The sequence below is a fragment of the Nicotiana sylvestris genome, chromosome 11 (assembly GCF_000393655.2).
Source record: "Nicotiana sylvestris chromosome 11, ASM39365v2, whole genome shotgun sequence".
NCBI lineage: Eukaryota > Viridiplantae > Streptophyta > Magnoliopsida > Solanales > Solanaceae > Nicotiana > Nicotiana sylvestris.
This window is the reverse complement of record NC_091067.1, coordinates 146,787,472-146,859,560: the sequence shown is the minus strand read 5'-3', so window position 1 is coordinate 146,859,560 and position 72,089 is coordinate 146,787,472. Positions and strand designations below refer to the sequence as shown.

At 38.4% G+C, this 72,089-nt stretch overlaps 4 protein-coding genes across 4 annotated transcripts; 2 read left to right on the top strand and 2 right to left on the bottom strand.

Moving 5' to 3' along the window:
* Positions 1 to 9,173: 9,173 nt before the first annotated feature.
* Positions 9,174 to 11,463, top strand: LOC138881807 (uncharacterized). Its single transcript, XM_070162084.1, has 4 exons — positions 9,174 to 9,603; positions 9,723 to 9,955; positions 10,504 to 10,605; positions 11,293 to 11,463. The coding sequence occupies exons 1-4, from the start codon at positions 9,174 to 9,176 to the stop codon at positions 11,461 to 11,463; spliced, it is 936 nt and encodes a 311-aa protein (XP_070018185.1).
* A 1,965-nt stretch (positions 11,464 to 13,428) lies between these two features.
* Positions 13,429 to 13,788, top strand: LOC138881806 (secreted RxLR effector protein 161-like). The gene has a single exon (XM_070162083.1). It carries the CDS (start codon positions 13,429 to 13,431, stop codon positions 13,786 to 13,788), a length of 360 nt encoding a protein of 119 aa, XP_070018184.1.
* A 12,745-nt stretch (positions 13,789 to 26,533) lies between these two features.
* On the bottom strand, positions 26,534 to 31,368 carry LOC104239915 (ras-related protein RABE1a). The gene is made up of 9 exons (XM_009794656.2): positions 31,075 to 31,368; positions 30,829 to 30,949; positions 28,717 to 28,789; positions 28,493 to 28,593; positions 28,007 to 28,072; positions 27,630 to 27,727; positions 27,375 to 27,437; positions 27,208 to 27,300; positions 26,534 to 26,930 (listed from the first exon to the last, which is right to left on the bottom strand). Exons 2-9 carry the CDS (start codon positions 30,899 to 30,901, stop codon positions 26,847 to 26,849), a joined length of 651 nt encoding a protein of 216 aa, XP_009792958.1. The 5' UTR covers positions 30,902 to 30,949; positions 31,075 to 31,368; the 3' UTR covers positions 26,534 to 26,846.
* A 2,292-nt stretch (positions 31,369 to 33,660) lies between these two features.
* Positions 33,661 to 34,095, bottom strand: LOC138881805 (uncharacterized). The gene has a single exon (XM_070162082.1). It carries the CDS (start codon positions 34,093 to 34,095, stop codon positions 33,661 to 33,663), a length of 435 nt encoding a protein of 144 aa, XP_070018183.1.
* Positions 34,096 to 72,089: the final 37,994 nt, after the last annotated feature.

Below are 72,089 nucleotides of genomic sequence, written 5' to 3'. Positions count from 1 at the left end.
CCCTGCTCTCCAGGCGGGCTCCTGACTTCAACTTGAAATGTATTCTCTGCTCTCCAGGTGGGCTCCTGACTTTAACACAGATAAAACAAAGAAAATTTTCTGCCCGAGTTTGAGTATATGGGCCCACGTGTAAAACGAACCACATTGTCGAACATCAATAAAAATTTTGAAAATCAAACCTTGAATTGTACTCCCTTGTTCTCCAGGCGGGCTCTTGACTGCTAAGCTTGAAAGTATTCCCTTCTTTCCAGGCGGGCTCCTGACTTCAACTTGAAATGCATTCCCTGCTTTCCAGGCGGGCTTCTAACATCAAAATAGACAAAACACAGAATTTGAAAGCTAAAACCTAAATTGTGCTCCCTTGTTCTCCAGACGGGCTCCTGACTGCTGAACTTGAAAGTATTCCCTGCTCTCCAGGCGGGCTTCTGACTTCAACATTGAAATATATTCCCTGCTCTCCAGGCGGTCTCCTGACTTCAAAATAGACAAAACAATAAAAAGTTTTCTGCCCCAGTTTGGTGGCTGGGCACAGATGTGAGTGTAAAACTAAATCATATTACCAAGTATTACTAAGAATTGAAAGCTAGATCCCATTATTCAGGAGGTCCAGATAACTTTTAACTAAACGACAATTTTTAAAATCTAAGTTATGTCTTCTATAGGTGTGATTTCTTTTAAATCTTGTTATCTAAGAAGGTCTTAAACTACTCCCCATTATCCAGGAGGGTCCTGAAAATCAAAAGTCAAGTTTTATCTTAAGAGTGACAACTTTTATGGCTGAATTATAATACCCTACATCAAACTTTACGCTAAATGTTGCTATCTAATCGAAATTTTAAAGCTAAGTCCCATTATCCAAGAGGGTCCTGAAAACTCCTAATTGAATCCTATCTTGAACATGCAAACTTTTAAGCCAACTTATATTCCTTTGGGATGAATTTATGCTAGATTATGCTATTTCTGAACATTTAAACTATGTCCCATTTTCCAGGAGGGTCCTGAAAGTTTACGGTCAAACCTGTCTGGTGCTTGCTTTTCCTTGCGGAGGGTTTCTCCGAAACAAACGAAGTTTTCTGCCCCTATTTCAATCAAAGAAAAATATTGTCAGTTTAAAATGTGGTGGTTGGTTTGTGGCCTTGACTTTGAGGGCGATTGCTCCTTCACTTCCCATGATAACCGATTTCCACTCGAGGACCTTTCTTGCTTTTGGACTAACTATTTTCTCTGTCATCCTTATCACATAAAATACCTTTTCATCGTTCAGACCCAATTCCCTTTTTCTGTTGCATTGCTCATGAACTGACATTTACCAACCTTTGTATTTCACAGAAAATACCTTTGATCCGTCCATCTAACACCCTCCATCTGTTGCATCATGCTCTTGTGTTGACATGAATTCCAAAGCACGTTAATTGCCATCCACTTAGTGCGCATGATGTTCCTTCCTGACTTAAATCACTGGCCTTGGCCTTGAAGTCTATTGTTCCCTTACTTGTCACGATAACTTTAATTTTGGCTTGGAATACCTTGCTTGTTACTGGTTAAACACTTTCTTTGTTGATCTCATCATAGAGAATACCTTTGACCCGTTCACCCAACATCCTCTATCTGTTGCACTGTTCACGAATTGAAATATACCAAACCTTTGTATTTCTGATGGACCCCAAAGCATGTTGATTGTTACCAACTCAGTGTGTTTGTTGTTCTTTCCTAACTTATGACAGTGATGTACTGATCAGATCCCGTTTTGTGCCATTGGAAAACTGGTGACAAATTTTGAAGTCATTTTTCACTTATTTTGACCAAACCGACTCAGGAAGAAGAAGTAAGCATGACAAAAGGAACAGAGTAAAGGACAAAGGAAAGAGATGATTCATAACAAGAAAACTACAAAGTAAAAACCTATCAGATGTGGATACCAACTCTAATGACCATGACATGCACATGTTTATTAAGTGGCGTAATCTGTCAAACAAGTCTGATGTTCAACTCTTGTTATACCCCTGAACCATGAAACTGGAATTCAATGCTCCGATTATCCAATCTGATTCACAATCCTTATTCGACTTGTAGTGCCCAAAGGGTTTTCACCATCAAGCCTCTCTCATTCTGTTCTTTCTCTGAACTTACCATCGCCTTACAGTGCCCGCGAGGGTTTTTCACCAATAAGACTCTCTCATTTTTGGATTTCTCTCAGCTCTCGTCGCCCTACAGTGCCCGTGAGGGTTTTCACCAATAAGACTCTCTCATTTTTATTATTTTTCTGCTTGGGCCAGAGTATTGCTCCTGATATGAATTACCTCTTCTTGCTTGACTTGTCCTCTCTCATAGACTAATCGGAAGGTCTTTCTTTGGACCGTAACATGGGCTTTTAGATATGGTTAAAAAGAAAGGATGTCAAAGGCTCAAAAACAATTCACAGGGGTTCAAAATTACAACTTTCGGAATCAGATTTCTTATAACAACCACAACTTCTGCCCTAGTTTCTTGCTTGGGGACTTTTGGATTTTTATTTTGATGAGACCGAACCATGAGGCTACCTACGTATCCTTAAATGGAATCAGGTCGAACGTAGTTCATGTCATAGAAATTACTTTGTTGTTGTGTTTTTTCTTCTCTTTTTTTTCTCTTTTTCTTTTTATTATTTTTCTTCTTCTTTTCTCTTTTCTTCTTTTTTTCTCTTTTTTTCTTTTCTTTTCTTTCTCTTTTTCTTTCTTTCTTTCTTATCTTTCACGCTTGTGTTTCTAATATTCGCTACTGATTCCGAAAGAGGGGTATGAAAAAAAAAATAAGGCTCAAAAGGGGTGACAAGGGATAAAGTGTTTAGATAGCAAAACAAAATGTCTTCGTCCTTCCAATCTTCAAAACATGTCAGGTACAAACAACACAATTAAAAAAACCAAGGAAAACATTCGTAACATATTTTGATTGCTCCAGACTTGATGACCGTATCCACACATTTGCCTTCTACATCTGTTATATACAAAGCACCATTGGAAAACACTCTCACTCTCATTACCACAAACGACCCCTACAAATTTGGGGCAAACTTGCTTTTATCTTCAAATTGATGCGGTAGGATGCATTTCAATAGGGGTTCTTTATGTTCTATCTGCCCCAGTTTCACACAATTCGGGCTTGAAGTGATCTCAAAATGCCTTTACTTATTTCCCTCAAATGTCCCTACATCTTCAACATTGTTTCATTGCTTCGTGATTAAACTGACTTTTAAAACCAGGCTGAGAATTACGCGTGCATGTCACGTCACTAGAGTCAATAGGAAAAGAACTATAAAATGAAAAGAGAGCTAAACGAAAATGACTAGAAGTCACGGAAAACAGAAAATGGCATTAGACAGATGGTGAAAGGGTTTAGACAATGACACATACAAACTAAACTGGGTTTCAAACCTAGAACAAACTTAGACAACACTAAACGGGCTATTATGACTAAACAAACTAAGCAAACTAAAAAGATAGAAGGGTTTGAGTCATAAGACAGTATCTGGATTACAACCCTGAAATAACCCGGACAACAGAAAGGACAACAAAATAAACTACCAAAACTCCTCCCTGGCTAACCAAGACAGAAGCGTCTTTCCAATTGCCAAGCTCGGCATCTTAACCACTAAATTCTGCATCAACATTACTAGGACCTTCACAAACTTCCATCACATTGTTCTTAACAAATTGCTTTTGGGTTCCCTTTGCTGGCTCGTTCTTAAGATCAACCTCTGATAGCACTGAAAACTTCACAGCGCGTGGACCTTCGAGGATCTCAAAAGAATTTCCATATTCCTCTTCAAAACAAATCATACTCACCATATGCGTATCATTACGAATAGGCGATGGACTTTGGCTAGTGTTTGCTGCATCTGGATTTTGCACGACAATGTCACCTGCATCAATAAGTTTCTGAATTGCTTTCTTCAGATTCTAACACTTCTCTATGTCATGCCCCGGGTCATCTGATCAATATGCGCACCTTTGAGAAAAATCAAACTTCTTTGACAGAGGGTTTGGCATTTTTATATGAATCGGCTTTAACATGTCCAATTGCTTCAACGTTTTGAACAAACTAGCATATGACACTCCCAATAGGGTGAAAGCCTTTTCTTTTTTCAGCAACCTCTCATTCTTAAATACTTGATTGGGCCGGAAACTTGATCCAGGGGGTTTTTGATAGGCTCGTGGGAGTGGATAGGCATTTTGTGGAGCTGGGTACTGAGAGAGTGATGTAAGATTTTGGGAGTTCTGTGGAGAGAAGTGGCATTGGGGAGAATCATCTGGTGCATCAGGATATCCATGGGGACGATGTCGAGGCTGGAAGTGTTGATCGGGAAAGCCCATCGGATCATCTTTCCCCAAAAGAGTCGCCAGAGCTGTCACACCTCCTTTTTACTACACCCTCGTAAAGGGTATAAAGGAGTTTTTCCAATTAAGGGACAATCGAAACGGGATTTATTATAAAGATTCAGAGTCGCCACTTTGGAGATTTTTGGTGTCCCAAGTCACCGGTTACATCCCGAATTGAGAAAAATATGACTCTGTTTAACAGTCCGCAAACCAGAAATCCGAGTAAGAAATTTTGTTAACCCAGGAGAAGGTATTAGGCATTCCCAGGTTCTGTGGTTCTAGCACGGTCGCTCAACTGTTATATTTAGCTAAATTATTTGATGTTAAACAATTATGAACCTATGTGCAAATTTTAACTTTTAACAGCTTTTATTCATTTTTAAGGAAGATTTAACGTCGTCTAAAACATGCCTTTGGATCACGCCACATGAAATGCACCCGCTATCCGCGACATATTTTTATTCAACATTATTAAGAAATTGAATTCGGTCACATGAAATACGCACCCGAATTTAGGAAAGTAATTTTATTAAAACAATGCGCCTACAGCAACTATGCATTTTTAGCTTTGCGAGAGCCATGGAAATTTGTTATGTGGCGCACCTCGAGTTCTAAGTATTTTGAGGAAAAATAATTAAACGAGGGGCAAACATTTGAGATTTTATTGGTCTTGGAACGCCTAGAATCCTATTTTAAAGGGAAATTCAGACTAAATTTCGAAGGGGCCACAAACTATTCGTATAATCTAACGTGGCTCCCCTTCAATCTAGTTAAGGGGGCTTAATTAATTAACACTAAATGTAGTTAAAGGTTCCATTTAAACGAACTAAGAAGATTTATGTGAGGGAAAATTAATTCGTTGCATAAAGGGTTTGGGCCAACCCGACAGGGTTGGTGTCCCAAACGAAAGAAAAGGCCCGACGCTAATTCAAAGCAACTTTCCGAACTGGGCCTCAAGGTAAGCCCAAATTTGGAGCCATGCAGCTGTTGAGTCAAGGCCCAACATCGAGTCCCTACAACGTCAGCCAAGAACAGGATTAGTACCTATACAAGCAAGCTTGGGAATCATTTTTAACTCATCATTAATCAGTTAGATAACACCCATTAATGATTTTATCATGGAAGCACTCGTGAGTTCCAATTCTGATTACTAACAATAGGCGGTGGAATTTAACAATTTAAACCTCATAACAACATAGTTAATCATATTATTCATGCACAGGGGCAACCATATCTACTGATTTTGGTCATTCAACCATATAATTAAACGAGTTGCTGCTCAAAGTTATATGAAGAACTTCATCACTGACTCAACTAAACGAATATAATGTTTAAGCTTTCAGGCAGATTCAAAACATAAATATCAGGACAAAGTCTATTTATACATCACTGGTTTTCAGGTTACAGCACATTCGACCAAATTGAACCTCATGTCTATTTCAAATCAGACTCAACCCCCAAAGAGCAGTGTCACTGATCAACATACAAACATGAATATATTCAAACTAAAGTCTCAAAACAAAGACAAATTAACTCCTACAATGAGAACAAATGGCCAACATGCTTCAAGTCTTTAAGATTTCCATATCACAAGGTTTTTACATTGAGAAGAGTTAAATAGGTACCTGAGAGCACAAGTAAGAAAGGGTAAGAAGATCAGCAACGCAGTAACAAGAGTAAGGGTCAGCAGCAAAGCAAATCAACAGAACTAGTCATCAGCTCCAAAAATCAAATTTCAAACCCAGAAATTGAAATAAACAACCAGAAACCAATTCGATCCAACCAATAGACCAGGAAAACTTCAAACCAGGCTGATTTTAATTCATTTCTAAGGTCATCTAATCAGGGCTTGTTGTATTATCATGAAAACTTCAGAAGTTAGCAATAGAACTCAATAGAACAGTACCTTTTTTTTGAAAATTTTTTTTGTCTAGAATTTTCAGAGATTCTTTAGCTCTTAAAAATCTGAATTGAGCTGCAAGTAACTAAGACTTTATAAACAAGTCACTAGGGCAGCTTTGGGGTTTAGTTTATTTCATTTTAGTCCTTTTCAGTTTTTCTTTTTGCTTAAAGGGCCCCCGAATTACTGACTTGTGGATCAAGTTAGCACATTCTGCAGCTTCTAGGCAACTTCTTAGCAATTAACTCAGAGATTCCCTATGTCTTTTACCCAAACTAACCCTTAATTGCCCTATTTTTACCTTGAACTCAAATGAGTTGGGGTCAATCTGACCCAAGGTTCCAATTCAAAACTGGGCCAATCCCTTCCCCTTGGACCATATTCTAATTCAAAAGCCCCAACACAAGAACTACAGGTAGAACTAATGAGCAGAATAAAATATGCAAGCTCAAACAAATCGTAGGCCCAAGGAACATTTTCACAATTAACCAGTTAACTAAATGTCTTGCTAAACAGACACTAACCAAAATGACTAAAACAATTTCCAAAACTAAACATGCACGACTGAATGGAAACAAGAAATAAAAAAAATAAAATAAATAAGAATCCTGGAGAAAAGAAGAAACAGAGAAACGGGTAGAGGGAAAAACAGAAAGAAAACTAATTTAAACAAAGAAAACAGAACGAGATTACCTACTAGGACTCGAGCGATTTGAGGAATGGGATTTGAACCTTCAAACTCTTCGGATTTTCTGGCCTGCTACGATGCTAATCGTGTGTTCTTAATAAGAACACACGAATAACCTCGAAACGAACCCAAATCTTCAAGCAGAAACGAACAGGGGACCTCTTGGGAATCAGGGGTTTATTTGGATTTAAGATTCGAACAGTTCCTGGGTGATTTGAAGGACACAGAGTGAGGATTTGGAATGAGGGAGGGAAGACGGTCCTAGGGTGTCAATTTGGGGTTGAACAGAGGCGGCGGCGCCACCGGAGAAACTGTGGCGGCGCTAGGGTTTCGACCTATAAACTGAGATTCGAGAGGTTCTGGGTATATTTGAAGGAAACTGAACGGAGATCTGGGATGGGGTGGTGGAGGGGAACATTTGGTGTAAATTTGGGGTCGATCAGAGCACCGCCGCCGGCGGTTCCGGCGGGAATCATGAGAGTCTGGTGAAAGAGATGAGAGGGGGTAGGGGGCACGTTTGGACACTTAAATATCAAGTGATCCAAGCTTCGGGACCGTGCAATCAACAAACCTCGACGGTCCTGATCTATCGTCAACGAAACGGGGTCGTTTTGATAAAGGGGGGCGGACCAGGTTGGACCCGGGTTTTGGGACGGGTTTGGGCCAATTTTAACGGGTAATGGGTGTTTAACACTTGGGCCTGGGGAAAATCAATTGTAACGGCCTAAATTTGGATTTTCTTTTATTTCTTTCTTTTTCTTTTTCAATTTCAAAATTCTTTTCTTTTTCAAAATTAAAATAAAACCTAAATAAATTAATAATTTTTTTAAAACTAAATTAACCTACCCAATTAGATTAATCACTCATCATGATATTTACAATAATTAATTAAATCCTAAATTTAAAGAAAACTATACAATTCAAAATTAAAAAGTTAAAATGCAAAATGAACTATTTTTGTGATTTTCATTTTTTTATAAAATAAACTAATTTACTAATTAATCTAAAAAATATAAAATTAAATCTTTAATGCAGTGCATGATATTTTTGTATTTTCATGAATTAAATAAAATAAACGTGCACAGACAAATGCAAATAATTAACAAAAATGCCACAAAATCCAACAAAGTTGTAAACACTGAAAGAAATTATTTTGTTTTGAATTTGTTGGAATAATTCATATAGGACAAAAATTACGTGCTTACAATATCACAAATAAATTATTAAATCAAGGAGGGTAAAATAAATCACTTGAATACTTAAAGAATTTACTCAAGCACTCTCACGGTGATTGACCATCCAGAAAATGATTCTCAAATGCATCAAGAACAAAGAACAACACTGCTATGGACCAGTTCCCCATATCAAGTTATTATATGTCCTTAGTTGAGTTGTAACTTTGTAAAAGCTCTTACTTGTAATTCCTACTTAGCTTACTTAAAAGCATTGTGTAGGAAATCCTTTATAAATCATAAACCCTTGTGTTTGTGTCTTGGCTAGAGTTAGTCGAGTTGTAAAGTCTTAGTAATAAAGTCATTACAAAGTGACTTGTAATAGAGTGTTACAAGTTAGTGAGAAATTAAGAGGTTAATTCCTAGGTTACATAGGTTGTAATCTAAAGTTGCTCGGTAGTGAAGTTGAAATCCTACAAGGGTAGGGCATGGTTTTTAATCCCGTTGAGCTGAGAATTTTCCACGTAAAACTCTTATGCGTCATTTACTTACAGCAGTGTGCGTGCGTTCTGTGGAAACTAATAGAGAACCTAGTTATATAGTTTGGTGGACCCTTAAATTCTATCAATTGGTATCATAGCGGGTTCTTTCTATCAGGCTAACACCTCATGGCTGCTCCGCCAAACTTCGAAGAAGGCTAGTCTACTTACAGACCACCAAGGTTCAACAGCCAATATTATGGATGGTGGAAGACTAGGATGCATGACTTTATAATGGCTGAAGGCTCCGAGCTTTGGGATGTTATTTGTGATAGACCCTTTGTTACTACAAAGATTGTTGGCGATCCAGCTGTAACCATTCCCAAAACGAGGAAGGAATTCAATAACGTTGATCAAAAGTCCATAGAAAAGAATTTTCGTGCAAAGAAAATTCTTGTTTGTGGCATTGGTCCTGATGAATATAATAGGATATCGGCATGCCAATCAGTAAAAGAAATCTAGGAAGCTCTTCAGACAGCTCATGAAGGAACAACACAGGTCAAGCAATCAAATATTGACATGCTTACAACTGAATACGAGCTCTTCAGGATGAAGGACGATGAATCTATTCAAGATATGCATACTTGCTTCACCTATATCATCAATGAGCTCCACTCTCTTAGGGAAATCATTCCAAGAAACAAGTTTGTCAGAAAAATTCTCAGTGTCCTACCCAGGTCCTGCAAAAGTAAGGTGAACGCTATCACAGAGGCAAAGAACTTGCAGGCGCTGACCATAAATGAACTTGTTGGAAATTTGAAAACATATGAAATGAAAAAGAAGAAGAAGAAGAAGAAGAAGGACAATGAAAGAAGAGAGCCCAAAAAGGAGAAGAACCTGGTCCTCAAGACAGATAACAATGATTCAAGTGGTGAGGATGGTGATATGGCTTATTTGACAAAAAGATTCCAGAAAATGGTTCGCAGGAATGGAGGCATTCCAAAAAGGGGTAGTTCTAGCAAGCCAAAAAATTATGACCTCTGCCATAAATGTGGCAAGCCAGGACACTTCATCAAGGATTGCCCTCTCGTAAAGCAAGATCAATAAAAAATAACTTTGACAAAATAGCCAAGAGGAACCTAGTTCCTAATAAATGCTTGAAGAGGAAAAATGTCGCTGACAATGTTGTGAAGCAAGCTCTTGCTGCATGGGGAGACTCCTCCAGCGAATCTGAAGAAGAAAATGATCATGATGATAGTTCAATGATGGCAGTAGAAAGTGAAGCAACTGAGTATGACTCAATCTTTGCCTTGATGGCTCAGTCTGATGATGATGAAGATGAAGATAAAGACGATGATGAGGTAAATTTTCTGGATGTTTAGAGAAATCTAAAATCTTACTCTCCTAAAAAACCCATGTCTTTGACAAATGTGTTAATTGATGATTATCATAGTCTTATAAATGATAAAGATGTTTTAACTGTGGAATTAGGAGAAGCAGACCAGTCTAGAGATGACCTAGTAATCGTTGTGGTTGATTTAAAGGAAACAATTAAGAACCTGGAAAAAGAAAAGGAAGCCTTAGATGAAAAAATTGCAAATATAGAACATTAGAGGGATGATCTAATAGTTATTATGGTAGATCTAAAAGAGACCATTGAGTGTGTCAGAAAGGAAAAATAAGTCTTAATTGAGAGAGTTGCTAACATTGAGCATGAGACAGATGACCTATTAGTGGTGGTAGTGGACCTAAAGGAAACAATTGAGGAACTTAAAATGGATAATAGGCCTGGGAACAGTCAAAAGGGAAAGGAGTTTACAAGTGAGGCACATCTTAAGCTTGAAAATGAGTTGGAATCAGTGAAATCTAGTCTGTGTGTTAATCTTGAGAAAAAATAAAAAAACTTCAGGAAGAACTAGGAAGAGTTAAGAGTGATCTTGAAATATCACTCAAGTGGACCTGGTCCTCTGATGCTATCACTGCCATGTACACAAACAATGGGGGGAAACAGGTAGGGAATTGGGTTTCAAAGGAAGAAGACTCCCTACAACCCTCATAGCAAGTATGTCATTGTACCTGACAATTGGCTATGCACTCATTGTAGTAACACCGACAATTTAAGGAAACGTGTAAGGACAGATTCCAATATCAATAGAAAAATAGCGTCTTTGCTGAAAAAATAACTACTGCTAAGGAACTTGGTCCTTCACATAAAAACTGTAATATGCTTGCTTGGACCAAAAGAGCCCTAATTCACCCTTTTCCTCATTACAAGGGACCCAAACTCATTTGGGTTCCTAAGTCTAACTCCTGATTTTCTTGTGCAAGGAATAGTGAAAGGGAGCAGCCTACAATATAACATGGATAGCAGTTGCTCAAAGCATATGACTGGAAGTACAAATGATTTCCTTTCACTTAAGGCCCTGCAATGAGGGAGTGTATCCTTTGGAAATGGTAAGAAAGGATACATTCTGGGAGTTGGAAGGATTGGGAAGTCTCTCTCTCACTCAATCAAAAATGTGTACTACGTGAACGGATTGAACTACAGCTTGCTAAGTGTTTCCCAGATCTGTGACAAGGGAAACAAGGTGGATTTTTTGTTAAAAATATGTGCAATCACAAACCTCGTGACTGGTGAGGGGTGTTAGTGGCAAAACGATACAAAAATATCTATGTTGTTGATTTTGAGTATCTGTAGAATGATGATCTCAACTGTCTATGTGTTTTTGATGATGATGCTGAATTATGGCACATGAGGATGGGTCATGCAAGCTTTACGTTGTTGAACAAATTGGTCAGGAAGGACTTGGTTCGTGGTCTGCGCAAGTCAAGCTTCAAGGATCACAAAGTGTGTAAGATGCATGTATAAAAGAGAAGCAAGTCAGATCCTCATTCAAGCCCAAAAAGGAAGTAAGTACCTAAAGGCCACTTGATCTTCTTCACACGGATCTATGTGGGCCTATGAGAGTGACAAGCAGAGGATAGTTGATGACTACTCCAGATTCACCTGGACTTTGTTTCTTAGAACCAAGGATGAAACTTTTGAAGTTTTTGTTGCCTTCATCAAAAAGATTCAAGTGAAGATGGGAAATAATGTAGCTTGCATCAGGTTTGATCATGGGACAGAGTTTGACAGTGCCAAATTTGATGAGTTCTATACTGAAAATGGTATCACTCACAATTTTTCAGAACACCTCAACAAAATGGTGTTGTGGAGAGGAAGAATAGAACTCTTGAAGATATGGCAAGTACAATATTGATTGACAGTGGGATTGCAAAGAATTTATGGGTAGAAGCTGTCAATACTGCTTGCTACTTGGTGAACATGTGCATGATCAGGTCCTTTCTGAACAAAACTCCATATGAACTATTGAATGGAAGAAAGCCCAAGTTGACTCATCTAAGGACTTTCGGTTGCAAATGCTTCGTCCTCATAATGGCAAGGAAGCTCTTGGAAAATTTGATGCCAAAAGTGATGAAGGAATATTTCTGGGATACTCATATCAAAGCAAAGCTTACAAAGTATACAACAAAAGGACTCAATATGTTGAGGAGAGTGTACATGTGATCTTTGATGAATCTCACCTCTCCTGTGAGAAGGACAGACGTGTTGATCAAGATAGAGAACCTTTATTTGTTCTAGGTGAAGTTATTGACATGGCAAATGGAAAGGCAGAGATAATGAGTCACGTCAAGCAATCTAGTGAAGATGATGAAACTATATCTCCATCCATTGGAGAGGAACCTGGTCCCATGATCACAACAACTGAAGCTGAAAACAGAGTTATTGATGCAGTCCACGGTACTCTACTTGCTAAAACAAGAAGCGGCCAAGAACCTCAGTCAGGCATACCTGGGTCTTCTACCAATGAGATTCAGGTACCAAATTAGAAGCACAAAAGTTCACACCCCCTTGACAACATAATCACTCATCTCGACTCAGGAATTTAAACCAGGTCAAAATCTAGAAACTCACTTGCCTTCTCAGCCTTCCTTTCTCAAATAAAGCCCAAAAATATCAAAAAAGCATTAAAAGATGCAGATTGGGTCAATGCCATGTAAGAGGAGCTGAATCATATTGAAATGAACAAACTATGGCACGTGGTTCCTCGACCTGCAGATCGAACTGTTATAGGAACCAGGTGGGTATTCAGGAACAAACTTGATGAGTTTGGAAGTACAACAAGAAATAAGGCAAGGGTGGTAGTTCAAGGCTATAATTAGGAAGAAGGGATTGACTATGATGAAACATTTTGTCCAGTTGCTCGAATGAAAGCTATCAGAATCCTTATTGCCTTTGCATCACATGTGGAGTTCACATTGTTCAAATGGGTGTCAAAAGTGCATTTCTGAATGGCTTCCTAAAAGAAGAAGTTTATATCAAGCAACCACCTGGATTTGAGAATGACAAGCAACCTGAGCATGTGTTCAAACTGGACAAGGCGATGTATGGGCTAAAGCAGGCTCCTCAGACTTAGTATAAAAGGTTGTCAAAATTCCTTCTAGAAAATGGCTTTACAAGAGGGAAAATTGATAACACTCTCTTCCTGAAGAAACGAAGGAGGAACCCGCTCATTGTTCAAGTATATGTCGATGATATCATTTTGGAGCCACATTTGACTCTCTTTGTGAAGAGTTTGCAAAACTCATGGGGAGTGAGTCGAGATGAGTATGATGGGAGAATTAAATTTCTTCCTGGGACTTCAAGTGAAGCAATCTCAAAAGGGAACATTGATAAGTCAGCAGAAGTACATCAAGGAGCTGCTGAAAAGGTTTGACATAGAAGCATCAAAAAGTTATTGACACTCCTATTGTTATAACTACTCGTCTAGACATGGATGAACCTGGTTTCCCTATAAATCATACCATGTATAGAGGGATCATATGGTCACTCTTGTATCTCACTACAAGTAGACCAGACATTGTGTTCAGTGTGGATCTCTGTGTAAGGTTTCAATATAATTCAAAGGAATCTCATCTGAAGGCTGCCAAGAGAATATTGAGATATCTCAAAGGAACGCAGGACTTGGTTCTCTACTATCCCTCAGGAGACAACTTTGATCTTGTTGGGTATGCTGAAGCTCATTACGTAGGATATCTGGTGGACAGGAAAAAAACGTATGGAATGGCACATTTCCTGGGTTCTTGTCTAATCTCATGGGGTACAAGGAAGCAAAACTCGGTGGCACTCTAAACTGCAAAAGAGGAATATGTAGCAGTTACTTCATGTTGTGCTCAATTGCTGTGGATCAAGAAATAGTTGGAAGACTTTGGAGTGTTCTATGACTGTGTTCCCCTCATGTGCGACAATACAAGTGCACTCAATATGGCCAAAAATCCAGTCCAACATAAGAGAACCAAGCACATTGATGTGCATCATCACTTCCTCAAAGAATGTTGAAAAGGGGCTCATCTGCAGGAAATTTTGCAGCACAGAAGATCAGATTGTTGATATATTCACCAAGGCCTTAAGCAGAGAACATTTTGAAAGAAATCGCCTGGCACTGGATTGATAAAACCCAACTGAGAACCTGGTCCCTCGATGATTGGATATAAAAGAAATGTCCAGGTAAAATTAGCTAAAAAGTGTTTTCTAGAAAATTCTAACTCATCTCTATACCATTACAAGTAGACATGCATGATGATTATAGAGCAAATAAGCAGTTAATGCAGTGCACGCTGGTAAAAAGGGCAAAGCTTACAAGTGCAAGATCCATAAAGGAACCTAGTACTCCTGACACAGGTTAGTAGTTTCTCTATTCTCTCATGCACAATTTTGGGTGGTTAAAACATGTTCCACGTCATCAGTGTGTCAGTTTCTTTTCTATGCGTCTTTTGAACCCAAACGTCTCACCCATTACCCGACTCCAAAAACTGCCACCCTTTCTTAACCGGTCTCTTATCCATCTTAAATATATACATTACTGTCACAACTCCTCACATCAAATTTCAAAACCTTCCTTCTTCTTTCTCTCTTAAAACTACCAATCCCTCCTCTTCAACTCATCACTTCTCACCATGGCTAAAAATCACAAAATCTCGAGTGTTCCAAGTAATACCCGCATTGAGTCCTCACTAGTTAAAACACCAATGTTAGACTCCTCACTCTACATTACTACTAGCCAAAACCCTAGGGCAGAGTCACCCCCACACTTAGTTTCCTCTCCTACCAATCGAGTTCTGGTTCTCATCAGAGTCACAAAATCTCAACTCCTAAAAGGTTTGTGGCTACGAGTTCTCCTCATGCCTCGCCAGAAAAGCTGGGTGAAAAGGTTACTGTTGATGAAGAGGAAAAATCAGGAAATCTCCAGTCTTCCTATGGATAAAGGCTCAAATATAGACCAAATTATTGATTCTGAGGATGCTGACTCAACAAAGACAGTTCCTAATCTTGAGTCCACAAGAAACACTCCTTCTTCTCCTGTGTTTTCCATGGATTTACAAGAGAAACAAGCAATAGAAAACATGTTATTCATAGTTGGTGAAGGGGTTGTTATCGAAGGAGGTGAGGATGGGTCTGAGCCTCAGGGGGAAGAGTCTAAAACCTTGGCAGAAGGTAGGAAGCTTGTGCCTATTGAACCATTGGCATAGGATAGTGCTACTGGGGAACCTACTAGAGGACCTGATCCCTTTTTCGGAGGATCCAATTTACAGGTCCTCTCAAGAACCCCCGGTCAATACTGATCCTACTCTCTCGCCTCATTTCTATGCTGAGCCTCTGTGTGTGGTTGTGCTTGAGATTAGATCTGTGTCTGAAGAACAAAATGGGGATAGTGAAGAGGATTCTAATGATTTGTTGATTGTCAGCCTGACTAGGCGTAGATCAGTTGTTGCTGAAGAGCCAACTCCTAAGCGACCCACTACAAGGTTGCAAAAGAAGGAGGCTCTTGAGTCCGCTCTTAAGCAAATCCAAGTCAGTCAAAGAAGGAGAAAATTGTTAAAAGATAGGAAGGTTGTGCATGGGAAGATAGTGCCTGTTGTGACTGTGGATGATGGAGTAGACAAAGAACCGGGTTCTTTGACTAGAAAGCGCACACAAAAACATGGTCTCCCAAGCCTAAAAATGGATCTTTTATGACTGCTGAACGTCTGAACAAGTTTGATGATACTTTCTCTAGTGAAAATATAGTGAAAGAATCTGGTGATAAGTTGGTGGAAGGGTGTGGTGCCAAGGTGATGGAAGAATTGGGTGAAAAGTTTGTAAAGTCTGATGAAAAAGGAAAGAATGTTCGCAAGTAGATAATCCCCAGAGTGCTGGGAAAGAGAAATTAAGAAATCAGAAAGTATTGTGGGGCCGTATATTTGCTCCTAACATTTTGGAGGAAGATGGAATGTGACAATTGGTTGAAATTTGTGAGTTTCAACAGTGGACACATTTGTTCACAAGTGATGCTCCAAAAGTGTATGAGGAGGAAGTGCAGAGTTTCTATGCCGACTTCTTCAAAGTTGAGGATGATCATATCTGCGCACTGGTGAATGGAGTTGATATGGTAATGGATTCTGCTTTGTTGGGTTCTATTCTGGGTGTACATGCTGAAGGTTTGTCTACTGTTAAGGGAACTTGTTCTTCAAACTTCAGAAATATTATCCTGAAGGACATAGCAGTTCAGCAAAGGGAATGGGTACAGAAGAAGGCCCTCCTTCTAGTGTACCAATTGTTATTTGAGATGGTGAACAAGGTCTTGCTCCCTCATGCTGAGAGAAGATCCATTACTTCACTTGCAGACCTTGTTCTCATGGAAGAATTGGACAACTACACTACCATCAACTTGCCTGGGATCATGATAGAACACATGCAGAAAGTGGCAGAGTTCAAAGATGGTAATCATGGGCTGCCTTATGGGTTCCTTCTCACCAAGGTTTTTAAGTTCTTCAAGGTTCCTCTGGGACAAGCTAAAGTGGGCACTAAGAAGCAAACTTTCTCCAAGATCACTCTCGAAGAATGTGAGTGCATTGATAAGGATGGAGGAGTTGGAAGCACTTCTACCATTTCTCAGTTGATCAACGCTCAGAACAGTGCCACTACTGAGATAAGGCAGTTGAAAGCAAAGAATGTTATTCTTGAGAGTCAGTTGAGTCAGCTTCAGGAGGCACCTGGTCCAGTAGCTCTCAAAGCGAGGAGGTTGCCCGTCTAACCAAGCAGAATGCTGAGTTCAAGAAACAGGTGAAGGACCTGAAATAGAAACTGCTCAATGAGCAAATGTCGGTGAATGCTCAAACAGATTTAGTCCTCCAAACCCTTGCCTCTACCTTTAAGCCCTCTCCTTCCAGCTCCCTAGACAATGTCTCCTCAGTGTCAAGTCTTAAGTGTCGGTCTCTTATGATTAAACTATGATGATGTTTGTGGTACTTGTTTTCTCTTTTTATTTTGAATTGTAGATTGTGTTAGCAACATTGAATCTGCTCCCTGTCTTAAAATCCAAATTGTTTAATGAAAGCTTTTCCTTTTTGTTGTATATGTCTTGCTTATATTCTCCATTTTTAGTTATGTTGTGTGCACATAAGTGACATGAGTTAACTCAAGCTAGACTTCTTTTTCCTTACAGTCTGTTACTGATCTTTTTATGATGCCAAAAGGGAGAAAAATAATTTAGGGGGAACAAGATGGGAAACAGATTTAAGGGGAATACGACAAATGCCAATGTCATTTTGGTTCTTAGGGGGAACTTGAATTATAAGTTTGTCATCATCAAAAAAAGAGAAATTGATAGGTTATTGTGTATCCATTATGTTTTGATGATCTAACAAACTTACTGTTAAGAACCAAATAAGGAACTTAATACACATCCTCAAGAACTTAAAGATCAATAAGTCTCCAGTTGGGGACACAGTTCAACTCTTTAGAGTCATAGGAACAGCAGAGGGAACAGATAGCTGCCAGTTCCCGAGGAAACTGTACAAGTCAACTGCAACAGCTAAAAGTTGTTGCCTGCACACGCTATAGTACAAAAACAGTACAGCAGTCAACTTTATGGGGAATGCCCTTTACCTAACTTGCTTACATCATTCAAAGTGATGTCACAAATGAATTATTAACATCAAGGAAGGTAAAATAAATTACTAGAACACTTAGAGAATTTACTCAAGCACTCTCACGATGATTGATCATCCAGAAAACAATTCTCAAGTGCATCAAGAATAAATAACAACACTTCTACGGACCAGTTCCCCATATCAAGTTATTATATGTCTTTAGTTGAGTTGTAACTTTGTAAAGGCTCTTACTTATAATTCCTACTTAGCTTACTTAGAAGCATTGTGTAGGAAACCCTTTGTACGTCATAAACCCTTGTGTTTGTGTCTTGGCTAGAGTTAGTTGAGTTGTAAAGTCTTTGTAATTAGAGTTGTTACAAAGTGGCTTGTAATAGAGTGTTACTAGTTAGTGATGGATTAAGAGGTTAATTCCTAGGTTACATAGGTTGTAATCTAAAGTTGATCAGTAGTGAAGTTGAAATTCTACAAGGACAAGTCGTGGTTTTTAATCCCGTTGAGTTAGAAATTTTTCACGTAAAATTCCTCTGTGACATTTACTTACTGCAGTGTGCGTGCGTTCTGTGGAAACTAATAGAGAACCTGGTTCTCTATATAGTTTGGTGGACCCTTAAATTATATCAGTTAGTATTAGCAGTAGGATTGACACTATTCTTGTAGTTTCATGTCCCTGGATCTCTGTTATTATTTATTGTATTATTTACTTACATTGTTTTATTACATTATTGTTGTTATTGTTTCTTTATAGCTCCAGTTTTTATGTTCTTGAGTCAGGGTTTTTTTGGAAACAACCTCTTTACCTTCATAGGTAGGGGTAAGGTCTGCGTACACACTACTCTCTCCAAATCTCACTTGTAGAATTCCACTGGATGGCGGTTGTTGTTCCTAGCGCATCACATAAGCTGCTTGTTATTTTTTATTTTCCACATAATCTTTATTTATACACAACAAGTCAATAACTTCACCTAATCAATTAATACTATACCACATTCGAAAGAAAAAACCTAATACTATGCCATAGAATATTCTAACTCAACCGCTAACTGAAAATTGATTACTACTGTATTATATTTCTGAGGTAATTGCTTGGCAAGTTGATCACATGCAATCAACTTGCAGGCATCAGAGTCTAAATAAAACGCTTTGAAAAATCTGAAAATCACACGGAAATATTAATTTAAAGAGGTTTCTTATTTCATCCAGAAGATCTGAATGAGGTATTATTTCCTTAATTACCTCAATATAATAGGGCATGCAGTTATACTCTCACTTCTTTATTTTATAACTTTTTGTTTAACGAAGCATTAAATAATGGATTTAATTAAATTATATACTATGTTGATAGTGTAACTAATTGTTATCTTTCAATCGGCTTATAGTGTTGGAGTCGAGATTTTTACTAAGTTGTATCAAAAACTAAAAAATTGATGATCACACGGAGATTAAATTAAATATGGAAATTAATTGCTTGATTATAGGTGGCTCCGCCACTTAATTAGAGCGACTTTGTTGTGCGAATGTCTTCTCTCTCTTTTTTTTTTTTTTTGAAGTGTCAAATTCATGGAACCTCAAGGAATCCAGCCCTCAATAATTCTAGTTCACATGATTCCATCTCCACATTTTCCACGTTTAAAATATGCATTTCCTTGACTAACTTTTCTTTATTTTGACTAAATTTAGCCAACAAGGAAAGTCAAACGACATTGTTAAATTAAGAACCTGTCGCATTTTTCAGCAACTAGGAAAGCTTGGCTAAACTCCTAAACCAATATATATGTACAAACACTCACTTCAACATTCGAATATTTCTCTCAGTTTCAAACTTGGTATATACAAAAAAAGAAATCTTTTGTTTTGTGCAATCCAAAAAGAATAAAATGCATGTATGTTCACTAAGTAAGTCCAATAGATTTAAAACTTATTTTTTGCTAAATCAATTACGAAATATTTTTCTAAAATGTCCAATATCCGTTTTACATCTTCGCCACGAAAATGTTCAATTTTCATAAGATCTTCTTGATTGTTATTCAAAAGGTCCAACAATGTATATATATTGGATATTTTGAGGCAATTATAGATCCTGGAAGGCAATTCTGATTGGTCAATAAAAATCGATTTCAATGCTATTTTATTTTTCTTTTTATGAGTTTAGTCAATTTAATCCCACAGAAAGATTTCTTTTAATGAATTGTTCATTTTAAATATTCAATTTAAATAATAAGTATCTTGCTCATACCAATAAATAGAGTCGAGGTTCTAGTTAAAGCCGCTAATAGAAAAGCGAAATAACTAGTTATAGTAAGCATGAAAGGGCTAAATTAAATGAAAGATGTTCTTTTTATACATATGTTTAGAAAGCACTTACCTAAGTTTCCATTTTTTCAAAATAGGAGGATAGGCAAAAATCTCAATTTCAATTGAAAGAAGAAGTTGAATGAAAAGTTTTTGATTCATCTATCATTATAGGCAGACAGCACTAACAAAGATAAAGTGACAGACATATAAAAGAAATTGATTCATCATCTGTAACATCTATCCATCCCGCAATTCCAATCAACCGATTCATTGAGTAACTCTTGGGTAAACTATTAAACTAATAAGAGCTGTATCGTCTAACTTCATTCAAAAATGAAACTTGAATTTTTATAGAATCAAATTCTAAAATCATTTCTATTTTGATCATTTCTTAGATTCTGTTGAATTGTATCGAATCCATTTTCTATTTTAAAGCAAACAGTTACCTTATCAAACTAGAAAACTTTTTCTTTTTACTTTAATTTAAGTTTAACTCATTAGATTCAGTAATATATTAATTCACATAATATCTTGAATGATTGAGAAGAAGAAAAAGTTATCACACAATCGCTTGAAAAAATCTTTTTTTTGGTCCAACTAGTAGTAATTTCAATTAGGTTCCACATTTTTTCTTTCCATACTGCCCCATCCTTGTAGCTAGATCAAGAAAGAACCTTTGGATCGAGATCCACAACTATGGATTCCTATTATTCTTTTTTTATTTTTGCTTTCATCGAATATGATCTACTACTCTTATTTGTTACTCGACCATTAACTTCTTCTTTAAAAAAAAAGGATTCCAACAACAAAACTGCTTCCACAACTACGAAAGGAAAATTTCTATATCTCGCATCTACGGAATATGAGAATCTCTTTCGTTGAATTGAAAGAATTTTCTATTGAATGGAAGATGATTTTACATCAACAAGTAAAGGAAAAAAGAAATTATTTAGTACTTACTTTTGATACTAATTCAAATTGCCTTGCTGTGTCAGAAGAAGGATAGCTATACTGATTCGGTATACTCTCAAGACGCCCTCGGTACAATATTGACGATCTCACAAAGATGCAATTTCAGTGAATTGTCATTTACTGATCTCATCTTTTACGGAATCGATCCTCTTTGACTGTACAAGAATATGTGGAGCTCAGCATGTCTGGAAGCACAGGAGAACGTTCGTTTGCTGATATTATTACCAGTATTCGATACTGGGTCATTCATAGCATTACTATACCTTCCCTATTCATTGCGGGTTGGTTATTTGTCAGCACCGGTTTAGCTTACGATGTGTTTGGAAGCCCTCGGCCAAACGAGTATTTTACAGAGAGCCGACAAGGAATTCCATTAATAACTGGCCGTTTTGATCCTTTGGAACAACTCGATGAATTTAGTAGATCGTTTTAGGAGGCCCTAATGACTATAGATCGAACCTATCCAATTTTTACAGTACGATGGTTGGCTGTTCACGGCCTAGCTGTACCTACCGTCTTTTTTTTTGGATCAATATCAGCAGTTCATCCAACGATAAACTTAATCCGAATTATAGAGCTACGACACAATCAAACCCGAACGAACAAAATGTTGAATTGAATCGTACCAGTCTCTACTGGGGGTTATTACTCATTTTTGTACTTGCTGTTTTATTTTCCAATTATTTCTTCAATTAAGAAAACGAAAGAGAATCAATAAGATTCTCTTAGCTCATTCGGAAGGATCTCATAATTTAATTATCCATGACTGTTTATGTCTCTAGCATGACCACTTGATGAAATCTGGAGGGAAGTGGGGTAAATGGCCGATACTACTGGAAGGATTAGTATATAAATGATGACAATTAGCTACATTAGAATTAGAAAGAAAAGAACAAAAGAGCACAAACACAAAATACAAGAGATTTCTCTAACGACGGGCACATGGTTTTGTACTAATGGTGTATAATATTACTAATATAGATTGAGTGAGGAAAAACATATCATAAAGAAGAAAAAGAAAAAAAAAGTGAATTATTTCTCTTCAACATATTTGAAGCCGTCGAAATTTTCAAAAAAAGAATCAGCTTCAAAACTCATGTAGTGCATTGGAATATCACTTCCAATATCATTAATACTTTCAGTAATGTTCCTCTCAGTATTATTAGCCTCCCTATTCCAATTCCACGGCGAAAAGAACGTATTATCAACTTCAAGAAAAGATAAAAAGTTTGGAGTAGAAGCCAAAGGATTCCACAAAGTCAGATCATAGGATTGCAGTAATTCTTGTTGAAGTTGTTCTCGTTGCTGTAAATAACGCAGTAGCTGACAGTTCTCACATCCACAGACTGCTGCAAAATTGTACAAATCAGACATACTATTATCTGCATCAAATTCCACGTTTTCTAATTCTTCAGAATTCAGTTCCGCCATATGTTCCATATTCAATGATATGCTAGAGTTGTGTTTGTGTATATATAATGCTCTTTGGTATTATTTGAATAGGATAGGGTTTGACTCGAATTAGTACTCCTAGATAACTAAGAGACTAGGTAATTAGCTCCTACTTCTATCTTCCTATGGTTTTTCCGAGTGTTATAATTATAATGTATTTAGGATTTGGATTACGCTAAACTCTTATCCAGAATTTTACAGTACCATGTCAGAAACTATTTTCCTTTTGTTTAATTATATTATTCTTATTAGTTTCCTTAATTTTCTTCTTTTGATAAATAAATAAAAAATGGAAAAAGAGATTGCGTACATAAGGATCATGGAAAACCATAATAGTAGGAAAGTGAAAATACACCAGAACTAATTATCCAGCACTTTCAGTTATCACTTTTAAAAGTATATTTCTTGTTTAAGGAATTATATATACCTTTATTATTTATAGGAAAATCCACGATTAATAAACATAAATCATAAAACAAGCAATTATATATAACTGTAACCATAAAATAGCTAATAGTCCAGCATTGGCAATTTCATGGTCGCTCCTTCCAATCAGAAAAGGGTTGAAACACCATAGTAAGAAGACAAATAGTTTTTTTAATTTAAATTTTAACTAGATGATAATAGTTCAGTAACATTTGGGTTCAACTTTTACTGTCGTGGATAGATAAAATGTTTTTCACATGAGTGACATATTCAGTCTGATTGGGAAGGGTATGTTGCTGAACTATATATAATAAAATAGCTGATAATAGCTGAAATTGGGAAGGGTATGTTGCCAATACTGCTTACTTCCATGCGACTATCAAAGAAAAAAGGAGGAAACTGACAATTAGAAGGATCCAAGATGGTGAGGGCAACTGGCTTGAAGATTGTGAATGTATAGCCGAGGGAGCTGTGAACTTTTACAAGAACCTTTTCTCTGAAGGCCCCAGCAACTCAGACTTTAGGGCCCTGGACTGCATTGAAAGATGTATTACAGAAGAAGATAACATTAGAATAAGTGCTATCCCCACTCTCCAAGAAGTCACTCAGACTATATTATCCATTAATGTCAATAGCTCACCAGGACCTGATGGACTCAGTGGGATGTTCTACCATAAATGTTGGGACATCATAGCTCAGGATGTGCATAATGCTGTTAAAGCTGTGTTTAGTGGCTCAACCCTTACCAAATTCTACACTCATACCTGTATTGTCACGATTCCTAAAGTGGATCACCCCCAAAGTTTCTCTGACCTTAGGCCTATCAGCCTTTGTAATGTGTCTTCGAAAATCATTTCTAAAATTCTCAACGACAGGCTCTCCAGCATTCTTCCCAGAATTATCTCTAGGAACCATTCTGGCTTCATTAAAGGGAGATCAATTTCAGAAAACATACTCCTTGCACAAGAGATCATCAACGACATCAACAAACCAAATAGAGGAGGCAATGTTGTCCTGAAACTTGATATGACCAAAGCATATGATAGAGTCTCATGGAGTTTCCTCACAAAAGTTCTTAAGAAGATAGGGTTCAGTGACCAATGGATCGAGATAATTCATAAATACATCTCCAACAATTGGTATTCTGTGTTGGTTAACGGAAAAAGAAATGGCTTCTTTCACTCTGAGAGGGGCTTAAGGCAGGGAGACCCTCTCTCCCCTTCTCTTTTCATTCTAAGTGTTGAAATTCTTACACAAATGTTGAACAATCTTACTAGTAAAGTGGGATACAAAAATTTTTACATGAAGGCTAATTGTCCTAAAGTTAATCATCTTTCTTTTGCAGATGACACTATTCTTTTTTGTAATGGAAACAAGAGGTCCATGAGAATGGTATTGAGCACCTTAAAGGAATATGAGAAATCTCTGGGCAACTCATCAATAAGAACAAGAGTTGTTTTGCAATGAGCCACAAGACCAATCTGGTCACTATCAATAGAATGAAGGCTATCACTAGCATGAAATATCAAAAAATCCCTTTTAAATACTTGGGATGTCCTCTAACAATAGGAAGGAAGAAGAACGAATTTTATTCAGATATTGTGAACAAAATCATCGGAAGAATCAGAGGTTGGCATACCAAACTCCTCTCAACTGGAGGAAGAGCAATTCTCATTAGACATATCCCCCTGGCCCTCCCTATTCACCTCTTGGCCGTTGTAAACCCACCAAAAGGAACTATAGAACGCATTGAGAAATTTATAGCAAGATTCTTCTGGTCCGGAAAAGATAGTGGAGGGAAGTATCACTGGGCTGCATGAAAATATTTGTGCTATCCTTATGATGAAGGGAGGAGCTAATTTTAGGAGGTTAAGTGATACATGTAAGGCCTTTAGAGCAAAGCAGTGGTGGAATCTGAGAACTTCAAACTCGCTATGGGGATCTTTCATGATAGCTAAGTATTGTGAGTCGAATCATCCTATTACCATTATGTGGAATAAAGGGAACTCACAAAATTGGAAAGCCATATGCGACATCAAAGAAGAAATGGAGCTCAATATTGACTGGAATATTGGAAAAGGGGATGTCTCCTTCTGGTTTGATAACTGGTGCACATTAGGTCCTTTGAATATGATTACTACCCATGAGGTCCCATTACCAAACATCAAGTTGAATGAGATACTTCAGAACAACGCCTGGAACTGGAATTCCCTCACCATTCAACCAGATGAAGACACCAAATCTTATTTATTATCCTTAGGCATTGAATTAGAAAACAATTGCTATGATAAAGCCAACTGGAGACTTTCCAAATCTGGAAAATTTACCATTAGCTCCACCTGGAATGCTATTAGACAAATAAAAGACCACAATCCTCTCTATAAGAACTTATGAACTAAGGACATTCCTTTCAAGATGTCTTTCCTCCTATAGAGAGCAGTTGGTAACAAACTCTGCACAGACAAGAGTGTAGCCAGGCTTGGAATTGCTCTAACTCCCCAATGCTATTGATGTAACTCTACCAATAGTCGAACTGATCTGGAAGACACCAATCACATATTCTGTCAAGGTGAACTTGCAAGGAAGATATGGAGGAATTTTGCGAGGCCATTGGGTATTGGTTGGAATTTCAATAACTTGAACATGACCCTTCGAACCTGGTGGAACCACAAATCACCCAATCCAATCTCGAGATACATCACCAAAAACCTCCCACCTATCATTTGTTGGGAACTTTGGAGATCAAAATGTGGCAACAAATATGAAGGGACTAGACCCTCAATGTATAGAACCTGTTCTAATATCACTTTTTCATTTTGCAGATGGTCAAGAAGCAGTTTACTAGCGTACACATTGGAGACAATTGGAGCAGCTTATATGCAGCTTGTGATGCACAGATCCAACAGACAAGCAGTATCACAGTGCGATGGCTCAAACCACCTGCGCAAATAGTCAAGCTGAATAGTGATGGAAGTTGCTCTAACGGGGCAATGTGGAGGGGGAGGAATTATTAGAAATCAAGAATGAAAGTTCATTATGGCATACCCCATCTCCCTAAGAGAAGGCACTAGCAACTACGCAGAAGTAGAAGCACTTCTCTTTGGACTAAAATGGTGTGCGGACAGAGATCTAAAGATGACTATAAGAGAGTCTGACTCGCTCCTAATAGTCAAGTGTGTCAAAAGGGAGTGGAAGCCACCATGGAACATCAACAAGCAAATTAAAGTGATCCAGAAAATGATTGAAGATCACAGCTTCAACATCAATCACTGCTTCAGAGAAGCCAACAGACCTGCAGATAGTTTAGCAACTCTGGGTCACAGAATTGAGGGAAACATGATCTTCAATCTTTTCTCTAATCTCCCTGACCATATAAAGGGCCTAGTCAATATGGACAAATGGGGCTTACCTACCTTTAGAATTAAGCCCACAAAACCTTCTAAGAGCATACTCTGTTTTTGTTATCCTTTAACTAGGGTATAGAAGATTAGTCACATCTCAATGATCATGTACAAAGCTTGGGATGCCAAACTCAAATTGTAACTTTTTGCACATCAATGATCAATGGTGACTGTTTAATTAAAAAAAAAAAAAGATGCTTCAATGTGGGTGTTAGTTACCTAGTTTTGATGTTTCTTGGTTGTTAGTCTTTGAGAAATTGGCTATCTCAGAGAAACATCGATTGACTAAAATAAACTGTCTTTCATTCCCACCCAAACACAATGATTTAATTCATTTGTTTTTCTTTATAAGCACCTTCATTAATCCAAAATTACTTCAATAATCACATAATGGCAAAGCCCTAACAACAAATCAACCACACTTTCTACAAGTAGCAAGATCCAGGTAGTCATCATAAAAGTTGTATTTGCGTACACATAAGATTCAGAAACAGCTAGGTTACAAATATCCTTGAGCTAATGGAAAGGTGTTAGCAACAAATTTGCCTTCTCAATTAATAGTCAACCTATCTTTCACACGTTAAATTTCAAAAGAATGACCAATAAAGATATTACAATCCCCAAAGATATTGCCTTCAACTTTAGCTTTTGCTTTGCTTTTCTTGGTGGTTTAGAGCCTAGCAAGTGCAAATGCACCTGTAATACCCAACCATTTTTATGAACCACAGCAAGCTGATTTCTGGGCAGCTTGACTACCTCCAGCTCCTGCATCTGGTTGATTAATCTTGAGCGTCGAAGGCTGCAACGTCAACTAAAGAGTTCAGTATTTGGAAAAAAAAAAAGATATAAAGGATATCTGGTTCTCGTCTTTGTTCCTCTCCCTACCCTTCTCTAAATTACTCTTAGGGGTCATTTGGTACTTATCCCATCATTTTAGTGTAAAAATTATCGCGGGATTAGCTAATACCCCAAAACAAACATGGGATAAAGTCAATCCCAAACTTTATCCGAGATTATTTTTATCCCATGTACCAAACGACCCCTTAAGAATTTACCAAACTAGTTAAGTTATTCACCTCAGCCTTGGAGTCTGTGTCTGCTAGCCTTTGCTTTATATCTCTTGCTATTGAGAAGAAAACTTGTTCCACGTTAAGATTTGTCTTTGCACTCTGCAATGAAACAGAAAGAGTTAGTAAAGGCAAACATACCAGCATTTCTTTCTAGGTTGCCGAACCATACTTACAGTTTCGAAAAACTTAATCCCATACTCATCTGCAAGTGCTTGGCCCTTTGAAGTAGGAACAGCCTACAAAAAGGTTCGTTTTGACCAAATATTAGATCTTCATTGAAGCACAAACCACCAAACTACTTCTATTTCTATCCATTTCTCTCTTCTTCTTTCCTAATTTGGGTATATTGTGTCTTGTAACCCCTAGGAGTGGGGAGGAAAGGAGCAGGAAAAATTAAAGATAAAGAATCAGCCCAAGCGAGAACCTACCCTCTTGCTTTCATCCATGTCAGCCTTGTTCCCTACAAGTATTTTGTTGACATTGTCTGAGGCATGCTGCTCAATGTTACGAATCCAGTTCCTAATGTCTGCAGATAGGATCAAACAGTTACAAACATCCCCCAGGAGAGGAAAAAGAAAAGTAAAGAAAGGAAAAAAAGGACTTTTAGTCAGGGAGTACGGAATAATGCAGAAAACAGATAAAGATATGAACTAATGCAGCAATTTAAGAGTTTTAAGTGCAGAAAACAGATCAAGATATGGAATAATGCAGCAGATTCAGTGATTCACCAAAGTCGTAAAAGAGGTTAAAGTTCACATATGAACTACATTTCAAATTATAGGAGTATCAGCACAAGGAACCTTACTGTTAAAGGAGGATTCGTCAGTAACATCATACACCAACAATATACCCATGGCTCCACGATAGTAAGCTGGAAAAATTTGTAATCAGAAAAAGAAGCAATAAGTTCACAAGTAAGCAAAACACAGGGATCTAAAAAGAAGATCATATTTTCGTTTTAATACGAAAAGCAACTTATTGATGAAGATGAGAAATAGTTATAAGGATAAAAGTTCACAAGCTTAATTCAACTTTGAAAAACAATATGATACAGAAGATCAATTATAATCAACTCTCTTCTTAGGGGGCCAAGAGATAAAGGTCACACAGAAATGTAGGGAAGAAACAGAAGGGAGAGGAAAACATCATAAGACCTAATCCAGAGAAGGTTCGATTAAAGTAAGCAAAAACGAAGAGAATCTCTCACTTATGACGACCTTTCATACCAGAATCCTTTATAACCTTGAAAACAACAGGAGAACTTTTATCAATGAACAACCATAAAGCATACCAGTAGTGATAGTCCGAAACCGTTCTTGACCAGCTGTATCCCATATCTGAAGCTTGATCCTTTTTCCATCAAGCTCAATGGTCCGAATTTTAAAGTCAATTCTGACAAGAATAAAACAGATATAAGCATTGAGAAGCAACTGTACACGGAAGTGTAACCAGGCACATAATTCTCAGGAGAGTTCTGAAGAAAACACAGAAGTGTAACTATGAGAGAGAACTCACCCGATGGTTGTGATAAAGCTTGTCGTGAAGGAACCATCAGAGAAACGTAAAAGAAGGCAACTCTTACCAACACCTGCAGCGTGCACATCAAAGAAACAATTGGTCATAAAAGAAATCCACTATCACTTTCTTTAAAGTGATGCAAATACATTACATAAACTCCAGGTACAATGAAGAAGATGCAGAATAAGAAGCTCAGAACTTCCGGAGAAAAGGAGCAGAAAAATAGAAATTGTCTGGACCAAGGCGCAGAATCCAAAAAGGAGAATAAAGGACTGTTTTTCTTTCTAAAAAAGAACCTTTTTTCCTTTTTAGAGAGAAGAGAATAAAGGAATCCCCTAATCACAAAGGAACAGGGGAAAATATTCATTTACTCCTAACGAACACAGAACGAACAGAACATGCAACTGAACAAATATGGCTACAGTAGTCTGTCATTCTTCAGAATCATGCTTCACCGACATAGATCTAAAACTCATATTTAGTGGTTAATTCATGGATGCAAATGCAATAGAGAAAGCAATATGGTAACATCTGAAGCTTTTTCAGAAGATATTTGCTGGTGACGCAGATTATCTCTGAGTACTTAAGCTAATCAGAGTTTCTTGAGATCCTTAGTAAATAGCTAGAGTACATCTCCTCGAGCTCAAAGGCGCACATATCAAAGTTGACACATCCAGATGCTGCTACTGGTCCTATAATTGACCCCAAAACAGCCATATGGCTAGCATTATTAAAATGATAGCTACCAACTTAACAAGACAAGTATAAACAGTGACAAGATATGCAGACAATCCACATTCTCTCCATTAATCAGAGAACAGTAACTGATTTCTGATGCAATCAAACGACAAAAATGTTCTTCCTGCTTTTATTGTGCATGCTGCGGACATGCCTAAGAATAATCCTCCTCAAAGACATCATTAAACCGTTTAATCGTTTATAGAGTTATTTCACAACTTTGGTGCAAGAGAGACCTGGATAAAGACAAAAGTGCTCATCCATACTAGGAGCAAGATGTAACCATAAGCAAATTCCCTTTTGATAATCTAATCCAGTTGCTTCAGTCAATCTGCAGACATTTATGTGATGGTAAAAGCTTAAGAGAGAAGCTCATCCTGAGACTCTTTAAAACATGAACAATCCCTACCATTGCTTGACAATTCTTGATAACAAGAACAAAAGCAAAACCCACCAAGCAAAACATATCCCTCACTACATACACAAGAGTGATAGACCCTGATAAAATAGTCAATCAATCAACTACGTCCGATTTGTTGGCGTACGCTGAATCCTCTGCATGTACTCCATTCTATCCATTCAACATTCAGAAGATTCATCCTAATGCAACTATATTTAATCTGCCCATCAACCTAGCACAACCCTCCTCCTGGATTTGGGACCATTTATGGAATAAGAATCTCACACTTATCAGATAGTACCAAGTAAGATCATGGCTAATTTTGACACCTAATACATCAACATATTCCATACGGAAATTATATGTGGTAATCACTACTGGTCCAGCAGATATTACTACGCGCTCATTAATACTAAAAATGCTACTCCCTGCATCCTAATTTATGTGACGTTGTTTGACTAATGGAGTTTAAGAAACAAAATAAAAACTTTTGAAGCTTGCTCCCTAAAACAAGCCATAATATCTATGTGGCTATAAATCATGGGTAGATTTGAAAATACAAAGTTAAATTGTTTACAAATATAAAAAGTATCATTTTTTGCAATAGACTAAAAAGGAAGGAGTGTCGCATAAATTCGAACGGAATATTTTTAATCCCTAGTCATGTCACGGGGACAAATATAACAAACTTGCAAGCTAATTAACATGCGAAGTCATTAAATGAACCAAATCTAGACAAATCAAAAAATCTGTACACGTCCAAACCAAATCGTTAAAAAAATAGATTTTCTGAGCAGATGCTAGATCCGTACAGAAGTCAACTAACGGATCCTAAAAATGTAGCCATAGATCCGAAATTTTTTAAATTTCTAAAGCTAATGCTAATATCTAAAAAAAATTCGAACACAAAATTTGTGATCTGTGAAAAAGGATTGGAAAGGAAAATGAGGAAAATGTGTTAGATTACTGACCACTATCGCCGATCAAAAGAAGCTTTATGAGGTAATCATAGTCCGCTCTAGCCCTCGCCGGTGGTGCGGCCATTGAACAATCAATTCGTATATGATATTACACACACAGACACACACACCTCTGGAATCACAGAAAATGATCAAATTAATAACAAAAAAACACAATTAATAAGCAACAAAAAGCAGATCAAAATCTACAAAAATGAATCTAATGATTTTCACAGAGAGATAGAGGAGGGGGGTTACCAATTGGCTATTCTGCGCACTTTGTGCTGCGTGCGCTTAGCAAAATTGTTCGAAACGAAGAGAGTGGGGCGGGTGATCACGCGCTTTATGTAGAGAAATGGAAAAGTTTAACGTGGTGCGTTTTGATTGGATATGAGGAAAGGTATATTAAACGACAAGAAATGTGTGCGTTGTATGTTTGAGCTGGAATTTGTAAAATGGGGATGGAGTTTTTAAAGGTACAAATCTACAAAGATGTGAGCATTGATTGGAGCAACGAGAGGTACAACTGTTAACATAGTTTAGCAACGATGCAAAGAATAGTCGGTTGCATCGAATACATAACCACCTTCCACATGATTAGTTTTTTAGACTATTGTTTTTAAAGTGGGAATATTCTTCTTAAATTACTTGTCCTTTTTTCCTTATTTCCTTTCTCTGTTTCTCTCCGCGTACGCAGAATTTTTCATAAGCGGTATCACGATTTTAAACAGTAAATAAATAATAATTAACTACAATAACATATTAAAAAATTGAATTATTTTATTGAGCATAATTCAAATTCTTACTGAATATGAATTTTCATTTTTAAAAATATATTCAATATAACCGCATCAGAAATAATACTAAATATTTTTTATATATATAGAACTTTAAGTAATCACACAAAAACTCAACGTTCATTCGATTATGATGCAAATTATTCTTAATCAATTTTAATGCTTATAAAGAAGAACGGAAAAAATATAGTTGAACAACTTATAATACAAGTCAAATAGTTTATTGTTGCATAAAATTAGCAAATGCTACTCTTGATCTATTGGTTTAGCTTAATGCTAATGTTTAAGAGTTAAGAGTTAATAGGTCAATAGTTCAAACCTCCACAATTTTTTATTTTTAGATGAGGCAACAAAGAATCTAAAACAAAAATAAGGCTCAAAAAAATATGAAGCAAAGACGAAGCTACTTGCTTTCGAACCAGTGACGACTTAAAGGAAATTGAAGCGCCTAACTAATTGTGTTTTATACATCTGTTGTTGTGAAGTGGTGTCACTTTTATTAAATTTATCTTCGTTTCTTCTGTTGGATTTTTATTATATATAGTTATTTAGTAAACTTTTACGATCAAGCGGTGTCACGTGACATCGCTTGGGCTAAGGTTGATCCGCCCCTGGTGTTCGATAAAGTTATGTTCATGTGACATATAGGTTACGGGTTCGAATCGTGGAAGCAATCACTAATGCTTACATTAGAGTAGGTTGTCTATATAACACCCCTTGGGGTATAATCCTTCCTTGAATCTGCGTAAATACGAGATACTTTGTGAATAGGGCTGCCCTTTTTTTCTCGGTGTTCGGTATCTTAATTGTAGTTTGAATAATTCAGATTCGCGCCGCACAATGCTCATTATATAGGAAAGTGTTTCTTACTATGTTTTTTATTTTTAGTGTTCGAACTTGAAATTCCTAGTTAAGATGAATTCTATTCATCTCACTGCAACTCTTATCGCAACGATAATTTTTTTGTGCTTGACAAGAATTTAAGAAACTAGAGTGCTCAGCTTTTTTTGTAAAAGTTTGTTTTAAACATCTTATGGTGTTTGATTAGGCACTAAAGCTATGAAAAATGGTACTTTTAATTAGTAGAAGAAATTATTTTATATTGCAGTTGAGCTAAATAAAATAGCTTCTTTTTAGTAGCCAAAATAGAAGCGGATTTTAATTATTTTTCTAGACAAAATATGCTTAACAAAAATTCACCTAACTATCCCCAGAGTACACACAAAAACTAACATCATGCATTAAAATCTTTACATTTGAAATAATACTAGCTCATTGTAAAGTATAATCTTTACGGGTTTTTTTTTTTTTTTTTTTTGGAATTTGCACTCAAAATCGCTTCTTGTTTTGGAAAAAAAAAAGGCCAAATAGTATTTTATATTAATAAGAAAAGTATTTCTCAAATATTGACTAAATATAAACTGTTGTTATTCGAAATTATTTGTTCTCAAACTTTACTTGATAAAAAATACTTTTTAAAATAAGCAAATTTTATTAATTTGGTCTAACATACGAAGCAGCACTTCTTCATACAACTTTCACTTTAACATGCTTATGAAAAACTTAAAAAGCTCTGAATATTCAGTTTAGAAAATATTACAAAAAATTCCTTCAATTTTCTTCAAAAAGTTCTCGATTTTTCAAATATACATGTGAAAAAGAGTTGAGATGAAGCAGTTGTAAAGTAGAAAATCGAAAAGAATTCTCTCAATGCAATTAACATTGCAATATAGCAATATTCCACGTTAAATCCAATTAAGCCACTAGTTTTATTTTATTAGGCAATGACCTAATAACCAACTTTTTATCAATCCTATTGCATTTAATAATGTAGATTATTTTAAGTAGCTATTGACTAAAAACCATGTAGCTATTACGCTTATTAATTTCTTCAAATGAAGCTCCTGTAAATTCTTACTGTTTTTTTTTTTTGGTAATTAATCACTTTTATTAATCACCGATAAAATTGTATAAAGCCATAGCATCGTTTACACACCTAGCTATCTCGTTACAACTCTATCTCCTATGCAATATGAGTTCTATATACTCAAACAAAAATATAACTATGTACTAATCTCTGAATGTCAATAGTAGCTCTAATGTTGCATATGTGTGCTACCTCACGTGCAATAGCATTCCTCTCTCGTGCCCTCTTCTCAAAGATCCTCAGATTCTTCTCAATCCAGATTGCATGTGATATTTCTGCATATACCATCCGGAATATCTTTGCACTATTGGTGTTGCCTTTAGCACTTTGCACTCTCCATTCAAGATGCTGCTCCCAGGACTGTGTAGTTTTACATTCATGTTGCATCCATTGCATAATCTTCCTCCACATGTTCTTGCTATATTCACAATTGACAAACAGATGTTTCTCGTTTTCCTCATGGTTGTGGCATAGTGCACATTGTGTATCCACTATCATTCCCCATTTTTGCAGTATATCTATAGTGAGTAGTCTTCCATGTAGTAACATCCACATGGTAAATTGTGCTTTAGGCCTCGTAATGTTCTGAAACATTAAGCATTTTTAGCTTACCCGAGGTCTTTGTCCCAGTAGCTGCAGATACATGTGCCTAATCATACCAGTTTCATGGCTATTTCTTTGCACTTGATTCCAATCTGCTCTACATTGAAAATTTATCTGATCATCCAGCAGGCTTGTCTAGGAGCTGGCATTTGTAGAAATTGCTATCCTTTGATATAGTATGAATGAATCCATTTAATCCAAAGTCTATCATGCTTAGCTTCCACATCCCAGCGTATTTTGGTGATAGCAGCTCTGTTCCACAAGTGGATGTTTACTAGATTTAAACCTCTACAAGACTTAGGAGAATAAATTTTGTCTTAGGATATCAGGGCCTTCTTAGTGATGGTATTGGTGGCAGACCATATATAGCTCCTACAATATGAATCAATAATCTTCAGCACTTTGACAAGTAATGGTAATAGCTGAGCTCAGTATGCTTGACTGCCAAAGATCACACTTACTAGTTGTACTCTTCCTGCATAGGACAATTTCTTAGCTGTCCATGAAGATATTCTTGCCACTATCTTTTGTATAAGAGGTTACCATTGAATTATTGAGATATTTTTAGTTGATAATGATATGCCTAAGTATTTGAAAGGCATTTTCCCTTGTCCATATCCCATATGTTGTAGAATTCTAGTTCTTTTAGCAATAGAAACCCCTCCAAAATACATAGAGCTCTTTCCCAGATTGGCTTGCAAACCTGATGCTTGTGAAAATTGGTTAACGCACTTATGCATGGCAACAACTGATGTTAGGTCACCTCTTGCAAATAGAAGTAGATCATCAGCAAAGCTTAAATATGTGATGTCCATCCTAACATACTTTGGTTGATATTTGAAGTCTTTATCTTCCTTCAGTCCATTGAGACTTCTATTTAGATACTCCATTACAATAGCAAATAGAAAATGGGATATAGGATCCCCTTGTCTAAGTCTTTTATTTGCATCAAAAGGAACGGTGGTCTCTATTGATCAATATGATATAGTTGACTGTTTTGACACATTCCATAATGCAGCCAATAAATTGTGTAGGGGACCCCAACTGATTCATTATCTGTTCCAAAAAGATTTACTACATTGAGTCATAGGCCTTCTGTAGATCAATCTTAATCATACACTTAACAGAGATATGCTTCCTTGTATAAGACTTTACCAATTCATGGGCCAGGATAATGTTATTTGCAATTCTTTTTCTAGGTATGAACCCTTGCCTGATTTTCACTAATGATGGATGCAATAGTCTTTTGTAATCTTGTTGCTAGCACCTTAGAGATGAGCTTATAAAGTAAAGTGCATCAAGCAATAGGTCTGAAATCCTTCACAGTGACAGGTTTATCAACTTTGGTATCAGTGTAATAGTAGCATAGTTTATTGTCGTGTACATTCTACCAGAGGTAAATAATTCCTTAACAGCTTCACACACCTATTCCTTGATAACTTGCCAGACTTTCTTGAAAAAATAGGTAATGTAACTATCCACCCCTGGTGCCTTGTCATCTCCAATGTTTCGTAGTCCTTCAAAAATCTCCTGCTCAGTGACTTCTGCACATGGCTGAGTTCTTTGTTGTTGAGAGAGGGTAGGCCCTTGTTTCATGACCTCCCTATTGATGGCAGACAGAATTTGGGAAGCAGATCCCATCAGAGATTTGTAAAACTCCATGATTTCATATTTGATCCTCTCAGTATCACTTAAAGTATGTCCATCTAGAGATATGAGTTCTTTAATTTGCTTCTTCTAAATCCTTTCCTTGAGTACAACAGAAAATTACTTGGTATTTGAATCCCCAAGTTTAATCCACTTAGCTCATGACTTTTGCTTTAGGACACTTTCCTCTATTAGGGACCATTTCTCCAATTGATGAATAACAGCTTTCTCCTGATCCAGTAGGTAATCATTATACTGTATTACAATCTTCTCCTGAATATCTTGAAGTTCCACTCGAGCCCTATCAATTTTAGCAGTAATAGTTTTGAATTCCTCATTGTTTAAAGCCTTGAGTCTAGGTTTTAAGGCTTTCGGCTTCAGCCAAATACTCTTCATTCTCCAATATGTTACATTCTGAGCCTATTCTTCCTGCACTATTTGCAAGAAACTATCATGGTTTTCCCAAATATTTAGGAATCTGAAAGAAATTTTGCCATGCCTTGTGATTTTGGATATTGATAGTAGCATAGGTGAATGATCAGACATTTGGGGTAGATCATATTCAGTCTGCACATGTCCCCATTGCATCATCCATTCAAAATTTCCAAAGACTATATCAATTCTGCTATTGATTCTATCTGATCCATACTGCTTGTTTGACCAAGTGTAATAGTCTCCCTTCTATATCAATTCATTCAGTTGTAGAGCTTGAATGCAGTTAGAAAAGTCCTGAGTTTCTGCATATGTTATAGGATTGCCCATCATTCCGTCTTGAGGATACAACACTGCATTAAAGTCTCCACAAATTATCCAAGGTATGACTATGTTTGCAGCCAAACTATGCATTCCTGTCCAGAGTGATCTCCTTTTCTCAACTGTATTATATCCATAAACCACAGTCATTAAATAGTCTATTCTCCCTAAATTATCCTTCAGCTGCCAATGTAACAACCTTTTATTAAACTGACAATATACCACATTGGATCCCATACTACCCATAGCCTACCATTCTCAGTATATTGGTAGTTGGTAAACACTTCCCATTCAGGTACAATAGCTTTAATCACTCTCTTGAAATTATGTTCTTTCACTCGAGTTTCCATTAAGCCAGCTAACTTAATATTTTTGTTTCTGATGTAGTTATGCAACTTTTTTTCCTTATACCTCTTATTGACTCCCCTCACATCCCAGAATAGCCAGTTAATCAACATGTTAAGTGCCCTCTTCCCTTGTCGGGGGTAATTGCTGCAAATCTCCAGTTCTACATGGTAGTACCTCAAAGGATTCCTCACTCTAATTGCAGACAACATAGGGAAATTTGTTAAGTTAAACTCAGGGCTGTTTTCCACTTGTTTTCCTCGATGGTTTTCTTTGGGCATAACATCAATTGGACTATTGTTGTTTTGCATTTGACTAATTGATGGTCTGCAACTTAGAGAATCAAGATGTGACATCTGTTGCTCAACTGGTACTTGTTGTTCAACTGATGTATGTTGTGCGGGCATGGTATTAGGCTTCTGAACCTGCCCTTTGGTTCTCCATTCCATGGTCACTTTCTTAGGTTCCCTTATTTTTCCATTCTTCTTGGCCTGTTACTTAGGTTTCTGTTTATTTGGGCCTCTATGAATAGCACATGTGTGACCAACTTTTTGACATTTATCACAGAACTCAGGTTTTCACTCAAAATAGAATCCCTGCATAAATTGTAGACCCTATGGATCCATAACACAGATCTCATCTGGCAATGGTTTAGTCACATTAACCTCTATCAATATTCTAGCAAAGGACACTCTGGTTTTCTTAGTTGTACATTTATCATCAAATATAGGCGTCCCAATAGCACTAGCTATTCTACTCAAAGAATCAACACCCCAACAATTCATAGGTAATTTTGGGAATTTAACCCAAAGGGGAATTTCAGTGGGAAATTCTTCATTAAAATCAAACTCTGAGGTCCAAGGCTTTAAGATCATAGGTCTATTATTAATGGAGTAGGGTCCAGAATAATAGATATCTTGCATGTCAGCCTCCGTGTGAAATCTGATAATGTAGTATCTTTCCTCATGCAGAAACACATCTGGTTCTCTAACATTTGCCCAATTAACACTGATATATCATTTCATAGTGTTATAACCCGTAGTCTCACCCAAAATGTATACTATTAGAGCACATTTCCATTTCTCAGTCTCTGATTCAACTTAGTCTTTGTCCAATTGTACAACAATTTGGCCATTAATGATTTGAAGAGGAATATAAGACAGAGACATACCATTTGCTGCAGATATGTTCTTCTGAAATAGATTAGACCATGGTTTAGGATCTACATCTTTTGTAGCCGGTGCAGGATTCCTTAAATCTCTATCTTCCTCAGCAGCTATTACTGTTCCATTAGATACTATTGCATGCACTAATTGTTCCTTTGTTGCATTTTCCTATGGACGAATTGTAGTCGATGGAGGTGTTGTTAGGTCTAGCTTTTTCGAGACTCCTGAGCTAGAAGCACCTCCTGTGTTCCTCCATTGAGCCCTAGTATTAGACTCTAGATCTAGTGTTTGTATAGCTTTCTCTTTACTTTCTCCATTCGTTTGACTACGCGAGCTGGCAAAGCTTCCTAGATTGGTGATTACAACTTTTTTGGTCCTTCCACGTCCTCTTTCCCTCCCTCTCTCCATGGATGATCAAGTTCAGCGCATGTTAACTAATGTGAGCTGAGAGCATGTAGAGAGAGAGAGAGCTTTATTCTTACTGTTTTTGTCGCTCCCTGCTTTCACGCGAAAGCGGGCTTTGACATATGACATCTCTTTTAAAGGAGGTATAAAAAGAGAAGAGTCGCCACCTAATAATTTTAAGGTGTCTTAGGGCACATATTTGCAAATGACTGGTCTAACTAGTCAACGCCACCAAAGATCAGGTGAGGACTCAAATTACCTCAGAGAGAAGGTGTTAGGCACTCTTCAAGGTCACAACTGTGGGTCCCGGCCGAACTTTAAACTATGTGAATTAGTCTATGTGATCAAGTAAACAAAGAGAACACAAAAAATCTAAGAATTTTATTACATAGATATTAAATAGAGAGGTACAACTATTTCAATTCTACTAGAGAGAGAAAAAAAGGGAGGGGGGATCCTAAGTTTTTTAGCCTAAAGGATCACCCCGTGCAACATAAATAATATTTTGTAACTCCCTTGGGATAGGGTATTACTCATATTATTCAGCGGGCATAGACTATCATCTCCTACTACCCGATTACTATGTTAAAGCTGTTTACTTAAAATCGCTCTAATTCAATCCTAAGCCGTACCCTACGCGTGCACTACCCGTCCCACACATATGGCCCAGGGATTTTTGGACCTCTATTTGGATGGTTCTAGACCTTATCTGGGCTGCTCAAAAAATGCAAAACTAGGCGACAAGCAAAACTCATAAATACTTCACATAAAATTAACTAAGGGATCACATTGATCCCCGCACTTAAACAGAAAATGCACGCAAACACATATGCAAATTAGGAGATTTTCAGAATTCAGAACCTGAAACCTATGGACATGATTTCTAGGTGACTTTGAATCAAAGTACGTGGACAGTTTCAGATGCTCATTGACAGAATTATTCAGGCATTACAAGCTGATCGCAAATTTTAAGTTATTTTTATGCCTAGGTGATCTACGCAGTTGAGTATAACAAAATCTGTTGGGAGAGGTCCCCGAATTATTCACAATAGCGTATATGAAATAGTGTTTGAGCAAATTTAATATTAACAGTTATAATCATTCCCTATATGTAGGATCTCTAATGAATAGTACTTAGAGCTTATTTTATTCTCATATTTTAATCCTATAGGCATATTTTCTAGGTGAATAACGCCAAATAGAATAATTGAAGTTCTATAGGCAGGATTTCTAATAAACAATGTGATTTGCAAGAAACATCAATGACAACTAATTCTTATAGGCAGGTTTTCTAATAACACATAGCAATAAACATAATTACAGCATTTTCTACTTGTGTTTTCTAGTAGACAGTATGTGTGTGTGTGCTTCCTCTAATGACATGGTTTCTATAGTGTACATAGTTATTGAACAACATGTATAGCAAATAAATTATCAAGTCCTATAGACATATTATCTACTCATTTGCATGAAAATATTAAATTCTACCCATTTCTCCTTTTACTAGCACTCCAATCGTTTATACAAAAGTTATTACAGGCCCAATAATGAAAAAAATTAAAGTATTTTACAAAACGATGACAATAAGCCTTCAACAGGCCCAAATAAAATACTCAGCACTGTCTGGGCCTTCACTAAGCATACCCAAGTCTCTAATAAGGATCCATATTCAACACACGACCCCAGAATCAATAAAGGAGCCCAAAGTCGATTTATTTGAATACAATGCCAAGTATTACACTATTTAAATTAGCTAATTCAGGTATACAGCAAATAACAGGATAGAATGGGATGAATGGGAGTAGTTTGAGATTCAGGGAATGACTAAGGATCAAGTCCTAGTGTGTTAGAGTCCACAAGGGTCTCAATTGGACCCCGAGTAGTGCTCACACTAGGGAGGTCAATGATAAAACCTAGTTAGCCTTGATTTTCAACCGGCTAAGAATGAGAACTCAAAAAAGCCCAGGTAAAAAGTGAAGGAGAGTAAACTAAGGTTGAGGGATAAAACTGAGGGATACAAACATAGTCAAGTTGAGCACATAGAGCAGATAATCGAACAAACTTTAGGTTTTAAGAACAAACTTAGCAAAGATTCAAAAAATAAGTTCAACACTTAATGCATAAGTAGAGTTAAAGGGAGAACAGATTTGCAGGATTTATGAAAATACACTGATTCATAATAAAGGGAAAGGTCCAGTTATGCTAAGTATATGTCCTAATGTTATGAAACAATCATACTAATTTGGTAGAAAAACAACATTTAGACATGATAAAAAGCAGATTACAACTACTGGTGAATTAGGGAGTCAAAACATGCTAAAGGGCATACTGATAGAGAACATGATCAAAACATGTTATATAGGCAAGCTATCACCACAGAAATACAGAATATGATAGGAAAATAGACTTGTGCCATACAATGAGTGTAAGCGTTCATGTTTTGAATACAGTTGACTAGCTAACGAAAGCGAGAGCACAAATTATGCAGGTAAAGCATGTTCAAATAGAAGGATTGATAGCTTAAGGCAAAATTAAGCACTAAAAGAAGCTAACAAGTACAAAGGTCCCAAACAGTAGTAATTCATAACATATTAGCTAGTCAGACTTGAAAAATATCTAATTTAATAGAATCAGGTTTAGGCATGCTTAAAACTATCAACATTATGAAGTTAAAAGTTAAAGAGACCTAAAAAATGAAATAAAGCAAACAGAATTGCACATAAAACAACCCAGAAAAACACATTAAACTAACAAACTTCAGGAGTGTAAACATATGCAAATAACAGATACATAGGAATGAAACTAGAAGTCTAGTAACTCACCAATTAAGTGAAGAACAATAAAGAATAAGCTTCCACAAAAACCCAGAATCTCAATGCGTCAAAGTTCCCAAGAGCTTCGATGAACTCTGGGCAATGCTCTCACCAAGAATAGGTTGAATAACAAGGTTTTAGAGGCCTTGGATTTCAGCCGGCCAAAATAGAATACATGACAAGAGAATAGCAGAAACCCCATATTTTAGTAAACAAAAATGTCGATTAAAAACTGTCCCAATAAGGGAAATGAGGGGGTTTATATAGCAATCAAAAATTGAACAAACACATAAGGAAACGAAATAAATCAAACAACAAATAAGGAAAGAAAACATGCAACATCAGTTCGAAATCAGTTTAGGAGAAAAATTCGGTAAACCCTAGTTTTTTAGGAAAAGTGTAAATCATAGGAATCCAAATGAAATTGGACTCACATAATACAGTGTTGAACGTATGTAGACAAATCAGTGCTCAAAATCAAAGATTCGAACCATTTTTGTTCGATTTTGGAGATTATTGCTTGCTATATTTAGGCAAGCACTTAGGTAACACCACAAACGGACAGTCAGTACCAGAAATATTCGAATATGGCAAGAAAATAGTAGTTGAATCCCATTAGGAGAGGGACTAAGGAAGGCCACTAGGGTTTAGAGAAGAGAAGAAGAGAGAGTTTCAGGGCGGCAGGTTAGAGGGAATGGGAAATTAGGGTTTGGGGTTGGGTAATTAAAAGGGGTAGGTTGATTGTGGGCCGTTGATCTTAGAGATCAATATCCAAGATTTTAAAAAGGGACTGGGATGGGCTAATTAAACGTGTACCAACCGGATTTTTATAAAGGGTCGTTTGGCTTTGGGCTAGGGGTTCTGGGCTAAGGTATTGGGCCATTTGGTCTAAAAATTGGTTTAAAAATTGGCCAGCTTTTAAGTACACATAATTTATAAAAAATGACTAGTTAATAAATAAATAATATTTTTATGCACTAAAATGATTCAAAATAATTGTTTAGTATTGTAAAAATATAAAGTACTATTTTGACACAAAATAGTATAACTAAGGAGCCTTTGTATATGAATATAGGCTGTTATTGCAAAATTAAATAAATAGCTTAAAAATGTAAATATAATTATATGAAATGAAGTGAAAAATATTATGAAACATGTATGAGGATGCAAAACAGTAATTTGGATGATTAAGTCATCTCAAATAATTTAAAGGGATAATTATTGAATTTTTATGTAATTTAATGCAAGAAAACTAATTTAAAAGCTCTAAAATTATGGAAAATTATAAAAAGTGCTTGTGTCAATCTTGTAAATTAAATAATAATGCAAAATGATATTTAAGGTACGTATATTATTTGAAAAATATATGAGAGCAAAATTGGGTATCAACAGCTGCCCCTCGTTACTTGGGAATGATGAAAGAGTTATCGTGTAAAGAAAATGATGACCGATTTTGACCGAATGAGGTGATTTAAAAAATAGAGGCCGAACCCTGGTTCCTGAGTTGCCTACATATCCCTAGTGTTACGAAAATCAGGTTGTGTGTAGTTCTAGATCCAACGGTGAACTAAATCGATGGAGTTGTTATGGGAATGGTTGTATGCTTCGGAAAAGGGTTCTCTTGGGTAGGACAATATCATATGAGTTTATACAAAATTGTGAATGTGAGTCTGAAATGTTACTCTCAGAACGAGTATCTGAACGGTTATCAAGTAAAAGTGGGTAACTGATGGTGGTTGGTTACGTTTGAAATAATTGCAGGATGTCAACGTTGAATGGAAACCGGAGTGAAGATTGTTCCTATTAGGAGAATAGTTACTTCCTAGATCACCTGCAAAACTTAAAACACGATGCATTCAGATATATAAGGATTATTGTCAGAATTTAAACATGATGCAAATTCCCTTCGGACCATGAGATCTGTCTTGGATAGTGAAGATGATGTCCTTGGACCATGACATCCCGAGCCATGAATCATGCGATAAGGGATTCGCAGGCCATGAAATGATGTCATCGGGCCATGAGGATGGTGCCTCCGGACGATGATGCCTTTGAATAATGATGTGCAATATTGAGAGATCCTCAGGCCATGGAATGGTGTCTTCCGGCTATGAGGATGATGCCTTCGGACTATGATGCCTTTGGAAAAAATGGCGATGTTTCAACCCATGAGATGCAAAGATATGATGCTTGGTCATATGCAAAATAAATAAGACACAGCTTAGTCTTGTGTAAGATTAGGGCAGCATTTAGCCCCAAGCGAATAGAAGATAGTGCTAGGTCTTAAATAGCGTAATGGAGATAGCATTTGGTCTTATTCAAGGACAAGTTGATGCTTAGACTTAGGCAATTGAGGAGGCAGTGCTTAGCCTCATGCAGGAAGAGGATACAATGCTTAGTCTTGATGCGAGGAAAGGCAGTGTTTAGCCTTATGCAATTAGGGAGGCAATGCTTAGCCTCATGCAAAGAATAGGAGACGATGCCTAGTGTCGATGCAAGGAAAGGCAGTGCTTAGCCTTATACAATTAGGGAGGCAATGCTTATACTCATGCAAGAAGAGGAGACAGTGCTTAGTCTCGATGCAAGGAAAGGCAGTGCTTACCCTTATGCAATTAGGGAGGCAATGCTTAGCCTCATGTAAGAAGAGGAGATAGTGCTTAGTCTCGATGCAAGGAAAGGAAATGCTTAACCTTATGCAATTAGGGAGGCAATGCTTAGCCTTATGCAATTAGGGAGGCAATGCTTAGCCTCATGAAAAGAATAGGAGACAGTGTAACACCCCAAAATTTTTATAATATTTGCATTCTTGATTGAGCATTTTTATAACGAGGAAATATTTTACTTTGCACTTCCTAAATGTGAAATGGTCAATATATGAAAATTTCTTACTTTAGATTGTGTTAATATTTTGACATTGTATTTCATTTAAAATAAAGGTATGGTGTATTTTCAAAAAAAAAATATATTGCACTTTGAACCTTTTCGCATGGGCCTACTTCCGCTACTAAAATTATTCTGAATATTTTTTTTATTAATATCTCTTTTAATATTTTGTAAGTAGGAAATTAGATTTGTTTCCTAAGTAGTACCCTCCCAAAGGGGTTGCTACAGACAATGCTTAGTCTTGATGCAAGGAAAGACAGTGCTTAGCCTTATGCAATTAGGGAGGCAATGCTTAGCCTCATGCAAAGAATAGGAGACAGTGCTTAGTCTTGATTCAAGGAAAGACAGTGCTTAGCCTTATACAATTAAGGGGACAATGGGAGAGTAAAGTATTTCTTAGCTGAGGATGTTTGCACTAGATAATTTATTGTCTTGAGGGCAGTGTCTTGATGTATCTGCGAGTATCGTTGTCTTATTGTGCCTGCATTCAAAGAAAGATTGTGAGTTCTATGGGAGAAGGTTGGTTCACGCTTTTGTCCTCTGCTTTGCCTGTGCTCTTATCTTGAGATCATGTTTGAGTTACCTTGGGTAATATCTGGCTGCCATGGAAATAAAGTTTTCGATAAATATGCATGCATTTGATAAATATAGCTGTTTAAAATGTAGTAATATGCATAATTTAGATGAGCCGATGACTGTGACACGTTTTGGGGACATTGTAACCTCCTTGCCTCAGAATTTTGAGGGTTTCCCTTGGATGTTCCGTTTAAATTTTACCCCAGTTTAAATGCAATACCTTGGATGTTCCGTGTATGACTAAGTTGGCTGAACTTGCTTTAGAATTTTGAGGGTCCTCCCCAAAATTCTGCCCTAATTTCCTGATCATGGAAAAATGAAGATTTTATTAAGATGTGACCGAACTCACAGGGCTGTCTACGTATCCCCTCTTAAACGGGAATCAGGTCAAGCGTAGTTCAGTTACATTAAATGAAGAAATGTAAATAATCCTAAACATAGTATCTCTTAACTGCGTCTAAGTTGATAGGTTTTGGCCAAATTTCTCCGTCTATTTTTGCAAGTATAAGTGCTCATCCTATTAGTACTCGATGAACCATGTAGGGACCTTCCCAATTGGGTGAAAATTTCCCTTTAGCTTTGTCTTGATGTGGGAAGATTCATTTTAGTACCAATGGCCCTGGCGTGAATTGCCTTCATCTGACCTTTTTGTTGAAAGATCTAGCCATTCTTTTCTGATAGAGTTGACCATGACATACTGCATTCATTCTCTTTTCATCAATGAGGCCCAGTTGTTCATAGCGTCTTTGTACCCATTCTGCATTGCTGAGCTCGGCTTCTTGTATGATTCTTAGAGAAGAGATTTCTACTTCGGCTGGGATAACCACTTCAGTACCATAAACCAACAAATAAGAAGTTGCTCCAGTCGATGTGCGAATTGTGGTACGATATCCAAGCAGAGCAAATGGTAGCTTCCTCTGCCATTGTTTGTAATTATCTACCATTTTCCTTAGTATCTTCTTAATGTTTTTGTTGGCAGCTTCTATGGCTCCATTTATTTGCGACATATATGTCGTGGAATTCTTATGATTGATATTGAAAATTTCACACATGGCCTTCATTAAATCACTATTAATATTGGTGGCGTTTTTTATGATTATTGACTCTGGAACCCCGAACCGACAAACAATGCGATCCCGAACAAAATCTACAACGACCTACTTAGTTATGGCTTTGTAAGATGCAACTTCAACCCATTTTGTGAAATAGTCAATGGCCACCAGAATAAATCTATACCCGTTTGAAGCTGCAGGTTTGATCGAACCGATGAAATCTATGGCCCAAGCGGAGAAAGGCCAGGGTGCACTTGTTGTATTGAGCTCATTGGGTGGCACTCATATCATGTAAGCATGTATCTGGCATTGGTGACACTTTTGGACATACCTGATGCAGTTTGTCTCCATGGTCATCCAGAAATACCCTGCTCTTAGTACTTTCTTGGCTAAGACAAAACCATTCATGTGTGGCCCGCAAGTTCCGACATGTATTTCCTCGAGCAATCTGGATGCTTCCTTGGCATCAACACGCCGTAATAACCCCAGGTCAGGAGTCATTCTGTACAGAATTCCTCCGCTTTGAAAGAAGTGGTTGGCTAACCTTCGGAGCTTACGTTTCTGAGTATGAGTTGCGTGCTCCGAATATTCTCCTTTTTCCAGGTATTCCTTGATGTCGTGGAACCATGATCTTCCATCACTTTCCTCTTCAACGTGAGCACAATAAGCTGGTTGCTTATGAATTACTATTGGGATAGGATCGATGAATTTCTTGTCTGGGTGCTGTATCATGGAAGATAAAGTGGCCAATGCATCTGCAAACTCATTCTTGATCCTCGGAACATGTTTGAATTCTAGCTTCATGAACCTCTTGATCAGCTCTTGCACACAGTACAAATATGATAATATCTTGGTGTTCTTGGTAGCCTATTCTCCTAAAACTTAATGTACCAAAAGATCAGAATCTCCAATTACCAGCAACTCTTGAACGTTCATGTCAATGGCCAACCTGAGTCCCAAGATGCAAGCCTCATATTCTGTCATATTGTTAGTATATGGGAACCTGAGTTTTGCGGATATCAGATAGTGTTGGCCGGTTTCTATTACTAAGACAGCTCCAATACCGACTCCTTTGAAGTTCGCGGCTCCATCGAAGAACATCCTTCAACCATCGTATTGATGTCTTCTCCCACAAATGATACCTCCTCGTCAGGAAAATGCGTTTTCAATGGTTCGTATTCTCTGTCTATAGGATTTTCTGCCAAGTGATCTGCCAATGCTTGCCCTTTGACCGCCTTCTAAGTTACATAGATGATGTCAAACTCACTCAGCAATATTTGCCATTTCGCCAACTTTTCGGTAGGCATTGGTTTCTAGAAGATGTATTTTAATGGGTATGTTCTTAATATGAGATATGTGGTATAGGCATAGAAGTAGGGCCTCAACGTTTGAGCTATCCATGTCAAGGCACAACAGGTGCGCTCTAGCAAAGAGTACCGTGCTTCATAGGGTGTGAATTTCTTACTCAGATAATATATGGTCTGCTCCTTTCTTCCCATCTCATTGTGTTGTCCCAGAACACAACCAAAAGCCTCGTCTAATACAGACCAATAAAGCAGCAAAGGTTTCTCTAGTTTTGGTAGGACCATAATAGGTGGTTTAGATAAATACTCCTTGATTTTGTCGAAGGCTTTCTGGCATTCTTCAGTCCAGCTTGTTGTAGCATCTTTCTTCAACATTCTGAAAATTGGTTCACAGATCACAGTTGATTGTGCTATGAAACGGCTGATATAGTTGAGATGCCCTAAGAAACTCATAACATCTTTCTTGTTCTTTGGACGTGGCAAGTCCTGGATAGCTTTGACCTTTGACGGGTCCAATTAAATCCCTCGGCGACTGACGATAAAACCTAGCAATTTTTCGGTAGGGACTCTGAAGGCACACTTTGCAGGATTCAGTTTCAGATTGTACCTTTGAAGCCGATTAAAGAATTTTCTTAAGTCTGCTATATGATCTGTGCTTCTTCAGATTTGATGATGACGCCATCCATGTACACCTCTATTTTCTTGTGTATCATGTCGTGGAAAATGGTTGTCATGACTCTCATGTAAGTGGCTCTAGCATTCTTTAGGCCAAACGACATCATTTTATAGCAATACATCCCCTATAGTATGATAAAGGCTATCTTTTTGGCGTCCTCTTCGTCCATCCAGATTTGATGATACCCCGTGAAGCAATCCACAAAAGACTGGAGTTCATGCTTGGCACAATTGTCGATTAGTATGTGTATATTGGGCAACGAGAAATCATCTTTAGGACTTGCTCTATTTAGATCCCGATAATCAACACATACTCTAACCTTCCCATCCTTCTTCGGAACCAGCACAATGTTGACTAACCAAGTCGGATATTCAACCACTCTAAGAACCTTGGATTTGATTTGCTTAGTAACTTCCTCTTTTATCTTCGAACTTATATTTGGTTTGAATTTTCTGAGCTTCTATTTCACTGGTGGACACATGGGATCGGTGGGTAACTTATGAGACACTATGGATGTGCTCAGACCAGTCATATCATAGTAAGATCATGCAAAGATGCCTTCATACTCCTTTAGGAACTGGATGTACTCTTTCTTCTCTGATGGTGATAGGTGAATGCTTATACAGGTTTCCTTGATTATTTCGGAATCTCCTAAGTTAACTGTCTCGGTCTCGTCCAAATTAGACTTAGGCTTGTTTTCAAAATTTTCCACTTCTTTGACAATTTCCTCAGGCATTACATCGTCCTCCAGATCCTCTGAATCACTATCCTTATATTGCGTTATCTCATTACATGTCACAGTCATAGGCTCATCGGGATAAGTAATAATAATGTTGTAGAGAAAAACGTAAAGGATAAAAATAAATACTAAAAATAGCAATGCATTAAATAAATCTTGAAAACATCAAAACAAGTATGGCTCGATGACTCGAGCAATTATTTCAAAACATAATACGTTCAAAACAAAATACTGAAAATGTCTTAGATGCTCATAAAATTACTTTAAAAAATAATTGATGTTAATTGCCAGGCTATCCAGGAACTCGACGGGCCCGAGATGGTGCAGCAGTCCAGTTCTTGAGAACAACTCCTTTCTCTATAATCTGAAGTAAGGTCTTCCTCCTCCTCCTCCTCCTCCTCAACTATCACACTGCAGTCCATGTCTTCATCATTTAGAAATAGATTCCTTATGCCAGCTAAAGTTTCATCTTCTTAAGACCCCCATATCACGTCAAGCTTGTTGAAATGTTTGGTGCAAATGTGGTACTGGTTGTTCCAGCGGATAATAAAGACCAAGCCATGGTGGCGAACAATCTTGATACTCTTGCCAAATGTATTCATACCCAAGCCCGAAAGTGGTACCATGACGCTTCAGCTATACCGTTTTGGTGATCCCTTAGAGATTCTTGTCGAGCCCCTTTCTAGGCTCATACCCTGTCCATAGCAATATGCTTTCTATCTTATTGCTCCATCATTTGTCCTTTTTAATTGCATTGAAGCGCTCAATGCGATGCTATATTTCTCCACCTAGCTTCCTCATATTCTTGATGATTGGAACAGTCTGATTGGTGTAGATGGGGTTCCTTCTGTCTCCATGGATGATGACTTCCTGATGATTCCATTCAAATTTCATAGCCTGATATGGAGTAGAAACTACGGCCCCAGTGGTATGTATCTAGGGTCGTCCCAAAAGTAAATTGTAGGTAGCGGATATATCCAACTGATGGGTTTTCAATGTTTTTATCTTATGCTTCTTATGTTTTGATGATCTAACAAACTTATTGTCAAGAACCAGATAAAGAAACTTAACCACCTGGTGTAATTTTCAAATGAACAATGTTCAATCTGATCTCTAGCAAGTGAGTGAACAACTATAAGGAAGAACATAACAGGGACCTGGTCCTTTAGGGTTTTCCGATAGAAGTACAAGTCAACTGTACAACTGGAACGCAACTGCAAAAAGTGACTATATGCAACTATTACAAAGAGGAACACAATAGGGACCTAGTCCCTTAGGGTTCTTTGACAGAAGTACAAGTCAACTATATAGCTAGAACGCAATTGCAGAAAGTGACTATCCGCAATTGTACACGCGACAGTGCAGCAGACAGTGCAACAGTCACTTCTCATTAGGAAGAAGCGTGTACCAAGATTTGACATCACCATTGTGATGTCTTTTGTAGTATAACAACCTGGTGCAAGGTACAACACATTTACTTGGGCATTCAATGATATCCTCTCAAGCATTAAAGTGTTCATCCGACATTGAAGTCACTGGTGTGTCAAGAACAAGAAGACAACTCCACTAAAGGATCAGTTTCACAATGAGTCTATGTGTATCCGTAGTTGAGTTGTAATCTTATTATTTGTTCTTCATTGTAACTCTTATCTTACTTTCTTAGAAGATTTGTTTTAGGAAACCCAAAATTCGTAAACTTTCTGAGTTTATGTTGTGACTAGGTTTAGTCATAAGTTTAAAGCCTTTGTAATAGAGAGTAGCAAAGTGGCTTGTGGTAAGAGTATCACAAGTTAGTTAAGTTGAATCCTTTGTAGTAGAGGTATTACAAAGTGGCTTGTAATAGTGAGATTACAAGTTAGTGAAGTTGAAAGCCTACAAGTGCAGGTCGTGATTTTTGTTCCCTTGTGTGGGATTTTTCAATGTAAAAATCCTGTGTCTCATTTACTTACAGTTTTACTAGCATTCTCAGCATAACCTCATAGAGGACCAGGTACTCTACAATTTGGTGGACTCATATAAACTAACAATTGGTATCAGAGCAGGTTCTTTCTAGAAGGTGAACACCTAGAAATGATCTCAATGGCTGCTCCACCCAACCTTGTGGAAGGACAATCAACCTACAGACCTCCTAGATTCAATGGTCAATACTATGACTGGTGGAAGACTCACATGCATGATTTTATAATGGCCGAAGATTCAGAACTGTAGGACATCATCTGTGATGGTCCACATGTTCCTATGAAGAAGCTTGAAGAAACTGTACCAATGGTACCGAAAGACAGAAAAGAGTACAGTGACATTGATAGAAAGTCGTATAAAAGAACTATTGTGCCAAGAAAATCTTGGTATGTGGCATAAGACCCGATGAGTACAATAGAGTCTCAGCTTGTAATACTGCCAAAGAAATATAGGAAGCGTTGCAAACCGCACACAAAGGAACTACTCAGGTTAAACAGTCCAAGATTGACATGCTCACTACAGAGTATGAGCTCTTTAGGATGAAGGATGATGAGTCTATACATGATATGTACACCAGATTCACTTCCATCATAAATGAGCTTCATTCACTTGGAGATGTTATTCCCAGAAACAAACTTGTAAGGAAAATCCTTAGTGTTCTACCTGGTTCTTGGGAAAGTAAGGTAAATGCTATCACTGAAGCTAAAGATCTACAAAACTCTAACCATGGATGAGTTGATTGGTTATCTGAAGACATACGAGATGAAAAGAAATAAAGACAGTTAAAGGAGAGAGTCGAAGAAGGAAAAGAACCTGGTACTCAAGGCTGAAAGCAGTGACTCAAGTGATGAAGATAGTGATATGGCCTATCTTACTAAAATATTTCAAAAGATGGTTCGAAGAAATGGTGGTATACCAAAGAGGGGCAGTTCAAATGAGGTAAGGAACAATGATCTCTGTCATAAGTGCGGAAAGCCAGGGTATTTCATCAAAGACTGTCCACTCGTAAAACATAAGCAATACAAACAAAATCCTGACAAAGCAGCAAAAAGGAACCTGGTTCCAGACAAACGATTCAATCGAAAAAGTGCAACTGGCAATATTGTGAAGCAGGCTCTTGCTACTTGGGGAGACTCCTCCAGCGAATCAGAAAGGGAACCAGACGCAGAAAATAGTTCCATGATGGCAGCAGAAACTAAAGCAACGAAGTATGACTCACTGTTCGCGTTGATGGCTCAGTCTGATGAGGATGAAAAAGATGAAGATGATGAGGTAAATATCAGGGATGTTCAGAGAAATCTGAAATCCTACTCTTCTAAGAAGTTAAGTTCATTAGCAAATGTTCTAATTGATGCTTATTATAGTCTTGATAATGATAAGGAGATCCTGACCATAGAACTAGGATAAGCTGAACAATCTAGAAATGATCTGGTGGTCTGTGTAGTGGACCTAAATGAGACCATATCTAATCTTGAAAAAGAAAAGAAAGCTCTAAATGAAAAGATAACTAGTGTAGAAAATGAGAGTGATGACCTGATGGTAGTGGTTGTTGACTTGAAGGAAACAATAGAAGGTCTCAGTAATGAGAAACACACTCTAGAAGAAAACATTTCAGCTACTGAGCAAGAGAGGGATGATTTTTTTAGTGATAATCACTGACCTAGAGGAAACCATTAAGGGACTCAATAGAGAACATAAGACTGTGAGTCTTGGGAAAGGGAAGGAAGTAGCTAGTGAGACACACATCAAGCTTGAACATGAATTAAATGATATGAAAACTAGTCTATGTGGTAAACTTGAGAAAAATCGGCAACTTCAAGCTGAACTGGAGAAAGTAAAAATTGATCTTGAGAAATCTCTGAAGTGGACCTGGTCCGTAGATGCTGTCATTGCCATGTATTTGAATAATAGTGAAAACAGATAGGGAATCGGGTTCCAAAGGGAGAAAACTCCTTACAACCCTTACAGCAAGTACGTTACTGTTCCTGATAACTGGTTGTGTACCCACTATGGGAACAATGGGCACGTCAAATAAAATTGCCAGGCCAGGGTTCAATCTGTTCAGAAAAACAAAGTGTTTGCTGGAAAAGTGACTACTAACAAGGGACCAGGTACCGGTCGCAAGAAACGAATATTGCCTGCATGGACTAGAAAAGCCCTTATCCATCCATTTTATCATAACAAGGGACCCAAACTAGTTTGGGTTCCCAAATCTAACCCATAATCTACATGTGCAGGGAACAGTGAGAGGAAGCGGACTACAATGAACCATGGACAGTGGATGCTCAAAGCACGTGACTGGAAGCACCATAGATTTTTTCTCACTGAAATCCCTGCAGGAAAGGAATGTATCCCTTGAAAAAGGAAATGGTACATTCTCAGTGCTGAAAAAGTTGGAAAATCTCTTTGTCACTCAATTGAGAATGTGTACTATGTGGATGGCCTGAAGTACAATCTCTTGAGTGTCTCTCAAAACTGCGATAAAGGGTAGAGCTCTTATCAAAAGTGTGCACAATTACCAATCTGGTAATTGGCAAAGTGGTCTTAGTGGCCAAAAGAAATAAGAATATCTATGTTGTTGACTTTGAATATTTACAAGCTGGTGATATGAGATGCTTGAAGTCAGTTGATAATGATGTAGAACTTTGGCATGGAAGAGTGGGGTATGCAAGCTTCTCACTTCTGAATAAATTGATTCAAAAGGACCTGGCTTGTGGTCTGTCAAATTCAAGATTCACTTGGACACTGGTTTTTAGAGCAAAGGACGAGACTTTCGAGGTGTTTAGTGACTTTGTCAAGAAGATCCAAGTGACGATAAAATTGAAGGTAGTATGCATCAGATCTGACCAGAGGACAGAATGTGACAACGCCAAATCTGATGAGCTTGTAATAAAAATGTAATCACACACAATTTCTCAGCACCAAGGACTCCACAACAAAATGGTGTTGTTGAAAGAAAGAACAGAACTCTGGAAGATATGGCATGGACAATGCTCATCGACAATGGAATCGCCAAAAAACAATTCTGGGCAAAAGCAATAAATACTTCTTTCTACTTGGTGAACAGGTGTATGATCAGGTCCCTCCTGAACCAAAACCCACTATGAGCTGCCAAATGGAAGAAAAACAAAGACAACTCATCTGAGAACCTTTTTCAATGAAAATGCCATGTTCTCGACAATGGGAAGGACCAACTTGGGAAGTTTAATGCAAAAGGCGATGAAGGAATCCTTATGGGATACTCCCCACAAAGCAAAGGCCACAAGGTCTACAACAAAAGGGCACACTGAGTGGAAGGAAGTGCTCATGGGGTATTCAACGAGACACTTTCCTCTAACCAAGGAGGAAACAGTGATGATCAATATAATGAACCATCTCCAGTCCCTCGGAAATATCTGAGGTTTCAAATAGGGAGGCTGATATGATGAGTAAGATGAAGGAGACAGGTGAAAGACAATGCAAAATCATCTTCCACTTCTCACAAGGAACCTGGTACTTCACTAACTACCACTGAAGCTGAAGAAAGAGTAGAGATGCTGGTCATGGCACTCCACAAGTAATAGAACAAGGAGTGCAGGGAAATCAAATTAACCTCCCAAGTTCCTCTACCAATCAAACCTCAGTCTCAAACTGGAAACACAAAATCTCCCATCTATCTGATAACATAATCACTCCCTTTTATTCTAGAGTTAGACAAGAATTAAAAATTCAAAAAAAAAATTCCCTAGTCCCTTCTGTATTTCTACTCCATAATAGAATCCAAAGTCAAGCCCTAAGGAATCCTACTTGAAGGTTGCCAAAAGAAGTTTGGGATACCTTAAGGGAACTCAGGACATGGTCCTGTATTACCCCTTAGGTGATAGTTTTAATCTTAGTGAGTATGTTGATGTTAACTGTGCAGGTTATCTTGTGGACAGAAAAAGCACTTCTAGAATGGCTCACTTTCCATGATCATGTCTCATCTCTTGGGGCACAAGGAAGCAAAACTCAATGGCTTCGGCAACAACTGAAGCAGAATGTGTAGTAGGAGCATCCTGCTGTGCTCAAACCCTATGAATTAAGCAGCAACTGGAAGATTTTGGGGTATCTTCTGATGGTATACCTTCTCTATCCAGTTCAAAACAAGAGGACCAAGCACATTGAGGGGTATCATTATCTTCTGAGGGTCTATATGGAGAAAGGGTTGATATGTGGAAAGTCCTGCAGCACAGAAGACCAAATTCCAGATATCTTCACCAAAGCCTTAAGTAGGGACTAGTTTGGAAGAAACAAGGTGAAGCCGGGGTTACTAAAATCTAATGGAGAACCTGATTCCCCAGTAGTTGGCTATGTAAAATACCTTCAGGTAAAATTAGCTAAAGTGTTTTCTGGCCGAGCCTAACTCACATCAATACCATTGCAGGTAAACACTTATGACAATCATAGAAGCTAAAGGTACAGTTATGAACTGCGAAAGAAGATCTGCTAAAACTTTTTTCAAAAAAATCGTTCGGGCATCAGGTTCCTATACCACAGGTTAGTAGTAATGTGCTTGTTCTGCATGCCTTCTCAAAATTGTTAACAAAATTAACTCAACTGCCACATCATCCTATTTTTCAAAGTCTACATGTCATGTCTTGTCTTTTAAATCCCTTCATCCCCTTTGCACGATAACGCTTTCCCACTAACTTACCGGCATTTTCAGAACTATTCAGAACCCGTTTGTCTCTCTTCTCATCATTAGTCCTTTTTCCAATAAAACTTTCTTTCTCCCCCACAGCTAGTCATGAACCTTCATCTCTTCTGTATATCTATGATTCTCTCTTCATCTCTGTCTCTCTCACTCTACTTACCTACCAAATACTCCTATAATGGCAATGGAACGATCGCTTCCCTCTCCCACCATTAACACTACTCCCACTTCCCCATCATCCTTAAAATCATCCCTAGAAATTCACTATTCCACTCCTTCCAATACTACTGTGTCCATACCTGGTCCTTCCCTTTTTCCTATAGTTTCTCCTTTTCTGACAAACCCTATTTTCCTTCCATATATTGAAAACCCTATGTCTCATCATCCCTTTGATCTCATCAAAGAACACTCAGGAGGTTTTACCTCTTAAGTGTCAGAGGTCTCAAAGGATGATCTTGATCAGTATCTCAACTCCTCCATTTTGGACTTAGTGACTCTCACAGAGTCACTAGAAAAGGAATCAGCGCATAACATCATGGCTATCAGTGCTAAGAGTCTGATGAATGAAGGAGCATATCTCTTGTCTGAGTATCAGGGGGGAAAAACTCCATTCCTAGGCGATGTAAGAACTATAGTACTGCTCTATCACACCTCTTTTTTTACTACACCCCGTAAAGGCTATAAATATAAGAGAGTTTTTTCAATTAAAGGACAATCGAAACGAGATTAATTATTTACAATTCAGAGTCGCCACTTGGGATAATTTATGGTGTCCCAAGTTACCGGTTTAAAATCCCGAATCGAGAAAAAATTGACTCTATTTACGGCCTGCGAACACAGAAATCAGGGTAAGGAATTCTGTTAACCCTGGAGAAGGTGTTAGGCATTCCCGAGTTCCGTGGTTCTAGCACGGTCGCTTAACTATTATATTTAGCTGAATTATCTGATTTTAAACAATTATGAACCTATGTGCAAATTTTAACTTTTAACCGCTTTTATTCCATTTTTGAAGTAGATTGTACGCCATTTAAAACATGTCTTTGGACCATGCCACATGAAATACACCCGCAATCCGGAACACATTTTATTCAACGTTTTGGAATTTGATTTTGGGTCACATGAAATGCACACCCGAGTTTAAGGAAAGTAATTATTAAAATAACGCGCCTAAAACAACTACGCATTTTTAACTTTGCGAGGGCCATGGAAAATTTGCTAAATGGCACGCCTCGAATCCTAAGAATTTTAAAAGAAATAGTTAAATGAGGGCCACACATTTGAGATTTTATTTGGCGCGGCGCACCTCAATTCCCTATTAAAAGGTAATAGAAATTAACTAAGTGAACTAATTTGAAGTTATACCACGACCACATCACGGAATTATTGTGACTAATTAATTGGACAACATAAAACGAGCAAACCCAATTGCAGGATCAACAACTGAAGTCCAATTCCAGCATTTAATAGAACCAATTCGGAGCCCACTATGTATTTACCTACCCCATGACCATTTGGCCCAAACGACATTGATCCTATGGCTTGATTTAACATTCCCAAAACGAACTCGATGCTTAACCCACCCAACTCAGATGACTTCAAGTTAATTTTATAAAAAAAACTTTGGCTTTGGCTGATATGAAATCATACTGGCAATGTAAATATGAATCATCAAACTGAGCAACAAACAAAAAATACTCTTGTTTTAATTTTAGAGTCCCACTACAACGATCCATAACCATCTAATTTAGGCTTATACCAAGACCTTTACATATTTAACCAAGCATACCTTGTTTTCAACCAAAGACATACACTCAATTACACTAGAGATCAACAGATTTGCACTGATTAAAATGACAGCCTTAAAACATCAGCTTTAGGAGCAAAACGTTCAGTCCTTTTAATCATACACAATCTAGACCTTCAGGAACTACAAGGCTAAGTTAAGAGCTGGAAAAGAAACAGAACGAGGACCAAGTTTACAGCGTAACCACATGAAAGAATACGGAGCATACCAAGCATGGATCAACTTTAAAACTAAATACATCTAAAACAAAAACAGGAAGAAGGTGTTTTCCTTGAAAATCCATCCAACATAGAATATAAGAGAACTCATAGCAACTCTCAATAGCATACATGAAAACGATATCATACAGATGCACTAAACTAATACAAAATTCTTCACAGAAACCCAACTAGTATTTGCTGTCAAGAAACTAGTGCACATCATGAGCTTCCAATTGATTCTATGACTTCAAACTCAAAGGTCATACATTTATGGGTCTAAGAAGTACCTGGAAAGCAGAAAGAAATAGAATAATGCAAGGTCAGCAACAACAAACGATGATCAGCAATAAAACAACAGTGTTAAGTGAATGAAATCATTTTCAGCCCCAAACCAAATCCATACAGACCCAGATTCAATTTCAAATCTCACACTCAAATCAAAATGGCATTCCAAACACAAATCGAGCTCAAAATCAGCTTCTGAAGACTCAATTAACCATCCTCAACCCCATTTACATCGAAGATTGCTCTAGGGATCCAAAACTTTTAGCCATTCCAAAAAAGAAAAACCAATGGAATAGTGTTTTAAAAAAAACTCAACCGTCCTATTTTCTCTGATTTTATCTCTTGGGTCTCTTGGGTCTCTTGGGTCTCTTGGGGGTTTAAATTTGGTAGGGTTTGGACGTCGGCCGCCGCCGTGGGCGATTTCCGGCGGGCGGAAGATGGTGGTTTAGGGCGGAGCTAACGGAGGGTTTCAGAGATGGTGAGAGACGAAGATGAGGGTTCTAAGAGGTTCAGACACTTAAATATCAAATGATCCCAGCTTCAAGACCGTCCGATCAAGAAACCTCGACGGTACTGATCTGTTGCCATGAAAACGGTGTCGTTTGGTTGGGGGGAACCAGACCGGGTTGGACACGGGTTTGGGCTGGGTAAAGGGTATTTTGGATGGGTATGGGCTTGGGCTTTGGAAATTTTCAGTATCTTGGCCCAAAATGTGAAATACCTTTCATGTTTATTCAAACCCAACTTAATTCAAAACCTTTTTTCCTTCTTTCCTTTTTTCTCTTTTTTTTTAAAAATTTAATTAAAATCAGAATTAATTTCTAGAACTAAACAAAATTAATTAAACCCAAAATGATAATTGACACAATTAATTTAAAAACAAATTAACAAAAGAAAGCTACTCAACATCAAAGCTAAAATAAAAAGTGCAAATTTAACTAATATTTTGTGATTTTTCCGTTTTATGCGACAATTAATTTTCTAATTAATCCTAAAATGTAGAACCAACCATAAATGCAAATGCGACATATTTTTATATTTTTCACTAATTAAAATGCGCAAACAAAAAATGCAAACAATTAACAGAAAATGCCACGAAAATCCCCAAAATTGCAAATATTGAAAGAAATTATTTTGTTTTGAATTTATGGGAGTAATTCATGTAGGGCAAAAATCACGTGCTCACAGCTGCCCCTCTTTGCCCAGAAACACGAAGAGTTTTCGTGCAAGGATAAGTGAGCGGATACAAGTGATTTTTGCCCGTTTGAATACTACGCAGGAAGCATTTTTGAAAGATTTTACCGCACCCTGCTTCCGAGGTTGCCTACATATCCTTGGCTAAAAAGGAATCAGGTCAGTGTAGTTCGGGAATTTTTGGTAGCTGGGATTACCATGAAGCTGACTGTTGCTGTTGTTGCTGCTACTGCTTACTGAACCCCTTATTATACCATGTCAAAAATAAAAGAATCTAGACTAGACTATGATCTATGCTTTACAAAATCCTATCTAGATCTTCAAACTTGCTCTTGTGTTTCTAGTTGCCTTATTGTCCTCTATTCTCTTGGTGACATCCATTTATTACCACATTGAATTGTAAGTTGAGATGTTTTCCCCTTCTTCGGGTGGGTGCCTGACTGCTGAACTTGATATGTAGTCCCATGCTCTCCAGGCGGGCTCCTGATCGCTGAACTTGAATGTATTCCCATACTATTCAGGAGGGCTCCTGACTTCAAAACGTGAATGTATTCCCATGCTATCCAGGTGGGATCCTGACTTCAAAACGTGAATGTATTCTCATGTTATCCAGGCGGGCTCCTGACTTTAGCAAAATAGACAAAAACAAAGAAAATTTTTGCCCCAGTTTGGGTATGTGAGCCCATGTGTAAGTGTGAAATGAATCACATTACCAAATATCAATAAGAATTTTGAAAAAACAAAACTTGAATTGTACTCTCTTGTTCTCCAGGCGGGCTCCTGACTGCTAAACTTGAAAGTATTCCCTGCTTTCCAGGCGGGTTCCTGACTTCAACTTGAAAGTACTCCCTGCTTTCCAGGCGGGCTCCTGACTTCAGCTTGAAATGTGTTCCCTACTCTCCAGGCGGACTCCTAACTTCAACTTGAAATGTATTCCCTGCTCTCCAGGCGGGCTCCTGACTTCAAAATAGATAAAACAAAGAATTTGAATGCTAAAACTTAAATTGTACTCCCTTGTTCTCTAGGCGGGCTCCTGACTGATACGCTTGAATGTATTCCCTGCTTTCCAGGCGGGCTCCTGACTGCAACTCGAAATGTATTCCCTGCTCTCCAGGCGGGCTTCTGACTTCAAAATAGATAAAACAAAGAATTTGAATGCTAAAACTTAAATTGTACTCCCTTGTTCTCCAGGCGGGCTCCTGACTGCTACGCTTGAATGTATTCCTTGCTTTCCAGGTGGTCTCCTGACTGCAACTCGAAATGTATTCCCTGCTCTCCAGGTGGGCTCCTGACTTCAACTTGAAATGTATTCCCTGCTTTCCAGGCGGGCTCCTGACTTCAAAATAGATCAAACAAAGAATTTTAATGCTAAAACTTAAATTGTACTCCCTTGTTCTCCAGGCAGGCTCCTGACTGCTATGCTTTAATGTATTCCCTGCTTTCCAGGCGGGCTCCTGACTTCAACTTAGAATATATTCCCTGCTCTCCAGGCGGGCTCCTGACTTCAAAATAGACAAAACAAAGAAAAATTTTCTGCCCTAGTTTGGTGGCTAGGCACAGATGTGAGTGTAAAACTAAATCGTATTACCAAGTATTACTAAGAATTGAAAGCTAGATCCCATTATTCAGGAGGTCCTGACAACTCTTAACTAAATGACAATTTTTAAAATCTAAGTTATGTTCTCTACAGGTGTGATTTCTGCTAAATCTTGTTATCTAAGAGGGTCTTAAACTACTCCCCATTATCCAGGAGGGTCCTGAAAATCAAAAGTCAAGTTTTATCTTAAGAGCGACAATTTTACGGCTAAATTATACTACCTTATAGTAGAACTTACGCTAAATCTTGTCATCTAATAGAAATCTTAAAGCTAAGTCCCATTATTCAGGAGGGTCCTGAAAACTCCTAATTAAATCTTATCTTAAACATACAAACTTTGAAGCCAACTTATATTCTTTTGGGATACATTTATGCTAGATTATGCTATTTCTGAACTTTAAATTAGGTCCCATTTTCCAGGAGGGTCCTGAAAATCAAAAGTCAACCTGTTTGGTGACTTCCTTTCTCCACGGAGGGTTTCTTCGAAACAAACGAGTTTTCTGCCCCTGTTTCAATCAAAGAAAATTTTGTCAGTTTAAAGTGGTGGTTAGCTGATGGCATTCTTGCTGAAGATCTTTCCACTACATTGTTCTGTTCTGAATGGCTTTCCCGAACTTGCCCTAAACCGCTTTGACTTTCTGACTGACTTTCAAATTCCATGACCTTTGACGAACCGAGTGTTCTATACCCATGTTATTGTTTCACACCTCTGACCCCTTTTATCTGAACCTTTGCATCTCCCATGACATTACCAAATTATTCCACTGGTGAAACTTCTGGTGATCCCCTGTATCCCACCTTACATTATGCTGTCTTTAGTATGCTCTGACCACGTTGTGATTTGCAATTTTGGAAGTTGGTAGTGAGCTTTGAAACTCTTTTCCACTTACTTGGGACAAGACTAACATTAAAACCTCTTAGACAAATAAACCTAAAAGAAAATGAAATGCAATGACTTTGCGGGTTAAAGATAAGAAAAATCCAAAACCAGAGAACTGCTACAAAGGGAAAAAGAAAAAGAAACTTATCCGAGTGGAGCAGCTGGTACCAATGATCATGACATGCATTTTGGATTAATCGGCCCAATCTGTCCAACCTATCAACTTCAGTTGTCGTACTTTGTCGCCTCAGAATTTCCATGACCTGATTACTTTACCCAAACCTTGACCTTGTTCATCCTGCGGTGTCTTGAAACAGTTTCCCACCAACATACCTTTCTCACTCGTTGACTTTTCAACTCACTTTCGCCTCAAGGTGCCCATGAGGGTTTTCACCAATAAGACCCTCTCATTTTATTTCTCTCAACTCCCACCGCCTTACGGTGCCTGTGAAGGTTTTCACCAATAAGACTCTCTCATTTTTGTTTTTCCTTCTTGAACCAGAGTGTTGCCCCTGACATGAATTACCTTTACCTACTCGACTTGGCATTTCTCAAGACTGATCAGAAGGTCTTTCTTTGGACCGTAATGTGGGCTTTTGGACAGGGTTAGATAAAAGGGTATAAAAGGCTCAAAACAATTCAAATGGGTTAAAGTTACAACTTTCGGAATCAGGTTTCTCACAACAACCACGACTTCTGCCCCAGTTCCTTGCTTGGGGGCTTTTGGATTTTGTTTGAAGAGACCGAACCGTGAAGTTGCCTACGTATCCTTAAAAGGAATCAGGTCGAACGTAGTTCATGTCATAGAAATTACTTTGTTGTTGTGATTTTTCTTTTCTCTTTCTTCTTCTCTTCTTTTTTCTCTTTTGCTTTTCTCTTTTTTTTCTTTTTATTGTTTTTCTTCTTCTTTTCTCTTTTCCTCTTTCTTTTCCTTCTTTGTTTTTCTTTTCTTTCTCTTTCCTTTCTTTCTCTTTTTATTTTCTTCCTTTTCTTATCTTTCACGCTTGTGTTTCTGATATTCACTACTGATTCCGAAAGAGGGGTAAGAAAGAAAATAAATAAGGCTCAAAAGGGGTGATGAGGGATAAAGTGTTTAGATAGCAGAACAAAATGCCTTCGTCATTGCAATCTTCAAAATATGCCAAATACAAACAAGTACAATCAAACAAAGAAATCATACATAGTATCTCTTGACTGCATCGGAATTGATAGCCATTTCCACACATTTCCCTTCCATATCTGTCAAATATAACGCGCCATTGGACAATACTCTAGTTACGACAAATGGCCCCTGCCAGTTTGGGGCGAACTTTCCTTTTGCTTCAGCCTGATAAGGCAAGATACGTCTCAACACTAACTGACCCACTTCAAAATTCCGTGGACGTACCTTCTTGTTATATGCTCTCGCCATTCTCTGTTGGTACAATTGGTCGTGACATACTGCTGCCAATCTCTTTTCATCAATTAGACTTAATTGCTCCAAGTGGGTTTTGACCCATTCAACATCATCAATTTCTGCCTCAGCGACAATCCGAAGGGATGAGATTTCAATTTCTACGAGTATTACTGCCTTCGTGCCATACACCAACAAATAAGGAGTGGCCCCTACTGAAGTGCAAATAGTAGTGCGATAACCCAACAATGCGAAAGGTAACTTCTCATGCCATTGTCTAGACCCTTCCACCATTTTCCGAAGTATCTTCTTTATGTTCTTATTGGATGCCTCAACTGCTCCATTCACTTTAGGGCGATATGGGGTGGAATTGCGATATATAATCTTAAACTGCTGACAGGTCTCCATCATCAAATGACTGTTGAGATTAGCACCATTGTCCGTGATGATTACCTTTGGAATCCCAAACCGACAAATGATATTTGAATGCACAAAATCGACCACTACTTTCTTGGTCACTGATTTGAAAGTTTTCGCTTCAACCCACTTGGTGAAATAATCAATGGCTACCAGAATAAACCTGTGTCCGTTTAATGCTGCTGGCTCGATTGGCCCAATGACATTCATGCCCCAAGCAACAAAGGGCCATGGTGCCGACATTGTATGCAATTCAGATGGTGGGGAATGAATCAAATTTCCGTGCACCTAACATTGATGACACTTGCGCACAAAACTGATGCAATCTCGCTCCATAGTGAATCAGTAATAACCTGCTCGGAGAATCTTCTTTGCCAGAACGTACCACTTATATGAGGTCCACAAACTCTGGAGTGTACCTCAGTCATGATAGTTGTGGCCTGTCTGGCATCTATGCATCTTAGCAATCCAAGATCTGGAGTTCTTTTGTATAACACCCCTCCACTGAAGAAAACTCCGCTTGCCAATCATCAAATTGTTCTTTTCTGATCACCCGTGGCCTGTACCGGATATACCCCCATCCGGATGTATTCTTTGATGTCATGGAACCATGGCTTCACATCAAGTTCTTCTTCTACCATATTACAGTAAGCATGCTGATCACGGACCTAAATCTGCAAAGGGTCCGCATAAGCCTTATCTGGATGATGTAACATTGATGCCACAGTAGCAAAAGCATCGGCAACTTCATTATGGATCCTTGGGATATGCCTGAATTCTATTGACTGAAACTACTGGCAAAGATCATGCAAACATTGTCTGTATGGTATGAGTTTCAAATCCCGTGTTTTCCATTCTCCCTGAATTTGGTGCACCAGGAGATCCGAGTCGCCCAAAGCCAAGACTTCCTGGACACCCATATCCACAGATAACCTCAAACCTTGAATGCATGCCTCGTACTCAGTCATGTTGTTGGTACAGTAAAAACGAAGTTGAGCCGTAACAGGGTAGTGCTGCCCTGTTTCAGAAATAAATATTGCTCATATCCCCACACCCTTTATGTTTGCAGCCCCATCAAAGAAAAGTTTCCATCCCAGCTTCTCAACTTGCTCCAACTCATCAATGTACATCACCTCTTCATCGGGGAAATAAGTTTCCAAAGGTTCATAATCTTCATCAACTGGGTTCTCGACCAAATAGTCCGCCAAGGCCTATGCCTTCATTGCAGTTCGAGTCACGTAGACAATGTCAAACTCTGTGAGCAGGATCTGCCACTTTGCAAGCCTCTCTGTGGGTATAGGCTTCTGAAAGATATACTTCAATGGATCCAAGCGAGATATGAGGTAGGTAGTATAAGATGACAAATAATGTTTCAGCTTTTGTGCCACCCAAGTTAGGGCGCAACATGTCCTCTCAAGCTGAGTGTACTTAACCTTGTACGACGAGAATTTCTTGCTAAGATAATATATGGCCTGCTCCTTCCTTCCAGTGATGTCATGTTGATCTAATACACAACCGAATGAATTGTCCAAAACCATCAAATATAGAATCAAAGGTCGCCCTGGTTCTGGCGGGACCAACACAGGTGGATTTGACAAATACCCCTTTATCTTATCAAACGCCTCCTGACATTCATCTGTCCACTTGACCGCATCGTCTTTCTTTAACAGTTTGAAGATAGGCTCACAAGTTGTCGTGATCTGAACGATGAACATGCTGATATAATTCAATCTCCCCAACAAACTCATCACCTCGGTCTTGTTCCTCGGAGGTGGCAATTCCTGGATGGCCTTGACTTTCTATGGATCCAGTTCAATGCCCCGGCGGCTGACTACGAACCCCAACAACTTTCCAGACGGCCCCCAAAAGCACACTTTGCAGGATTAAGCTTGAGATTGTACCTGCGAAGCTTTTGGAAAAACTTCCTCAGATCCCTAACATGGTCAGACTGCTTTCTAAACTTCACGATCACATCATCCACGTACACCTCGATTTCCTGGTGTATCATATCATGGAATATTGTTGTCATTGCCCTCATGTAGGTTGCCCCAGCATTCTTCAAGCCAAATGGCATGACCCGATAGCAGTACGTTCCCCATGGCGTGATAAATGTCGTCTTTTCTGCATCCTCCTCGTCCATAAAGATCTAATGATAACCCGCGTAACAATCTATAAAAGAACCAATATCATGTTTGGTACAATTATCAATCAAGATATGGATGTTCGGAAATGGGAAATTGTCTTTTGGACTCGCCTTGTTGAGATTCTGATAGTCAACACACACCCTGGTCTTGCCATCCTTCTTCGGCACAGGCACAACATTGGCTAACCAGGTGGGATACTGGGTGACCCGAATGACTTTGGCATCGAACTGCTTGGTGACCTCCTCTTTGATCTTTACACTCATATCCGTTTTGAACTTTCTCAGATTCTGTTTGACAGGAGGGAATGTTGGGTCGGTGGGCAACTTGGGAACCACTAAATCAGTGCTTAGGCCTGGCATGTCGTCATAGGACCATGCAAAAATATCTTTGTATTCGAACAGTGCTTTAATTATCTCCTCCCTGAGTTGAGGTTCCAGATGCACACTTATTTTAGTTTCACGGACATTATCTTAGTCCCCTAGATTAACTACTTCTGTATCGTTCAAATTAGGTTTGGGCTTTTCCTTAAAATGACTTAGTTCTTTACTAATTTTTTCATAAGCCTCATCATCATCAAATTCCAACTCGTCATCATACTCAATTTCTTGTATTATTATTTCAGAGTTAGATTGGCTTTTAAAACTGCGCCGAAGATTCCTCATGCATGTCATGTCATTGATATCAACATAAAAAGAACTGTACAAAAGAAAAAAACAAAAATAAAATTAGAAGAAATGAAGGAAAAGGAACAATTGCATTTCATTGAATTTAAAGGTAACAGGGTTTTAACACATCCAACTGGATGGAACATAATATCTGAATTACAGACCCTGGAATAATCCAGACAACTAAAAGAAAACCAAAACCCACTACCAAGGCTCCCTCCGGGTAGGAAGAGGAGTAGCTTCCCAATTGTTGACTTTTGCACGTGGTCCCATGAATTGCACATCTGCCTTGCTGGACCCTTCCCCAGCCTCAACCATGTTAACCTCAGCGAATAACCTTTCGAACCCCTTCTCCAAGTCTCCATCATCACCAATCAGTGATCCAGGAACCTTTGACAATAGTTGCTTTCTAATACCCGGCCTGACGAATGATCTGGACAGATGCGGGATTGGCTTTGGCAATGCCCATGCTTTCTGTTTCATTTTTCTAGCTCTTCTCACGTCTACGACTGTGGGCTTGAACCCCAGACCAAATGTATCCAAGTTTTTAGGAAGAGAAACCTGCTGTACGATACCTTGTAGAGATGCGCCCAAACCTTTGCCCGGTACAAAACCATTTTTCAACATTTCAACTACTACCATGACTGATGTAGCAGCTATCCCTGGAGTTGGTACGCACTTCCCTTCAGGAACTTTCTCCACTGCTACTATGTCAAAAACCTGATAAACCCATGGCCCCTTGTCGTCTTCAACCTCTATGAGCGGAACAATGGCGTCATTGGGCACACACAAATTATCCTCGCTGTGTACGACAATTTCCTGTCGATCCCATTCGAACTTGATGATTTGATGCAGAGTAGACGGGACCACTTTGGCAGCATGAATCCAAGGTCGTTCCAACAGCAGATTATAAGAAACAGCCACATCGAGTACCTGGAATTCCATAGTAAATTCAACTGGCCCTATTGTGAGCTCAAGTACTATGTCCCCGACTGAATCTTTCCCTCCACCGTCGAATCCCCGAATGCAAATACTGTTCTTGTGGATTCTTTCATCCTCCACTTTCAACTTGTTCAATGTGGAGAGAGGACAAATATTTGCGCTAGACCCATTGTCAACCAGTACCCGAGTAACCACGGAATCTTCGCATTTCACCGTCAGATAGAGGGCTCTATTGTGCTCGGTACCCTCAACGGGCAACTCATCATCAGAAAAAGTGACTCTGTTTACCTCAAATATCTTGTTAGCTATCTTTTCCAAGTGGTTTACTGAGATTTTGTTAGGAACGTGGGCTTCGTTCAGGATCTTCATCAAAGCACGACGGTGTTCGTCTGAATGGATCAATAACGACAAGAGCGAGATCTGAGCTGGTGTCTTCCTTAACTGCTCCACAATGGAATAGTCTTGCACTTTCATCTTTCTCAGAAATTCTTCTGCTTCTTCCTCAGTCACCGCTTTCTTCACCAACACTGGATTATCTTTTGAGGTCTTAGCTTTTCTCAACTCTTCGGGGGCAAAGTATCTCCCCGATCGAGTCAAACCATGAGTCTCGCACACTTCTTCTTTAACCTCTTTCCCTTTTAAGTCATGGTCACTCGTTCATAATTCCATGGAACTGCCTTGCTGTTGACTATCAGTAATTAAGTTACCGGTTTGATAATAACAGGGTCTGTGGGGGCGCCCTTCACAATTACCACAGGCTTGTTCGTTGCTCCTGGCACAACCACTTTTTCTCTTTCATGTTTTCCTGCAACGTCACTTGAGGACCCCTTCTTGACCTTCACAGATGGTTCATTATTTGCCCTGTTCAACTTGATCACAGACTTCTCACTTGTTGACTTTTCAAATGGCCTGGCTTCACTATCCCGAATCATCATGACGGTTTGCGAAGGATTCTTAGGCTCCCCTCCCTTATGCACTATCTCAATCATATTTTTTTCATGATGGGCTGGCAAGGGATTTTGATTGATATTGGGCGCCTCCGGAGCTTGGATCTCAATCCGATTGGTGTTAATGTGTTCTTGAATGGCTGTTTTCAATTTCTAGCATTTCTCTGTGTCATGTCCTGGGGCCCCTAAACAATACTCACAACTCACCGAGAGGTCAAGATTTCTGGGAAGAGGATTCAGCAATTTAGCCTTGATCGGATTCAACATACCCAACTGCCTCAGTCTGTGGAATAGACTAGCATATGATTCTCCTAATGCAGTGAAATTCTTTTGCTTCTGCACCCTCTCATTCTTAAAGGCTTCGTTGGGTCGAAAACCCGTTCCAGGAGGATTTCTGTAGGCTTTTGGGGGTGGATAGTTATTTTGTGGAGCTTGGTATGGGTTTTGTGGAGCTGGCACACGCCATTGTGAGTGAGTGGGAGGTTGGGTATAAGTTTGTGTGTGATGGACAGAAAAATGGGGATCTGGCGGTGGGTAATAGTATTGTGGTGGGTTATATGGAGTGTGGGGGTAAGTTTGGGGATAGGGTCACTGCTGGTTGTAGTAACGAGGAAGGTTCCTGGATCCAACCCAAGCTCCTAACTCAATTGTCGCAACATCCTCCTTCTTTTTCTTCCCGAGCACACCCCCAGTACCATTTTTAATAGCCTGAGTGGTCGCTTTGATCGCTAAATAACTTATGATCTTGTTGGACTTGAGTCCCTCTTCAACTATGCCTCCTATTTTTACGACTTCATTAAAGGACTTACCTACTGCTGACACCAAATGACCGAAATAAGTGAGTTCCAAAGCCTGCAAGAAATAATCAACCATCTCGCTTTCTTTCATCGGAGGTTCAACCCTCGCTGCTTGCTTTCTCCAACGGAATCTGTATTCCCTGAAGCTCTCACTGGGCTTCTTCTCAAGCTTTGTCAATGACAGACGGTCTGGGATAATTTCGAGGTTGTACTGAAAATGGCAGGCAAAGGCTTGGGCCAAATCGTCCCATGTGTACCACCTGTTGTGATCTTGTCTGGTATACCATTCTAAGGCCGATCCACTTAAACTTTGGCTGAAATATGCCATCAGCAATTCATCTCTTCCACCTGCTCCTCTCATTTTGCTACAAAATCCTCTTAAGTGTGCTACTGGGTCACCATGACCATCGTACAGATCAAACTTGGGAATTTTGAACCCTGCTGGCAACTGAACATCTGGGAACAGATATAAATCCTTATAGGCCACACTCACTTGACCTCACAGCCCCCTCATATCTCAGAGCGATTGTTCTAAGCTTTTGACCTTTCTGATCATCTTTTCATGCTCGGGATTTTTGGGCGGTTTCTCGGTCTATGCCGGGAGATCAAGATGAGGGGTGTAAGGATATGGTTCTGGAATATTGAAGGTTGGTTCAGGGGATAGTACTGGTTGTCGTGAGTTTGGAACAGGGGTTCACTGGAAGATCGGTGTAATGTGGCAGGTGGAGGTGCCACAAAAATAGGCATAATTGGTGGAGGAGGGTATGGGACTTGTTTGGGTGGTGGAGCTTGAGAAGTATGGGAAGTGGCGCCATGACATTGTTGGTAGAGGGGAAAGGCTGGAGATGAGTTCACAGTGGGAGGCTCCAGGGGTTGGGCTGATGGTGGGATATAAGCAGGGTTGGCGGGATAAAACGGTGGTGGATGCCCTTTCACCCAGGCTTGGTACATTTCAGCCATCTGTTGCTTCAGCTTATACATTTCTTCCCTCATTGCATTAACGTCCAATTCTTCCACTTTTTTCGATGGGTTGACAATACTTGTTTTCGGTTCCTGGTTGGCCATATTCAGCCTGTCTTTTGATCGGGTGTTGTATGAGTGAGTTGCCAGAATGCCAGTCAACTAACCACCTGCCTGGACTTAATACATCAAACAACAACCTTGTTAGCGATTAGGCTTTAACAGATTGGTAACCGCACATTGGGCATGAATGCACCTAAACAGTTAACCGTCTCTATTATGTATTTGATCGGTTGCATGTGTCATCCCGGCCTTTTCTTTCTTTTAATTGCAAACTTCCCTTTTTTCTTTCTCTTTTATTTCCTTCTTTTCATTCTTGCCTTTGTTTTCACTCTCTCTTGATTTCTTATTTTCTCTCTTTTCTTTCTTGTTTTTCCGCTCTTTTCTTTTCTTTACTCTCTTGTTTTTCCTCTTATCTTCTTTCTCTCTTTTTCATATTTGGTCACGATCGAATCCTATGGAGATTGCCTATGTATCATGACCCCGCATGAATCAGACCAAGCGTAGTTCTTGGAGATAAGTGCGAAATAAAACATTTTTTGGGATTATCAATTTTTAAAAAAACAAATGCTTCCATTACAAAACTCAAAACTAACAAATTCCAAAAGACTAATAGATTTCGATGCAAAGATGAAATACAGACACCGAAAATAGACACATACTCCAACATAAGAAAATACAGACTCGAAAACAATTTGACGGACTCTAGTAGAAAGAAAATATAAAAATCAACATGACTGACAGACACTAACAAAAAGGGAAATGCAGACTCAAACGGAAAAATCATGAATACATCAATGCTCCTGGTGCATGCGGGACATCATTCGGTCTCGCCGTGGGCCTATGTGCAAGCTCCCTTTGAAATCGATCCAAGTCGCTCATTATCTGTTTAACAAATGTCATTAGTGCTGCAAAGAAGGTAGTGCGAGTCATATCCTCACAGATCTGGCACTTCATAACAATGTAGTTAGTGATGTTTCTAATTCTCTCTCTTATGACGCCTTTTTCTTGTAACACATGCCCAATCTATTGGGCCCTGGCTTCCAAAGTTTGCTCAGCCGTATGATTTTGCTCCTGAAGTTGTTGCAAATCTATTTCTAATTGCACCAATGTTGTATAACAATGTTCCCTTTCAACTTTGAAGTCTTTTGCCTGTTTGATCATTTTATTTTCCATGGCGATGACCCTTTTCTTTAACCCTGCGACCTCATCGTCGTACTTTTCTCTCAACTGCTTAACTAGGCGTACTCGTTCATCTGCATTTTTAGCCAATTGCTTTCGAGCCTTGGCTAGTTCACTTTCTGCTTTGTTCAAATCAAAACTATAGTCATTTACTTTCTGCCTTAGGTTAGCTATGAGTTTTTCATCTCTGTAGCTTCGGGTTGGATTTTCTGTCGCTACTTTCATTTTCTGAATTTGAGCTCGAAGGGCCTCATTTTCTTTGGCTAGCTTTTTATTTTCTCCTTCATCCGCCGCGACTTGCAAGTTGTTCTCAAATTAAAGTTCTCTGACTTGCTTTTCCAATTTGCTTATGGTAGCCCTGTACTCGTTTTCTTTGGCCAGCCAGTCCCATTGCACTTGTGCTCCATCGGTGAATTGTTAGACATGGGGTCTCTTTGCGGGCCTGTTAGGTTCATATTGAACTCGGGATCTTTTACCATACCAAGCAGTATAACTAGGCTCCACCTCGCCTCTGGATAGGTCTCGTACTTGAGTATTAGGCCCTAAGAATCTGCATTGATGCCAAATCCGGCGCACTTTCTCTTCTGGGAAGGAAGCTTTTGGATCTAACTCAATGACTTGCCGACTCAAATCTTCATTGTGTGGGATGGTCTAGTATCGGCCCAACTGACGTAAGACTTTGTGCGGAGCATATGGCTGGATACTCCGAAGACCCATCAACAGCAAAAAACACACCTCAGCCGACATATAGATTACTTCGTTGACCGTGAGCCACCCGAATGTCTATTCGATCTTATTTGCGGTCAAAGATCTCAAATGAGCATGCCATGCTTCCGTACCATCCGGAAACTCATAACCCTCTACTCACTTTTCAAGTTTTTCAATGCACTCAAGGCTAGTCATACCGCAATTCAAGTACCCGGGATGGTGGCAAAGGTGTTGCTCCATCCATATTTGTAACAACATATTGCACCCTTCAAAGAACTTCGCTCCTTCTCGATAGAGAGTGATAGCTCGGTAAATTTCTGCCAAGATTAGCGGCACTATAGTCCCATTTGCCTTTTTCATCATAAAGTCGGCTATCCCTACTAGCCCCTTCTCTATGTTCCCGTCTTTTCTCGGGCAAACCAAGATACCCAGGAACGCCACTATAAAAGCTAATCCTCTCCGAGCTTCCCACTTGTCTTGATTTCTAGCATGAGTAAGACCGGTATCTGGCGTTTCGATGCCATGGGGATTCCCATAACGTTGATACATAAAGTAAAAGGTACAAAATCCTTTGGCCACATTTCCGTCTCGGATGTCCCGACTGATGCTTAACAAGTCCAAAAATTTGTGAGGGGTCACTGTTCTTAGTGCTACCGGCTATTGACTTCTGTAATTCCCTTCGAAACCGGCATAGCCTACTATCTTTTCTAGCGTAGGAGTTAACTCGAAATCCGCAAAGTGGAACACGTTATGTTCTGGGTCCCAAAACGGTATCAAGCCC

What these genes read in the sequence shown, in the direction of transcription:
- LOC138881805 (XM_070162082.1), bottom strand. Translation starts at nt 34,095, where the DNA reads ATGTGGATGTTACTACATGGAAGACTACTCACTATAGATATACTGCAA.
- LOC138881806 (XM_070162083.1), top strand. Translation starts at nt 13,429, where the DNA reads ATGGATGAACCTGGTTTCCCTATAAATCATACCATGTATAGAGGGATC.
- LOC104239915 (XM_009794656.2), bottom strand. Translation starts at nt 30,901, where the DNA reads ATGGCCGCACCACCGGCGAGGGCTAGAGCGGACTATGATTACCTCATA. An exon ending in TCTTTTGATCGGCGATAGTG is followed by an intron (nt 28,790 to 30,828) that starts GTCAGTAATCTA and finishes TGCACGCTGCAG; the next exon opens with GTGTTGGTAAGAGTTGCCTT. An exon ending in ACACAGACTCCAAGGCTGAG is followed by an intron (nt 26,931 to 27,207) that starts GTGAATAACTTA and finishes TTGACGTTGCAG; the next exon opens with CCTTCGACGCTCAAGATTAA.
- LOC138881807 (XM_070162084.1), top strand. Translation starts at nt 9,174, where the DNA reads ATGCTTACAACTGAATACGAGCTCTTCAGGATGAAGGACGATGAATCT. An exon ending in AAGATAAAGACGATGATGAG is followed by an intron (nt 9,956 to 10,503) that starts GTAAATTTTCTG and finishes AAAAAACTTCAG; the next exon opens with GAAGAACTAGGAAGAGTTAA. An exon ending in CAAACAATGGGGGGAAACAG is followed by an intron (nt 10,606 to 11,292) that starts GTAGGGAATTGG and finishes GAGTATCTGTAG; the next exon opens with AATGATGATCTCAACTGTCT.